Below are 70,592 nucleotides of genomic sequence, written 5' to 3'. Positions count from 1 at the left end.
TCTCATGACTCACAACCAGGCAATCAGTCATTCAGCCACAGCTTTGGCTGATACATGGCTTTACATCGTTTTTGCTCTTAATCTGATATCATTTAATTTATACACTTACTGAGCCAATGATTAAAGACAGCATAAGAAACTGATGTCAAAAATACAAGGAAGCTGGGTATGGTAACTCACGCCTGTAATCTCAGCACTTTGGGAGACTGAGGTAAGCGGATCACTTGAGGCCAGGAGTTTGAGAGCAGCCTGGCCAACATGGTGAAACCCCATCTCTACTAAAAAAATACAAAAATTAGCCAGGTGTAGTGGCAATGCCTGTAATCCCAGCTACTTGGGAGGCTGAGGACGGAGAATTGCTTGAACCTGGGCAGCAGAGGTTGCAGTGAGCTGAGATCACACCCTGCACTTCAGCCTGGGCAACAGAGCAAGACTCCATTTCAAAAAAAAAAAAAAAGAAAAGAAGAGAAGACAAAATATGAGGAAATGACGGTGTTAACTCCTCTGCAGATTTGCTTCAAGATTCTTTTTTCTCTCTTTTTTTTTTTTGAGACAAGGTCTCCCTCTATCACCAGGCTGGAGCGTGGTAGCGCGATCTCAGCTCACTGCAACCTCTACTTCCCAACCTCTGCCTCCTAGGTTCAAGAGATTCTCCTGCCTCAGACCCCCATGTAGCTGGGATTACAGGTGCATGCCACACACCTGGCTAATTTTTTCGTATTTTTAGTGGAGATAGGGTTTCATCATGTTGGCCAGGCTGGTCCTGAACTCCTGACCTCAGGTGATCTGCCCACCTCGTCCTCCTAAAGTGCTGGGATTACAGGAGTGAGTCGCCATGCTCGGCTTGCTTCAAGATTCATAAATTACATTTATCTGATCAACTTTCTTATATGGCATATTAGAGAAATCCTAGTACTTCACAACATTTCAAAGGTTGGTAAGAAGAGAGAATAAGATGTATTCTATCTTTTCCTGTACTGGGCATAAAAGAGAGCTACACCTGCAAGGCATATACAGAGAGGCATGCAAATAGGGCCCTGAGACATATTTTTTCTTTTCTTTTTTTTTTTTTTTTGAGACAGAGTTTCACTCTTTTTGCCTAGGCTGGAGTGCGATGGCGCAATCTCGGCTCACCGCAACCTCCGCCTCCCGGGTTCAAGCGATTCTCCTGCCTCAGCCTCCCGAGTAGCTGGGATTACAGGCATGTGCCACCACCCCGGCTAATTTTGTATTTTTAGTAGAGACGGGGTTTCTCCATGTTGGTCAGGCTGGTCTTGAACTCCCGACCTCAGATGATCCACCTGCCTCGGCCTCCCAAAGTGCTGGGATTACAAGCGTGAGCCACCGTGCCCAGCCTATATTTTTTCTTTTCTTTTTTTTTTTTTTTTTTTGACAGAGAGTCTCACTTTGTCACCCAGGCTGGAGTGCAGTGGTGCAATCATGGCTCCCTGAAGCCTTGACCTCCTAGACTCAAGCCATCCTCTCATCTCAATCTCCTAAGTAGCTGGGGCTATAGGCACATACCACCCCTCCCAGCTCGATGAGACCTATTTTATCTCATCATATAGCAAACAGAAAATTACTTTTAGAAAGTATAAACTGGCTGGGTGCGGTGGCTCACGCCTATAATCCCAGCACTTTGGGAAGTGCTGAAGCTCAAACTGGATCACTTGAGCTCAGAAGTTCAAGACCAACGTGGGCAACATGGCAAAACTGCATGAAGGAAGGAAGGAAGGAAGGAAGGAAGGAAGGAAGGAAAGGGAGGAAAGGAAGGGAGGAAAGGAAGGAAGGGAGATTTAAAAAAGAGAAAAATTTAAACAATACAGTTATTGTAAATAGTACATTTGATTTAAAATCACTTCCTTTTTCATGGGCCAGAGAAAATTATGAAATAGCTCCAGTAATTTCCTCTGGGGTTTATAAAATTAAGTTTTCTATGGCCCACACATCCCATTTAATCCTCACGACAGTCCTGAGTGGAGATATTTTCATTATTCCCATTTTACAGACAAGGACAGTGAGGCTCAAGGAGACGACGTAATTTGCACGAGAGACCACAGCTTTAATAAGGGGCAGGAGGTAGCTACAGTGGTGTGGGCCTGGAGTCCCACTACTGGAGAGTCTGAGGGAGGAAGACAGCTTAAGCCTAGTTCTCCAAAAAACATCAGAGTGGGAGCAGAATCAGAACTCACAACTATGATTCAGGCTGCCTCTGTCTACCTATTTCCTCCTTATTCTCAGTTGGTTCCGAAAGTAAGTTCAGGACCAACTGAGAATCTGTTCAGAACCAATTGAGAATCTCTTTTACACAGAGCAGGAACGGGAACTAGAAATCCAGGCTGCCTTGCAAGTTTGGCTCCCAAGGCCTGAGACTGGCTTGATAGAGTGTTGGCTTGACAGAGTGTCCTGTGATCCCACTAGATCCCAAATCCCAGGCCAGAGATTGTAACATGTCTTCTTTGTTATAGTCCCAGTGACCAAAAGCCAACAGATGCACAAATGCACCTTAATTCTATTATAGAGAGGTAAAAGGAACTTACAGGTCAGCTCCCCAGATGTCTGGCCTATCCCTGCCGTTCCTCTTCTCTCCATGGCCTGAGTCCCCATGCCAGGCTTAATTCATCCATCAGCCTCTGCCCAGCTTGTCCCTTTGTCCCCTCCAGCCCCTTTGCCACCACTCACAGCTCTTACCAGCCCCATGAGTCAAGCCTCTCTGCTGATACTGGTTTCCCCAGCTACAGAACAGGAGTGATACTAGTCCCCCATCATGGACTTGTGTGTAGAATATATAATATGGAAATATATACAATATATAAAGTGCAAAGATGGCTGGGCGTGGTGGCTCACATCTGTAATCCCAGAACTTTGGGAGGCCGAAGCAGGTGGATCACCTGAGGTCAGGAGTTCAAGACAAGCCTGGCCAACATGGTGAAACCCCGTCTCTACTAAAAATACAAAAACTAGCTGGCATGCTGACAGGTACCTGTAATCCCAGCTACTTGGGAAGCTGAGGCAAGAGAATTGCTTGAACCTGGGAGGCAGAGGTTGCAGTGAGCCGAGATCCACTACACTCCAGCCTGGGTGACAGGGCCAGAGTCATCTCAAAAAAAAAAAGAAAGAAAAGAAAAGTGCAGAGAATAGTGCCTGACACACAGTATACAGTAGGTACGATTTCAGTATTAGTCACTACTATTGTCATAATCACCAGAGTGTTTCAAGAGCTGAGCCTCCGTGGCTCTCCACATCGCTTCACAAACTCCCCTCTTCTGTTCTGGGAACCAGCCTGAATTGCAACCGCAACCCCCAACCGATGCAACCCTATAAGCAAACCAGAATCATGGCTAGGGCAGGGGCTCTACCCTTTGGGATCTGGCCAAGCCAGGAAGACATAGAGTGGCCTGAAGGCAAATCGCAGGTGATTCAGAATGTTCATTATGTGGTTAACCCTATCCTACTCCTGCTTTAGAGAGAAGCCACCATGAAAAGTCCTCATCATCAGGGGCAGGCCTCTCTGTCCCCTGGTTATGCCTACTTTGTGTGAAAGTTGCCTTTCCTACAGAGAGCACTTTATGGACAGAACCGGGGACTGGCCACTTCCAGGAGTGATTTTAACAATGCTCCTCCCACCCCCAGTCAAATGCATACTTCCCAATGGCTGACTGAGATGTCACAGTAACAGGCTACCCTCAGGTGAAGGAGATCCACACATGCTAATCAGTCATTTACACTTTAACATCACAGAGCATCACATAATTTTCTGTAGTAGACTTTCTTTGAAAGAGGGAGATAGGCCTTTTAGTTCTTGTTATAAAAATGAAGATTGGCCAGGCACAGTGGCTCACACTTGTAATTCCAGCACTTGGAAGCAGCACCAGGTGGATCACCTGAGGTCAGGAGTTTGAGACCAGCCTGGCCAACATGGTGAAGCCTTGTCTCTAATAAAAATACAAAAAAAAAAAAAAAATAGCTGGGCGTGGTGGCAGGCTCCTGTAATCCCAAGCTACTCGGGAGGCTGAGCCAGGAGAATCACTTGAACCTAGGAGACAGAGGCTGTAGTGAGCCGAGATCACACCACCGCTCTCCAGCCTGGGTGACAAAGCGAGACTCCAAAACAAAAAACAAACAAGCAAACAAAAACCCCAGAGGATCCGAGTGACATCCCCTGGATCACAAGGGAGCTCCCTCATGGGGCAAAGCTAAGATGCCTGTCTTCAGGCAGTGTGAACTCTGGAATCTGGTAAAGCAGAAAATGGGGAGCCCAAATGCAATTTTTCAACATTTCAAAGGGCCCCCCAGAAAGATGAGAGAGAAGTCACCGGGAGAAAGCCACAGGAGCCAGCTGAGCAACTTGGAGGCAGGCCCCTGTGACAGTTGCAGGCCTGGGCACAGGGTTGGGTTACATCCGGCTCTGCTCTTTTGTGCAGCCTCAGACAAGTCACTGCATCTTTGCGCCTCGGTCTCCTTGTCTGCAAAACAGAGATGATGATAATAGGATCACCCTTCCTGACTTACTGTGAGGATTAATTGCGTTTTACACAACTAAGCTCCCCACAATCCCATTTTCACCCTTGCATTTATGGCCTGGCAGGTTAGGTTCTGCAAGGCTGTTTCACAGATCCTTTGAGGAGCACTTTTGATATGTTAACCCAGGCATGCCCTTCTTACTGATGCACGTTAAAAAAAAAAAATGCTTTTTTTTTGTTTGTTTTAGACAAAGCCTGGGGTCTCTGTCACCCAGGCTGGAGTGAAGTGGCACGTTCACGGCTAGCTGTAGCTTCAACCACCTGGGCTCAAGTGATCCTCCCACCTCAGCCCCCCAAGTATCTGGGACCACAGTCATGCACCACCACCCCTGGCTAATTTTTTATTTGTAGAGGCAGGGTCTTCCTATGTTGCCCAGGCTTGTCTTGAACTCCTAGGCCCAAGGGCTTCTCCCACCTCAGCCTCCCAAATTCCTGGGATTACAGGTGTGAGTCACTGCACCCGGCCTCACTTTGAAAATCAGAAAGCAGGTTACCCTCCTTGAGGATGTTCGCAAGTGTCAAAGAGAATACCTCCAACCAATCCACTAAGAAACAGTTATTGTTGCGGCCGGGCCTGGCCGGACTGCGCTAGGTTAGGCTCTGGCAGGGTCGCAAGGGCGGGGGTGGCAGGGGCACGGGTGGCAGCCCCGCGGGTCGCAGCGCCGCCGCCGCCCATGCATGCTGCTGCCCCTGGCTTGCCTTCACCGCCCCGTCGCTCAGCGCCCGACCTCCCTGCTTTTGCTTGCAGAACCGCTCCCGAGGCCCCCGCGCGGCCCGAGGGCGCGGAGCGGGGGTCCACAGGCGCCGAGGCTGCCCCCAAGGCCCCATTCACAGCGGCGGACCTAGCCAACAGCAATGCCGGCGCCGCCGTGGGCAGGAAGGCCGGGCAGCGCAGCCTGCACAGCGCCCCCGCGCCCGCGCCTCCCACACTCGGCAACAACCACCCGGAGAGCCCGGAATGGCGGTGCTGCAGCCCCACGCTGCGCGAAAGGAACGCGCTCATCAACAACGAGCTCGGCCGGGTGCGGTGGCTCACGCCTGTAATCCCAGCACTTTGGGAGGCCGAGATGGGCGGATCATGAGGTCAGGAGATCGAGACCATCCTGGCTGACACGGTGAAACCCCGTCTCTACTAAAAATACAAAAAATTAGCCCGGCGCGGTGGCGGACGCCTGTAGTCCGAGCTACACGGGAGGCTGAGGCAGGAGAATGGCGTGAACCCGGGGGGCGGAGCTTGCAGTGAGTGGAGATCGTGCCGCTGCACTCCAGCCTGGGCGACAGAGCGAGACTCCGTCTCAAAAACAAAAACAAAAAAACAACGAGCTCATGGCCGACGTGCACTTTGTCTTGGGGCCCCCGGGGGCGACCAGGACGGTGCCCGCCCACAAGTACGTCCTGGCTGTCGCAGCTCCGTCTTCTATACCATGTTCTACGGGGACCTGGCGGAAGTCAAATCTGAAATTCACATTCCAGACGTGGAGCCCGTAGCCTTTCTGATCCTCTTAAAGTACATGTACAGTGATGAGATCGATCTGGAAGCTGACACGGTGCTGGCCACTCTGTACGCTGCTAAGAAGTACATCGTCCCAGCATTGGCAAAAGCCTGCATCAACTTTCTGGAGACAAGTCTGAAAGCCAAGAACGCCTGCGTCCTGCTGTCCCAGAGCTGGCTGTTTGAGGAGCCCGAGCTGACGCAGCGCTGCTGGGAGTTCATCGACGCACAGGCCGAGATGGTCCTGCGGTCCGAAGGCTTTTGTGAGATAGACCGGCAGACATTGGAGATCATTATCACTCGGGAGGCCTTCAACACCAAGGAGGAGGTGGTCTTCGAGGCCCTCCTGAACTGGGCCGAGGCAGAGTGCAAGAGGCAGGGGCTGCCAGTCACCCCAGGAAACAGGAGGCACGTTTTGGGGCGAGCCCTCTATCTGGTCCGAATTCCAACCATGACCCTAGAGGAATTTGCCAAGGGCGCTGCGCAAGCAGACATCCTGACTCTGGAGGAGACCCACGCCATCTTCCTGTGGTACACGGCCACCAACAAGCCCCGCCTGGACTTCCCCCTGACCAAGAGGAAGGGCCTCTCCCCGCAGAGGTGCCACCGATTCCAGTCTTCTGCTTACCGCAGCAACCAATGGCAGTACCGCGGGCACTGCGACAGCATCCAGTTTGCAGTGGACAGAAGGGTATTTATTGCGGGGCTTAGCCTGTATGGGTCCAGCTCTGGGAAGGCTGAGTACAGCGTGAAGATTGAGCTCAAGCGGCTCGGGATGGTTCTGACTCAGAACCTGACCAAGTTCATGTCGGACGGATCCGGTAACACTTTCCCGGTCTGGTTTGAACATCCGGTCCAGGTTGAACAAGACATCTACTACACCGCCAGTGCTGTCCTGGATGGCAGCAACCTCAGCTACTTTGGGCAGGAAGGGATGACGGAAGTGCAGTGCGGAAAGGTGGCCTTCCAGTTCCAGTGCTCCTGGGACAGCACCAACGGGACTGGGGTCCAGGGTGGGCAGATCCCTGAACTCATCTTCTGTGCCTGAGGTGCCCAGGGAGGCTGCAGCAGGTCGGCCAGTGAGTGGAGGGGAAGTCAGGACACTAACTGCTTCTTGACACCATGAAAGGCCACACTTAACCTTGTCTGTCTTTGGCATGTAGTCAACTGAAGCTTGATTCTGTGAAGCAGGCACCTTTTCCACACAGCCAGAGCTGGAGGATTGGAGTCTTAGGCATCTCTGGTACACTGGGGTACATGTCTCAGATGGAGGAAGATTTAGGGCACAACACAGGCCCCAGATCCCCTCCCAGCAGCACCCATGCCACCTGCTTTGAGGGGTTGGATATTCCTGCCATGCTCTTGGATACTAAGTGGTTCCAAGCTTCACTTTAGACCTTCCTTACACATTTAAAATTGGCAAAAAGTCACTTAAAATAATGGACTTCTGTAATAAAGCTTGCCAAAAATTAAAAAATATTAAATAAATAAATAAACAAAGTTACTGAGCAGTGACCATGGGTGAGGCAGCTGCACTTAAGATACAGGGGTGAACAAAACAGACAGTGAGCCCTCACCTCACTCCCATGGAGCGACCATTCTAGTGTCCTATTACTCAAATCAGTCTCCCCCAGCATTTGAGGATCAGAGTTTTTAAGGACAATTTGGTTGGTTGCTGGAAGCATGGCTCAGTAAAATGGTCCAAGGTGGGAAGGATAAAAATGAGATCAGGGAGGCCGGGCACGGTGGCTCATGCCTGTAATCCCAGCACTTTGGGAGGCCAAGGCAGGCGGATCACCTGAGGTCAGGAGTTCAAGACCAGCCTGATCAACATGGAGAAACCCCATTTCTACTAAAAATGCAAACTTGGCCGGGCGTGGTGGCATATGCCTGTAATCCCAGCTACCTGGGAGGCTGAAGCAAGAGAATTGCTTGACCCTGGGAGGCGGAGGTTTCGGTGAGCTGAGATCATACCACTACATCCCAGCCTGGGTAACAAGAGTGAAACTCTGTCTCAAAAAAAAAAAAAAAAATGAGATCAGGGAAGAGATGGTTGCCCAGAGGTATAAGACAGACCCCGTGCTCTTCCGTCTGTAAGCCCCTAGGGGTTCACCTTGCCTGCCACCTAGACAGAGCCGATTCATTGAGACAGGAGAATTGCAATAGAGAAAGCGTAATTTACACAGAGCTGGCTGTGCGGGAGTCCAGAATTTTATTATTACTCAAATCAGTCTCCCCCAGCATTCGAGGATCAGAGTTTTTAAGGACAATTTGGTTGTTTGCGGGGAGCCGGTGAGCCAGGAATGCTGATTGGCCAGGGATGAAATCACAGGGAGTCGAAGCTGTCCTCTTGCTCTGAGTCAGTTCCTGGGTGGGGGCTGCAAGATCAGATGAGCCGGATTATGGATTTGGGTGGGGCCAGTTGATCCATCAAGTGCAGGGTCTGCAAAATATCTCAAGCTCTGATCCTAGGAGCAGTTTAGGGAGGGTCAGAATCTTGTAGCCTCCAGCTGCATGACTCCTAAACCATAGTTTGTTTTCTTTCTTTTTTCCTGTCTTTGTTTTCTTTTTTTTCTTTCTCTCTCTCTCTCTTTCTTTCTTTCTTTCTCTTTCCTTCTCTCTCTCTCTCTTTTTTTTTTTTTTTTTAGACTGAGACCCCTCTGTGCACAGGCTGGAGTGCAGCGACACAATCTCCGCTCACTGCACCCTCCACCTCCCAGGTTCAAGTGATTCTTCTGCCTCACCCTCTTGAGTAGCTGGTATTACAAGCGTGCACCACCACACCTGGCTAACTTTTGTATTTTTAGTAGAGACAGAGTTTCACCATGTTGGCCAGGCTGGTCTTAACTCCTGACCTCAAGTGATCCACCAGCCTCAGTGCTGGGATTACAGGCAACGCCACCACACCAGACCCTAAACCATAATTTCTAATCTTGTGGTTAATGTTAGTCCTACAAAGGCAATCTAGTCCCCAGGCAAGAACGAGGTGTACTTTGGGAAAGGGCTGTTATCCTCTTAGTTTTAAACAAAGTTTCTCCCAAAGTTAGTTCAGCCTACGTCCAGGAATGAACAAGGACAGCTTGGAGATTAGAAGCAAGAGAGAGTTGGTTAGGTTAGATCTCTTTCACTGTCTCAGTCATAATTTTGCAAAGGTGGTTTCACATCTAGGCTGCCCAACTTCTGTGGTCAGGGTCTGGCACCAGGTATATGAGTTTGAATTCTGACTCTGCCATTTACAAACTTTGTGACCTTGGCAAATCCATCTAGCTAAGCCTCTGGTTCCTCATAGATAAGATAGTGAAAATGAGACAGTCTATCTCCAAGGGCAGTTTGGAGGATAAAGGAGACAGTGCATTTCTTTGTGGTAACAACATTTAAAAATCTACTCTTTTAGCAATTTTGATACATGTATCATAACATCACATTGTATTCCATAAATGTCATGCTCGTCCCTGTGAAGAGACCACCAAACAGGCTTTGTGTGAGCGACATGGCTGTTTATTTCACCTGGGTGCAGGCAGGCTGCCTGAAAAGAGAGTCAGCGAAGGGAGATAAGGGTGGGGCCGTTTTATAGGATTTGGGTAGGTAAAGGAAAATTACAGTCAAAGGGGGGTTGTTCTCTGGCGGGCAGGAGTGGGGGTCACAAGGTGCTCAGTGGGGGAGCTTTTTGAGCCAGGATGAGCCAGGAAAAGGAATTTCACAAGATAATATCATCGCTTAAGGCAAGGACCGGCCATTTTCACTTCTTTTGTGGTGGAATGTCATCGGTTAAGGCGAGGCAGGGCATTTGCACTTCTTTTGTGATTCTTCAGTTACTTCAGGCCATCTGGGCGTATATACGTGCAAGTCACAGGGGATGCGATGGCTTGGCTTGGGCTCAGAGGCCTGACAATAAATATATACAATTATTATTTGTCCATCGAAAATAGAATGAAAACATTTAAAAATAATATATAGTACGGGCCAGGTGCGGTGGCTCATGCCTGTTATCCTAGCACTTTGGTAGGTGGAGGCGATTGGATCACCTGAGGTCAGGAGTTGGAGACCAGCCTGGCCAACATGGCGAAACCCTGTCTCTACTAAAAATACAAAATTAGCTGGGCATAGTGGTGCACATCTGTAATCCCAGCTACTCGGGAGGCTGAGGCAGGAAAATCACTTGAACCCGGGAGGTGGAGGGTGCAGTGAGCTGAGATTACGCCACTGTACTCCAGCCTGGGCAGCAGAGCAAGACTCTGTCTAAAAAAAAGAAAAAAAAAAAAAGGCTGGGCACAGTGGCTCACGCCTGTAATCCCAGCACTTTGGAGGCTGAGGTGGGCAGACCACAAGGTCAGGAGATCAAGACCATCCTGGCTAACACAGTGAAACCCCGTCTCTACTAAAAATACAAAAAAAATAAAAATAAAAATTAGCCAGGCGTGGTGGTGGGTGCCTGTAGTCCCAGCTACTTGGGAAGCTGAGGCAGGAGAATGGCATGAACCCGGGAGGCAGAGCTTGCAGTGAGCCAAGATTTTGCCACTGCACTCCAGGCTGGGTGACAGAGTGAGACTCCATCTCAAAAACAAACAAACAAAAAAATAAAAAAATAAAAATGGTATAGATTTGAACAATAACAGAAAAGGACACAGTGCTTGTAAAAGGCCTTTCACAGTGCCTACCACAAAGGAAGAACTCAGGAGAGAGTGGCAAATTTATTTTCTTCACATAGTTTAACCACAAGAACATATTGCAACAGTTTGCATGAAGTAGAGATAAGAATCCAGCTGCCGAGGCCGGGCGCGGTGGCTCAAGCCTGTAATCCCAGCACTTTGGGAGGCCGAGACGGGCGGATCACGAGGTCAGGAGATCGAGACCATCCTGGCTAGCACGGTGAAACCCCGTCTCTACTAAAAAATACAAAAAACTAGCCGGGCGAGGTGGCGGGCGCCTGTAGTCCCAGCTACTCGGGAGGCTGAGACAGGAGAATGGCGTAAACCTGGGAGGCGGAGCTTGCAGTGAGCTGAGATCCAGCCACTGCACTCCAGCCTGGGTGACAGAGCAAGACTCCATCTCAAAAAAAAAAAAAAAAAAAAAAGAATCCAGCTGCCTTCTCATAAACCAGACAATTAAAGAGATTTGCCAGAAAAAGTTATTTTCATTTAAAAATATGTTATTTCAGGGCAGGTGAGGTGGCTCATGCCTATAATCTCAGCACTTTGGGAGGCTAAGGCAGGTGGATCACAAGGTCAGGAGTTCAAGACCAGCCTAGCCAACATGGTGAAACCCTGTCTCTACTAAAAATACAAAAATTAGCGGCGTATGGTGGCACGCACCTGTAGTCCCAGCTACTCGGAAGGCTGAGGTGGAAGAATGGCTTGAGACTGGGAGGCAGAGTTTGCAGTGAGCCGAGATCGCACCACTGCACTCCAGCCTGGGTGAGAGTGGGACTACTCCAGCCAGAGTGAGACTCCGTCTCAAAAAAAAAAAAAAATTTTCTATTGACATGCAATAGGATTATTAATTTTTTTTTTAAGTTCTCAGTTTTAGTCTCTAATACAGCAAGTACTAATAGGTGTAACCTACATCAACAAAAGCTCTTTATTGCCAGGGTAACTTTTAAGACAGTAAAGGGTCACTGAGACCACGAAGTTTGAGAACTGCTGCTCCAGGCTTTCATGATCTGCCTTTCTCACGCCATCTCTTTCGCAATCTGACAACACCCCCATTTTCTGCCCCGTGTGATTAATTGCATAACTTCCATGTTGGAAGGACCTTTTGAGATCTCATCAAAAAACCACTCCAGGCAGGGTGCAGTGGCTCACACCTGTAATTCCAGCACTATGGGAGGCCAAGGCAGGTGGATCACCTGAGGTCAGGAGTTCAAAACCAGCCTGGCCAAAATGGTGAAACCCCATCTCTACTAAAAATAGAAAAATAGTGGCAGGCACCTGTCATTCCAGCTACTTGGGAGGCTGAGGCAGGAAAATTGCTTGAAGCTGGGAGGAGGCGGCTGCAGTGAGCCGAGATCTTGCTACTATATTCCAGCCTCCAGCCTGGATGACAGAGCAAGACTCTGAAAAAAATAAAAATAATAAAAATAATAATAAAAAAAAAACTAAGCAAACAAACAAAAAACCCACTGCTGGTGCAGATGGACCTACTGAGAAGGAGGTTCTTGTGCCTGAGGTTACACAGCCATCAAGTTCCACCTGGGACTAGAACCAGCATCCTTCGTATCTCCTTGATCCAGGGCTCTCGTCATGACGGCAAGCTGGCAGGTGCTCCCTGGCACAATCTCAGCTCCCTGTTCTTTCATCTCTAAAAGTCCTGAGCGGAGACAGAGTCTTCCCCCTCTGCTTTCCTGTCCCACCCTTCCCTCCTGCCTCTCACCTCCCTCTTTGACACTCCCCCGACCAGCCCAAGGGCACAACAAAGATGACAACTCTCATTGGTTACCAACTAGCAAAGAACTTGAGAAAGTGAGGAAAAAGCTCTAATGTGTACACATATATAGCATCTATATAAGCTATATAAGCCATTCATGGAGGGCTTAGTGTGTGGCAGACACTGTATCAGGCCTGAGCTAACTCAATTAGTCTTCATGCCTCCCCACCACTGTTGAGACAAGTACTACTTGTTACTCCTGTTTTACGGATGAGGAAACTGAGTGAAAGAGATGAATGAAGTGAGTGGCTTTACTTGAGAGCAAAAAGCTAATAATACTTCGCAGAGGCAAGATTGGAACTCAGTGCTATCTGACTCCAAAGCCCAAAAGCCTGATGGGCAAATCCTTGTGGGTGAGAAGGTCCGGACTCCACCAGGAAGGTGGGGAAAGGACTAAAGTCTAGGGCCTGGCAGGGCATGGTGGCTCATGCCCGTAATCTGAACATGAACTTTGGGAGGATCACTTAAGGCCAGGAGTTTGAGACCAGCCTGGGCAAAATAGTGAGACCCCATCTCTACAAAAAGGAAATAGTAATAACAATAACTCAGGGACAGCTAATGGTAGCAATGAAGGCGTTACTGAGAAGAAATGGTCAGAAAAAGACAAAGTCAAAAAGAGAGAAAAAAGAGATGGGATTTGTCCCTGGAAATAAAGACAAAAGATTGTGCGTGGTGTCAGGGCCCCTCGCCCTGTGCAGAGTCATGCATTCAATCCTGCCTCTTTACCAATCTGACCTCATGACACGAGGATTCAAGTGTTGGCCGGGCGCGGTGGCTCACGCTGTAATCCCAGCACTTTGGGAGGCCGAGAAGGGGGGGATCACGAGGTCGAGGAATCGAGACCATCCTGGCCAACATTAAAAACCCCGTCTCTACTAAAAATACAAAAAATTAGTTGAGTGTGGTGGTGTGCACCTGTAGTCCCAGCTATTCGGGAGGCTGAGGCAGGAGAATCTCTTGAATCCAGGATGCGGAGGTTGCAGTGAGCCGAGATCGCGCCACTGCACTCCAGCCTGGTTACAGAGCAAGACTCTGTCTCCAGAAAAAAAAAGAAAAAAGAACTCAAGTCCTGGCTTTGTCTGCCACTTGCTATGGGTTTTTGGGCAAATGACTTGCCACCTCTGAATCTATTTGCTCATGGAATAGTTGAGCAAAACCCGCCTCACATAATAACTGTGAGCCTTCCCAGGCTGTGTAAGTTGTCAAGTATGTTACGAATGTGAGCATTATTAGTCCATTCTCTAAAAGAGAAGTTGCTGAAGTATAAGATAATTGAAAGAAGAAGAAGATGTTTTTGGTTTTTGTTTTTTGTTTTTTTGTGACAGAGTCTCACTCTGTCGCCCAGGCTGGAGTGCAGTGGCCGGATCTCAGCTCACTGCAAGCTCCGCCTCCCGGGTTCACGCCATTCTCCTGCCTCAGCCTCCCGAGTAGCTGGGACTACAGGCGCCCGCCACCTCTCCCGGCTAGTTTTTTGTATTTTTTAGTAGAGACGGGGTTTCACCGTGTTAGCCAGGATGGTCTTGATCTCCTGACCTCGTGATCCGCCTGTCTCAGCCTCCCAAAGTGCTGGGATTACAGGCGTGAGCCACCGCACCCGGCCGAAAGAGGAAGAAGATATTTGAAAAAGACTCAACAAAACTGTCCTGTTGGCAGATTTCTTTTCTTTCTTTCTTTTTTTTTTTTTTTTTTTTGAGATGGAGTTTTGCTCTGTCACCCAGGCTGGAGTGCAGTGGCGTGACCTTGGGTCACTGCAACCTCCACCTCCCAGGTTCAAGCAATTCTCCTGCCTCAGCCTCCCAAGTAGCTGGGATTATAGGCACATGCCACCATGCCTGGCTAATTTTTTTGTATTTTTAGTAGAGACGGGTTTTGCCATGTTGGACAGGCTGGTCTCAAACTCCTGACCTCAGGTGATCCGCCTGCCTCAGCCTCCCAAAGTGCTGGGATTACACGCATGAGCCACTGTGCCCGGCAGTGTTGCAGATTTCTAATTAGTCAGTTAATTTACCAAGTATTTGTTTGGAGATGGGAGGGGAGAAAGCAAAGCAACTGGATGGGATCCTAGGCTTTCAAAGAAATGGACAAGAGCATGGATTCCCGATGTCCCCAGCAAGTTTCTTTCTTTCTTTCTTCCTTTTTTTTGAGACAGAGTTTTACTCTGTTGCCCAGGCTGGAGTGCAGTGTCAGGATCTTGGCTCACTGCAGCCTCTGCTTCCCAGGTTCAAGTGATTCTGCTGCCTGGCTGATTTTTTAAAATTTAGAATAGAGATGGGGTTTCACCGTGTTGGCCAGGCTGGTCTCGAACTCCTGACCTCAAGTGATCCACCCTCCTTGGCCTTCCAAAGTGCTGGGATTACAGGTGTTAGCCACTGCACCTGGCCAAGTTTCTTTTCCTTCCTTCCTTCCTTCCTTCCTTCCCTCCTTCCTTCCTTCTTTCTTTCTTCTTTCATTTTTTTCTTTTCTTTTTTTTTTTTTGAGACAGAGTTTCACTTTTGTTGCCCAGGCTGCAGTGCATGATCTCAGCTCACTGCAACCTCCACCTCCCAAGTTCAAGTGATTCTCCTGCCTCAGCCTCCCGAGTAGCTGGGATTACAGGCGAGCCACCATGCCCAGCTACTTTTGTATTTTTTACTGTAGAGATGAAGTTTCCCCATGTTGGTCAGGCTGGTCTTGAACTCCTGACCTCAGGTGATCCACCTGCCTCGGCCTCCCAAAGTACTGGGATTACAGGCGCGAGCCACTGTGCCCAGTCTCTTTCTTCTTCTTTTTTTAAATTTGAGACAGGGTCTTGCTCTGTCACCTAGGCTGGAGTGCAGTGGTGCAATCATGGCTCACTGCAGCTTCAATCTCCTGGGCTCCAGCGATCCCGCACCTCAGCTTCCTGAGTGACTGGGACTACAGGCACACAACACCACGCCCAGCTAATTTTTGTAGTTTTTGTAGACATGGAGTTTCACATTACCCAGGCTGGTCTCTAAGTCCTGGGCTCAGGTGATCTGCCCACCTCAGCCTCCCAAAGTGCTGGGACTACAGGTATGAGCCACGGTACCCAGCCCCCAGAAAGTTTCTTAACATTCCTGAGCCCCAATTTCTTCATCTATAAAATATGGAAAATAATAACAATAAGATTCTTGAAGGCTTGTTTTGAGATTTAAATGAGATAATGTGTAGAAAGTACTAGCACAGTGCCAAGCACTCATGGTTATCCCCAAGTCTTCTTTTCAGATGGCAATACTGGAACAAGAGAGAGTAGGTGGCTTCCAGATAGAGCCAGCTGGTGCCAGAGCCGGGGTTCAAACCCTGAGCACCTGAGATTCCGAACTCCGGACCCTTTTCTTTCCACCACATCCACCACTCCTGATAGTTCAATCAGGCAACCAAGCTCCTGCTTAAATTATTTTTAAATAATTATTTAATCTGCACATACAGAACATAGGGATTAGTTTCCCCATTTACAGAGGAAGAAACTGAAGCTCAGAGAGTTTGAGTAACTTTCCCCAAGGTCACACAGCCTACCAGTGGCTGACCTGAGATTTGAACTCAGTGATGTTTCCTTCTAAAGCTGTGGCACTTAACCTTGACTAAAGTGGAAAGAGGCCTCAGACATCGTTTAGCTCAACTCTGCCCAGGAGAGAGGCTAGAGATGACGATGCAGAAGGAAGGTCCAGGAAAGGTCCAGGGAGACTGAGTGAATCTAGACAGCCTGGGTGGGGATGATGATTGGTGAGTGGACAGCAGGCTGGGGATGGGATCCTTCAGCCCCACAGGGAAGACTGAGTTTCTCTGATAACCCATAGACATTTGAGAAAGGAACTATAGATAGAAGACCTTAATAACAATCCTTTGCTCTTAACCTATACATTACACATTATTTCCCTGTGTGTGTGTGTGCTTGTGACAGTCTCCCTCTGTCGCCCAGGCTGGGGTGCAATGGCGCGACCCAATCTCTGCTCGCTGCAACCTCCATTTCCCGGGGTCAAGTGATTCTCCTGCCTCAGCCTCTCGAGTAGCTGGGATTACAGGCACCCACCACCACTCCTGGCTGATTTTTGTAGTTTTAGTAGAGACAGGGTTTCACCATGTTGGCTAGGCTGGTCTCTAACTCCTTACCTCAAATGATCCGCCTGCCTTGGCCTCCCAAAGTGCTGCGATTACAGCATGAGCCATGGCGCCCGGCCTACATATTCTTCCTAAAAAGACTAGAGGTGGCTACATTTTAAATTGGGGCAGTTAAAATAAAAGCAAAGCATTAGAAACCACGAAAAGGAGTAATAAATAAATCAGGAACTGACCTTGAATGGCCCCGTGACTGCACTTCCACATTGCATTTAGCTCTGGGCTTGCTGGCAGCCGACGGAAAAAGCAGCACAGAAGTGGGTCTGAAGAAGCCTGCTTTTCTCCTAATAGACGTTCATTGATTCTACAAATCCATTTTAAATTTGTAAGTGCTTACTTTGTGCCAGGCTTCATGCCAGTTCGGGTGCTGGAAACCCCAGGAGGAATTTATTAAAGGAATTGACTCGGGAACAACTCCTTTGCCAGCCCTTTTCATCTCTCCTCTAGGAAAGCTTCCATATTTTGCCTTATATCAATAAACCTCTCCTGGGACCTATATCACTCGAGAGATTTTAAGTTCCTTCCCTGCCCAGTGCTGTCCCACCTCCCCTGCCAAACCCATTTTAGGAGTGTGGTCTGTTCACAAGGTCAAGAGCCCGGGCAGGCACCATCCTTCTAGTTCACACTCTGCTTCAGGGCTGCTGCTTGTGGTTCCAACCTCTTTCTGCAAGTCTGCTTCTCCGGGCCAGGAGCACTAGGGTGAGAAGTACTGTGAGGCTCAGGGGACAGGAGGACTTGGAGTGGTGAGAAGTGTCTGCCATGGGCTTGGGATTGAGGAGTGGAAGCTTGAGGCCATCAAATTGCCTTGCCTGGCTAGGCTGAGTTCCGGCTCCCCAAGACCGCTCTGCTCAGCTCTGGCTCCTCATCAAAAGACCTCCACCGAGAGTCCACTGTGGGGCTACCACTTTGCTAGGAGACACTTTTTTGGGCAAGTGGGATACAAAGATGACTCCACTCCCAGACCCAGATACTGCTCTCAAGACTAGGAGCTCACAGTCCAGGAAGTAAGATGTGGAACGGACACAAATAATACAAGGTAGACAGTGGTCTGTGTGGTCTGTACAGTAAGAACAAGGGGACACCAGAGAATACTTCTTGGAGGAGGTGGGTTTTGATATCAAAGTAGTTATAAAAAGAGTAAAAAGAGGTAAGATTTGGGCTTTCTTTTTTTTTTTTTTTTTTTTTTTGAGACGGAGTTTTGCTCTTGTTGCCCAGGCTGGAGTGCAGTGGTGCGATCTCGGCTCGGTGCAACCTCTGCCTCCCGGATTCAAGCAATTCTCCTGCCTCAGCCTCACAAGTAGCTGGGATTACAGGCACCCACCACCACACTTGGCCAACTTTTGTATTTTTAGTAGAGGTGGGTTTTCACCATGTTGGCCAGGCTGGTCTCGAACTCTTGACCTCAGGTGATCTGCCTGCCTCAGCCTCCCAAAGTGCTGGGATTACGGTGTGAGCCACCATGCCTGGCTGATTTGGGCTTTCAATATAATTCATAGGTTCACACACACACACACACACACACACACACACACAAAAGATTTGGTCAAAAAAACCCACAGTCTACAGTCCCAAACTCCGGAAAACTTTATTGCAACTGCAATCAAGGGCTACAAAGAACAGAGGGAGGCCAGGCGCAGTGGCTCACGCCTGTAATCTCAACACTTTGGGAGGTGGGCAGATCACATGAAGTCAGGAGTTCGAGACCAGGCTGGCCAACGTGGTGAAACCCTGTCTCTACTAAAAATACAAAAATTAACCAGGTGTGGTAGCTCACGCCTGTAATCCCAGCTACTTGGGTGGCTGAGGCACGAGAATCGCTTGAACCTGGGAAGTTGAGGTTGCAGTGAGCTGAGATCACACCACTGCACTCCAGCCTGGGCAACAGAACAACAATCTGTATCCAAAAAAAAAAAAAAAAAGAATAAGAAGAACAGAGGGGGCACTAGGAGAAGAAAGGTGGAAGGAAAGCCCCATGGCTGAACACAGCAGCAGGGGCACAGCCAGCTCGGAAGCAGGTCAAGAGGGTCACTTTGGTCTATTTCTTTTTTTTTTTTTTTTTTTTTGAGACAGAGTCTCACTCTTGTTGCCCAAGCTGGAGTGCAGTGGCGTGATCTCGGCTTACTGCAACCTCCACCTCCTGGATTCAAGCAATTCTCCTGCCTCAGCCACCCGAGTAGCTGGGATTACAGGAGTGCACCACCACACCCTGCTTATTTTGTATTTTTAATAGAGATGGGGTTTCACCATGTTAGCCAGTCTGGTCTCAAACTCCTGACCTCAGGTGATCTGCCCGCCTCAGCCTCCCAAAGTGCTGGGATTATAGGCATGAACCACCTTGCCCAGCAGGTCTGTTTCTGATGGATCATTCTTGCAGGTTGAACAAGTTTTCCAAAATGTGGTGGTTTGTCCTCAGTGGTGGCAAAGTGTCAGCCGAGAGTAAGTAGGGATGGTTCTTTTTTTTTTTTTTTTTTTTTTTGAGACGGAGTCTCGCTTTGCCGCCCAGGCTGGAGTGCAGTGGCCGGATCTCAGCTCACTGCAAGCTCCGCCTTCCAGGTTCACGCCATTCTCCTGCCTCAGCCTCCCAAGTAGCTGGGACTACAGGCGCCCGCCACCTCGCTCGGCTAGTTTTCTGTATTTTTTAGTAGAGACGGGGTTTCACCGTGTCGGCCAGGATGGTCTCGATCTCCTGACCTCGTGATCCGCCCGTCTCGGCCTCCCAAAGTGCTGGGATTACAGGCTTGAGCCACCGCGCCCAGCCGGTAGGGATGGTTCTATCTGCCTCAGCTCTCAGGCGAAGGTGAGGCATGACTGGACAACAGAATCCTTTTTTTGCTTCTTCTTCTTCTTTTTTTTTTTTTTTTGACACTGGGTCTCACTCTGTAGCCGAGGCTAGAGCACAGGGGCACAATCACTGCTCACTGCAGCCTTGACTTCCTGGGCTCAAGTGATTCTCCTGCCTTAGTCCCCCCAGTAGCTGGGACTACTACAGACATGCACCACTGTGCCCAGCTAATTTTTGTATTTTTTGTAGAGACAGGGTTTTACCATGTTGGCCAGACTGGTCTCGAACTCCTGGGCTCAAGTGATCCACCTGTCTGCCTCCCAAAGTGCTGGGATTACAGGCATGAGCACCCATGCCTGGCACAGAATCCTGTAAGAATCCTATAAACTAACTCTATTAAGCATCTCCTGCCTTTGATTAGATAGCTACTGTAAACCAGGTACAGTGCCATGAATTTGGTAAACTTCTATCATTAATCTGTATAATAATGTGATATGGATAGTATTTCTCCCAGTTTACAAATGAATGAAACAGAAGCTCAGAGAGGTGCAGTAACTTGCCTAAGGTCACACAGCCTGAAAGTTGAAGAGCTGGATTTTAATCCAGGAAGGTCTGGTTCCCAAACCTGTGACATTGTGATCCAACATGCTAAGTTTCCTGGAGGAGACCTTGGGAATCACCCCCATCAATCCAACTGCTTTGAAGACGAGAAAAGAAAGGCCCAGATGGTCAGGCAAGGTGGCTCATGTCTATAATCCCAACATTTTGGGAGGCTGAGGTGCAAGGACTGCTTGAGGCCAGGAGTCTGAGACCAGCCTGAGCAACATAGCAAGACCCTATTTATATTTTTAAAATAAAAATTAAAGAAAAGAAAGGCCTTAGATAGGAAAAGGGACCTGCCCAAAGTCACTCAGTAGCAGGACAAGGCAAAGAACCTAGGCCTCCCTACTCCCATTTGGGGATAAAAATGATGAGGCTTGCGGCATCAAATCTCAGCTTCCCACTGTAGGTGTGGTAGCCACAGGCAGGACATCATTCTCCTCCTTGCCTCCAGCTCTGAGAGATTTAAATATAGCAGCAACGTGGGGCCAGCTACTACTGTGGCTTCTTTCACTTCAAGCTTTCACTTCAGGTCAGCAAAACCCCCAGGCACACCTTTTCTGAGCAGTTTCTCAGGTCCCAAGGTTCCCTTCCCAGATGCTCAGTATGAGCCAGGCTCTAGGCTACAGCCCGTAACACCAACCCCACCATGGATGCTCCCTGTGGGAAGTGTCATGTGGTTTCTGAACAGTGGTATGTTTGTTAGGTGAAGAAAGCACTTGGTCACGGTGGTTCACTTTTGTTTTCTTCTTTTTTTTTTTTTTTGAGACTGAATCTGGCTCTGTTGCCCAGGCTGGAGTGCAGTGGCGCAATCTCAATTCACTGCAACCTCTGCCTCCTGGGTTCAAGTGATTCTCATGCTTCCTGAGTAGCTGGGATTACAGGCACCTGCCACCACTCCCGGCTACTTTTTGTATTTTTTAGTAGAGATGGGGTTTCACCACGTTGGGCAGGCTGGTCTTCTCTAACTTCTGACCTCAAGTGATCTGCCCGCCTCAGCCTCCCGAAGTGCTGGGATTACAGGCGTGAGTTACCGCCCTTGGCCTTTTTTCTTTTTTAATCAGATAACCCAAAATAGGTTCAGAAAGACTCCCGCTTCTCTTTTCCTCTTACATCTGTACAGCATCAGATCACAAAATGTTTTTGCATGCATCAGTGATTCTTAATATTCAGAACTCTGCTGGCACACTGATAAAAAAGTGTGAATCCTTCTCCCCCCAACCAAAACAGGCACAGACATAAAGTCTTAAATATGCCTCGAACGGACCGATACCCTCATCAAAGCCTACCCGTGGACCCAGGGTAAGAAGCTATGATGGAGGTCATCAGCCCATTTGGCATCTCAAGGAGAATGGCACAGGTATTGTTACTGTCATTTTACAGATGAGAAAAGGGGCTCAGAATGTTGAAGGGACTTGCCCAAAGTCATCTGACGAGCCATGGCAGAGGCAGAACTAGAACACTGTTCACTGTGGCAAACACTAAGTCTGTCTCTGTTGCAGGAAATTAAGGAACCAGAGAGACCGAACAAGGGCAGGAAAGTGTTTATTTAAGGTGTACACCGGCTCAGCGGACATGTGTTCTGAAAGTCTGAGCCCAGGACAAAGAAAATCAGTCCCCTTTAAGCATTTTGAGGCAGGCATTATGTGAAGTAGGAAGCAAGCTTACAGAAGCACGAATAAAGGCTGTTGTGACACTTTTGCAACATGTCTTACATCTCTGGGAAAACTTGGTTTGTAGTTTATCTTTATTTGTCTTGTGACCTTGCAGCTGTGCAGGGGAGAAAGAAACAGGAGTTTATGAAGCCTACAAAATATGTGGAGGGTAGATATGGTTAATGTTTCTTGGGACAGACAGTTAATTTTATTTTAACTTTGGGGGGGCTGTGTAAATTTTTTTTTAGCCTTGGTTAATATAGCAATTCATTTTATGAGCTTTTTTTTTTTTTTACTATTACTATAATTTTTACTATTATTACTTATACCATTATTCTGTTATTTTCTTAATTTCCTACTTCATCTCTGTGCTGGATGTTCAGACAGTCTTCGCCCTGGAAAAAGGCTCTGTCTAGAAGCCAGAGGTTCTGACTCCAAAAGGGATTTATATCTGTCCAAAGGGAAGACAGGGAGCTGGGTTTCCTGTTGCTCTGTGCATCCCATTGTCAGATGTTGGCTTGTTAAGACCTGCATCCAAATGCCTGCATTTCTTGCCCTTACCTACTTTGGATAATAACCACACATATTGGTGGCCATGCCAGGCCTAGATAAGACCTGAAGTCAGCCTCCATCAGCCCCAGCATCCCTCTTCTACGCTGGATTCTACATGGGGTAAGCCATTTCCTGACTGGAAGAGGCTGTTTTCCAAGGGAAACAAGGGAAGAGAGTCCCTGGGTGGCAGGGGATGGGGCAGGGGGTTCCTAGCAGGGTTGCAGGGGACCTCTTAGCCCCCTGAGCTGGAAACTTTCAGAAGTAGCCAGGTGAGGACATGGGAGCTGAGGAAGGCTTACACTGTCTGCCACTCCTTAGTGACCAGGATGGAGAGGTGAGCTGGCACCTTTTTCTGTCTGAGCTCAGGTGTGACCTTGACACCACTCAACAAAAATTACCAGCCTGGCTAACATGGCAAAACCCTGTCTCAACTAAAAATTAAAAAATTAACCAGGTGTGGTGGTGTGCACCTGTAATCCCAGCTACTTGGGAGGCTGAGGCAGGAGAATCACTTGAACCCAGGAGGCACAAGTTGCAGTGAGCCGAGATCGTGCCACTGCACTCCAGCCTGGGCGACAGAGCAAGACTCTGCCTCAAAAACAAACAAAACAAAACAAAACAAAACAAAAACAAGAAAACCCACAAAGGGTGTCTATCTCCAACTTCTCTGCATAGGGCCATCTCTATGCCTACTGCACAGGAGTTTTGCCTTGTGCCTCGGGATATGTGGATAATTGCAGCTCTGCTGCTCATATGTTGGGTGACCTTAGGCAAATTACGTCCCCATTCTTGGACGATTTTCTGGATGGCAAAATGATGGCGTTGGATTAGAAGAGAGGTTTTTCAATCTGTTCCTAGAGGAACCTGGGCTGCCTTGAAGAAAGGACATAGGTGATATGAAGCCCCCTGCAGTCAAGATAGGGCTTACTCCATGTAGAATCCAGCCTAGAAGAGGGATACTGCAGGGGGGGCGTGGCTGGCTTTGGGCCTCACCTAGGCCCGGCATGGCCACCAACACGTATGGTTATTATCCAAAGTAGGTAAGGGCAGGAAATAGGGGCGTTTGGATGCAGGTCTTAACAAGGCAACATCAGAACGCACAGAGCAATAGGAAACCCAGCTCCCTGTCTTCACTTTGGACAGATAGAAATCCCTTTTGGAGTCAGAACCCCTGGCTTCCAGACAGGGCCATATCTACCTGTTATAAACAGGGGTCACGCAGATTGTAAAAAGCACCTTCCTCTTAAAACTTTTAAAGTCGTTGGGTTATAAAAAGGACTGACATTTATTGAGCTCTTATAGTGCTCCAGTCATATTATTCTTTTTTTTTTTTTTTTTGAAATGTAGTCTCGCTCTGTTGCCCAGGCTGGAGTGCAGTGGCACAATCTTGGCTCACTGCAACCTCCACCTCCTGGGTTCAACCGATTCTCCTGCCTCAGATTCCTGAGTAGCTGGGATTACAGGCGCGCGCCACCATGCCCTCAGCTAATTTTTGTATTTTTAGTAGAGACGGGGTTTCACAATGTTGGCCAGGCTGGTCTCAAACTCGTGACCTTGTGATCTGCCGGCCTCAGCCTCCCAGAGTGCTGGGGTTACAAGTGTGAGCCACCATGCCCGGATCCCTTTTTTTTTTTCTGGGACAGATTCTCACTTTGTCACCCAGGCTGGAGTGCAGTGGCACAATCTCAGCTCATGGTAACCTCCACCTCCCGGGTTCAAGCGATTCTCCTGCCTCAGCTTCCTGAGTAGCTGGGATTACAGGCGCATGCCACCACGCCTGGCTAATTTTTGTATTTTTAGTGGAGACGGTGTTTCACCATGTTGGCCAAACTGGCCTCAAACTCCTGGTCTCATGATCCACCCGCCTCGGCCTCCCAAAGTGCTGGGATTACAGGTGTGAGCCACCGCACCCGGCCCAGGCATATTATTCTTAGCAACCTCACAGAGTAGGTGAACTAGCCCCATTTGAAGATGTGCCTAAGAATAATAATAATGGCAACAATGAGCACTTCCATGTATTATAGTAATTTATTTAAATACTCAGAAAATCCCATTTTACAGATGAGAAATGAGAAGACCGAGGCACTGGGTATTTTGAATGAGGTCACCGGCTAGGATTTAAACCTACATCTCCCTCACACTCATACTTGGGGTCTGTGCTATTCAAGACAACCCCTTTCCATCCAAGTAGATTTCATTAATTAATAGGGTTTTTTGTTTGTTTGTTTTTTTGTTAACATGGGGGTCTTTCTCTGTCAACCAGGCTGTAGTGCAGTGGCATGACCATAGCTCACTGCAGCCTCCTACTCCCGGGCTCAAGGGATCCTCCCATCTCAGTCTCCCAAAGCTCTGGGATTACTGGTGTGAGCCACTGCACCCAGCCTCAGTTAATAGTTTTTGAAGCCGGGCATGGTGGTTCATGTCTGTAATCCCAGCACTTTGGGAGGCCGAGGCAGGTGGATGACGAGGTCAGGAGTTCAAAACCAGCCTGGCCGAGATGGTGAAACCCCATCTCTACTAAAAACACAAAAAATTAGCCAGGCGCGGTGGCAGATGCCTGTGATCCCAGCTACTCGGGAGGCTGCGGCAGGAGAATCGCTTGAACTCAGAGGGCAGAGGTTGCAGTGAGCCGAGATCTCGCCACTGCACTCCAGCCCGGGCAACAGAGTGAGACTCTGTCTCAAAAAAAAAAAAAAAAGTTTTTGAGCACCTACTATGCAGCAGGCATTGTGCTGAGCCACTAAAGGTCCAGAAATAATAAAGCCTTAGGTCTGACCTCAACAAGCCGTGTGGCCTCAGCCCAATGCTTTAACATTGTCGAGCTTTTATTATCTGTGAAATAGCAATAAGCATAAGTCTAATATGATAGAGTTGTGGGGATTAAGCTTGATGGTCGGCCGGGTGCGGTGGCTCACGCTTATAATCCCAGCACTTCGGGAGGCTGAATCGGGTGGATCATTTGAGGTCAGGAGTTTGAGACCAGCCTGGCCAACATGGTGAAACCCTGTCTCTATTAAAAATACAAAAGTTAGCTGGGCATGGTGGTGTGTGCCTGTAATCCCAGCTACTTGGGAGGCAGAGGCACAAGAATCGGTTGAACCGGGGAGGTGGAGGTTGCAGTGAGCTGAGATTGCACCACTACACTCCAGCCTGGATGACAGGGGGAGACCCTGTCTCAAAACAACAACAACAACAACAAAACAAAAACAAAACAAAACAAAAAACTAGATGGTGGCTGTGAAAAATATTTTGTGGAATTGAAATTCCATTCAAATGTTGGTCAGCGTGGTTAGTGGTCTAGTTGAGGTGAAAGACCAGTGCAGCACCAGTTACCATACATGCAGAGCGGGCCAGGCGCTTCAGGTGTGACTGCGGGATCTGGGAAGGCTTTACTAGGCAGGACATGAGCCCAGAGGGGAGGTCAGGAGGGAAGTAGGCCAGGGAAAGACCCCTGGTGCAAAGGCATGGAGGCAAGAAAACAGAACTGTTTGGGACCTGTGAGGCATCCAGCTGAGCCAGGCTGGGGAATGAGTTCTGATTGGCAGGCAGCTCTCCTGGGGTCTAGAGCTGTCCCACAAAGCTATGAGACACGTGGATAATTAAAAAATTTTCCAGCTGGACGCGATGCCTCATGCCTGTAATCCCAGCACTTTGGGAGGCTGAGGCAGGCAGATCACAAGGTCAGGAGATCGAGACCATCCTGGCTAACACGGTGAAACCCCCTGTCTACTAAACATACACACACACACACACAAATCAGCCAGGCGAGGTGGCAGGCATGTGTAGTCCCAGCTACTCGGGAGGCTGAGGCAGGAGAATGGTGTGAACCCGGGAGGCAGAGCTTGTAGTGAGCCAAGATCAGGCCACTGCACTCCAGCCTGGGTGACAGAGCAAGACTCCGTCTCAAATTAAATAAATAAAATAAAATAAAATAAAAATTTCCATAGACATATTTAAAATTTTTAAAATAGGCCGGGCATGGTGGACCACCCCTGTAATCCCAGCACTTTGGGAGGTTGAGGCGGGCAGATCACCTGAGGTCAGGAGTTCGAGACCAGCCTGACCAATATGGTGAAACCCCGTCTCTACTAAAAATACAAAAATTAGCCGGGCATGGTGGTACATGCCTGTAATCCCAGCTACTCAGGAGGCTGAGGCAGGAGAATCACTTGAATTGGGAGGCGGAGGTTGCAGTGAGCCGATATCGCACCACTGTACTCCAGCCTGGGCCACAAGAGCGAGACTCCATCTCAAAAAAGTAAAATAAAAATAAAAATAAACTGGTGAAACAAATTTTTATTTAACCCAATATATTCCAACATACTGTCATCTCAACCTCATTGATATAAAAAATTATTGAGGTATTTTATATTCTTCTGTTCAAAATTCAGTGTGTATTTTCTACCGATAGCCCATCTCAATTCAGAGAAGCCACATTTACAGCACAGCTCAGTTCTCATACTTAAACAACTAGATCAGACCAGGTGCAAATGGCTCATACCTGTAATCCCAGAGCTTTGGGAGGGCAAGGAAGGAGGATCACTTGAGGCCAGGAGTTCGAGGTTGCAGTGAGCTATGATTGCACCACTGCACTCCAGCCTAGGCAACAGCCACACCCTGTCTCCAAAAGAAAAAATCTATTTGTATATATGTTCTTAATTTTTATTTTTAAAGAAGTTTTAAAAATACATATATCTTTAAACTTTATAAAATAATATTGTGGGCCAGGCATGGTAATTCATGCAGTTTCAGAGACTGAGGAGGGAGGACTGCTTGAGGCCAGGAGTTCAAGACCAGTCTGGGCAACAAGCAAGCAAGACCCGGTCTCTATTTTAAATATCAGTTTTTTGTTTTTGTTTTTGTTTTTTTGTTTTTTGGGTTTTTTTTTTTTGAGACAGAGTTTTTGTCGCCCAGGGTGGAGTGCAGTGGCGCGATCTTGGCTCACTGCAACCTCCCCCTTCTGCATTCCAGTGATTCTCGAGCCTGACTCTGGAGTAGCTGGGAATACAGGTGTGATCCACCATTCTCAGCTAATTGATTTTTTCTTTTTTTGTACTTTTAGTGGAGACTGGGTTTCACCATGTTGGCCAGGCTGATCTCAAACTCCTGACCTCAAGTGATCTGCCAGCCTTGGCCTCCCAAAGTGCTGGGATTATAGGTGTAAGCCACCATGCCTAGCCTCTATTTGAAATAATAATAGTAAAGTAATATTTTAAGTTTTAATACACTTAACTTTCAATTTTTCAATTGTAACTACTTTAGTGTTTAAGTATTTAATGTTTTGAGGAAAAATAATCACTAAAGTATACATAGCTGAGTGTGGTGGCTTGCACACCTCTAGTTCCAGCACTTTGGGAGGCCAAGGCGCGCAGATCACTTGAGGTCAGGAGTTCAAGACCAGCCTGGCCAACAACCCCATCTCTACTAAAAATACAAAAATTAGCCGGGCATGGTGACAGATGCCTGTAATCCCAGCTACTCGGGAGGCTGAGGCATAAGAATCACTTGAACCCGGGAGGCAGAGGTTGCAGTGAGCCAAGATTGTGCCACTGCACTCCAGCCTGGGCGACAGAGTGAGACTCCGCCTCAAAAAAAAAAAAAAAAAGAAAGAAAGAAAGAAAGAAAAATACATAGTCTATAGAGAGGCACAGATGTTTCCTTTTGCCTCAGGCAAGGCTCGGTTTTCAAGTGCAGTCTGGGGAAATCCCTCCCGATTCTCTAAAATGCTATATTGCTGCCTGCAAGTTCTCTTCACTTTTATCTACTCGTAAATCCTCTAAACTCTCCTTAAGGAGTATGCTTTACAAGGGATTGGCCCAACACTGTGGGGTTTGTTTTTGTTTTTGTTTTTTTGTTGTTTGTTTTTTGGAGATGGAGTCTTGCTCTGTCACCCAGGCTGGAGTGCAGTGGTGCAATCTCAGCTCACTACAACCTCTGCCTCCTGGTTTCAAGCAATTCTCCTGCCTCAGCCTCTCGAGTAGCTGGGACTACAGGCACACACCGCCATGCCCGGCTTATTTTTTGTATTTTAGTAGAGACAGGTTTTCACCGTGTTGCCCAGGCTGGTCTCGAACTCCTGAGCTCAGGCAATCTGCCTGCTTCGGCCTCCAAAGTACTAGGATTGCAAGTGGGATTACAATCATGAGCCACTGCGCCAGGCCTAACACTGTGGTTTTTTTTTTTTTTTTTTTTTTTGAGACGGAGTCTCGCTCTGTCGCCCAGGCTGGAGTACAGTGGCCGGATCTCAGCTCACTGCAAGCTCCGCCTCCCGGGTTTATGCCATTCTCCTGCCTCAGCCTCCCGAGTAGCTGGGACTACAGGCGCCCGCCACCTCGCCCGGCTAGTTTTTTGTATTTTTTAGTAGAGACGGGGTTTCACCGTGTTAGCCAGGATGGTCTCGATCTCCTGACCTCGTGATCCGCCCGTCTCGGCCTCCCAAAGTGCTGGGATTACAGGCTTGAGCCACCGCGCCCGGCCTTACTGTGTTTTTAAGATTCATCATTGTTGGCACATTTTCACCACTTCATGGTATTGCTTTGTATGGCTATATTACAAGTTACTTATCCATTTCCCAGTTGATGGACATTTAGAAGTTTTTTTTTTCTATTTCAAAAATGCTAAAGAGAACATTTTTGTACATGCCTCCCTGGACACATATGCGGAAGTTCCTCCGGAACATACTCCTGGAACTGCAGTTGATGTATTGTCAACTTAACTGGATTTTGCCAAGCTGCTCTTCAAAGTGTCTGTGCCAACTTACAACCCCATCGCAATGAAAGTTCTTTTGGCTTCACGTCTTCTCCAGCACTCAGTATTTCAGCCTTACTTTTTTACCAATCTGGTGGGAGTGAAACACATTTCTCTGTCTACTATTGAGGTTATGCATCTTTTCAAAGGATTATTGACCATTTCTCTTTCATGCCCTATATTTTTCTTCATTGTGGTTGCTCTCCTTTTTCCTTTACTAATCTTGCCTGTGGTCCTCTATTTTTATAATCTTTTCAAACAGCCAGCTTTGACTTTGTCAGTTCTTTCTCTTCCCTGTAGTTTTGCCATGTCATTAATTTCTGCTCTTATTATTTCTGTCTTCTGCTTTCTTTGAATGTATGCCATGGCCCTTCTTCTAATTTCATGAGTTGCATGATGAGCTCTGGAGACTTTTTAATCTTGTAGTATGAGCATTTATTATTAATTTATTTATTGAGAACAGAGTCTCGCTCTGTTGCCCAGGCTGGAGTGCAGTGGTGCGATCTTGACTCACTGAAACCTCCGGCTCCTGGGTTCAAGCAATTCTCCTGCCTCAGCCTCCCAAGTAGCTGGGATTACAGGCACCGACCACCATGCTGGCTAACTTTTTTTTTTTTTTTTTTGTATTTTTAGTAGAGACAGGGTTTCACCATGTTGGCTAGGCTAGTCTGAAACTCCTGACCTCAGGTGATCCACTTGCCTTGGCCTCCTAAAGTGCTGGGATTACAGGCATGAGCCACCGCGTCTGACGGTATGAGCATTTAAAGCTGTAAATTTCCCTTTGCATACTACTCATATGAATCTCACACATTTTAATGTCTCACAATTTCATAGTCATTCAATGCCAAGTATCTTCTAATCTCCTTTACGACTTTTCGACCCATGAATTATTCAGAAGTGTGTCTTTTTTCCTTTTTTCGCACGTCGGCTGGTAACATGACAATGTCATCATAGGTTTGAGGGAGGAACATCTCACACATGAGTGTGAAAACCAGTCATCATGCTTATGAATTACAAAGGGATCCTGAGGTGTGTTTTTAAAGATCCATACCTGAGGCTGGGCATGGTGGCTCATGCCTATAATCCCAGCACTTTGGAAGGTCAAGGTGGGCGGATAACCTGAGGTGGAGAGTTTGAGACCAGCCTGGCCAATATGGTGAAACCCCATCTCTACCAAAAACACAAAAAATTAGCCAGTCGTGGTGGTGGGCGCCTGTAATCCCAGCTACTTGGGAGGCTGAGGCAGGAAAATCACTTGAACCTAGGAGGTGGAGGTTGCAGTGAGCCAAGACTGCTCCACTGCACTCCAGCCTGGGTGCAACAGAGTGAGACTCTGTCTCAAAAAAAGAAAAACAAAACAAAACAAAAACGCATACCTATGAACTTTGTTAGTGATTTTTTTTTTTTTTTTTTAAAGACAGGTTTCGCTCTTGTTGCCCAGGCTGGAGTGCAATGGCACAATCTCGGCTCACCACAACCTCCGCCTCCCAAGTTCAAGCCATTCTCCTGCCTCAGCGTCCCGAGTAGCTGGAATCACAGGCATGCACCACCATGCCCGGCTAATTTTTTGTAATTTTGTATGGACGAGGTTTCTCCATGTTGGTCAGGCTCATCTCGAACTCCCAACTTCAGGTGATCTGCCCGCCTCGGCCTCCAAAGGGCTGGGATTACGGGCATGAGCCACCGTGCCCAGCCTAGTAATTTTTTTTCTTTTTTTGAGACAGGGTTTCACTCTGTTGCCCAGGCTAGAGTGCAGTGATGCTCACTGCAGCCTCCGCCTCCTAGGTTCAAGTGCCTAGCCTGCCTCAGCCACCTCAGTAGCTGGGATTACAGATGTGTACCACTAGGCCCGGTTAATTTTTGTATTTTTAGTAGAGATGGGGTTTACTAGAGACAGGCTGGTCTCAAACTCCTGGCCTCATGTGATCTGCCCACCTTGGCCTCTCAAAGTGTTGGGATTACAGGCATGAGCCACCATGCCCAACCAGTAATTTTTAAAAATTATTATTATTTTTATTATTTTTTGAGACGGAGTCTTGCTCTGTCACCCAGGCTGGAGGGCAATGGCACAATCTCGGCTAACTGCTACCTCTGCCTCCTGGGTTCAAGTGATTCTCCTGCTTCAGCCTCCTGAGTAGCTGGGATTACAGGTGCCTGCCACCGTGCCCAGCTGATTTTTGTATTTTTAGTGGAGATGGAGTTTCACCATGTTGGCCAGGCTGGTCTCTAACTCTTGACCTCAGGTGATCCGCCTGCCTTGGCCTCCCAAAGTGCTGGGATTACAGGCGTGAGCCACCGCGCCCGGCCTTAATTCTTAATTCCTTTTTCTTTTTTTTTTTTAATGAGATGGAGTCTCGCTCCGTGGCCCAGGCTGGAGTGCAGTGGTGTGATCTCGGCTCACTGCAAGCTCCACCTCCCGTGTTCACACCATCCTCCTGCCTCAGCCTCCTGAGCAGCTGGGACTACAGGCGCCCGCCACCACGCCCAGCTAAATTTTTTTTGTATTTTTAGTGGAGATGAGGTTTCACTGTGTTAGCCAGGATGGTCTCGATCTCCTGACCTTGTGATCCACCCGCCTCATGATCCACCCGCCTCGGCCTCCCAAAGTGCTGGGATTACAGGTGTGAGCCACTGTACCTGGACTTTTAATTCTTAATTTCTAAATAAATTTTATATAGTCAGAATATAATTTTATATAACGGATCACTTTATATTAATTTATATTTATAATTATATTTAAATTATATATAACATGTTAATTTATATTTAAATTACATATATAAATTATAGGCCGGGTGTGGTGGCTCACACCTGTGATCCTAGCACTTTAGGAGGTGGAGGTGGGTGGATCACCTGAGGTCAGGAGTTTGAGACCAGCCTGGCCAGCATGGTGAAACCCCATCTCTACTAAAAATACAAAAAAAAAAAAAAAGCCAGGCCTGGTGGTGGGTGCCTGTAATTCCAGCTACTCAGGAGGCTGAGGCAGGAGAATCACTTGAACCTAGGAGGCAGAGGTTGCAGTGAGCCAAGATTGCGCCATTGCACTCCAGCCTGGGTGACAAGAGTAAAACTCCATCTCAAAAAAAATAAAAACTAAAAATAATGAATTTTATATATTAGAAGGTGATAGTGGTATGGAAAAAATAAAGAATAGGTCAGTGTAAAGAGCTGGAGGTTGGGCTGGGTGTGGTGGCTCATACCTGTAATCCCAGCACTTTGGGAAGCCAAGGCGGGCAGATCACGAGGTCAGGAGATCGAGACCAGCCTGGCTAACACGGTGAAACCCCATCTCTACTAAAAATACAAAAAATTAGCCAGGCATAGCAGTATGCGCCTGTAGTCCCAGCTACTGGGGAGGCTGAGGCAGGAGAAAGGCTTCAACCCAGGAGGCAGAGGTTGCAGTGAGTCGAGATTGTGCCACTGCACTCCAGCCTAGGTGACAGAGTAAAACTCCATCTCAAAAAAAAAAGAGTTGGAGGTTGGGATGAGTTAGGGTATTACATGGGGTAGTCAGGGTAGGTGTCATTGACAAAGTAAGATCTGAGCAAAGACTTAAAGAAGGTGAGAGCAAGCCAAGTCAATGTTGAGGGAAAGGTAATTGAGGAAGAGGGAACGGACCTGCGGCTGAAGAGAAGACTGATTAAGAAGCCAATGTGGCTAAAGCTGAGTCACCAAGGGAATCATAGTAGAAGGGACCATAACACTAAGGACTTCGGCTTTTACATAGTGGACTAGGGAGCTATGCAGGTTTGGGACAGAGGAATGACAAGATCCTGTATTTTTAAAGGATCACCCTGACTGCTGTGTTGAAACTAGATTAGAAATGGGCCTGGTTAAAAGCAGGGGACCCAGTTAGGAAGCTATTGCAGTAAACCAGATAAGAGATGATGCCTGGTTTTTTTTTTAAGCCTAAAATTAATCAATGTCTTTACCCACTTCCTAGACAAAGCTTTAACTTTGTTCATCCCTTTCTTGTCTTGCATTTTTGTCATTCACAATTTTATTTCTACTTTGTTTCTGTTTTTGTTTGAAACAAAGTCTCATTCTGTCACCCATGCTGGAGTGTGGTGGCACAATCGTAGATCACTGCACCCTCAACCACCTGAGCTCAAGCAATCCTTTGTCCTCAGCCTCCCAGGTAACTGGGAATACAGGCATATGTCACCATGCCTGACTAAATTTTTATTTCTTGTAGACATGGGTTTTACCATGCTGCTTAGGCTGGTCTTGAACTCCTGGGCTAAAGCAACCCTCCTGCCTTGGACTCCCCACAGTGCCAGGATTTCAGGCATGAGCCATGTGCCCAATCTCCACTTTTGTTTTGTTTGTTTTGTTTTGTTTTTTGAGACAGAGTCTCATTCTGTCACCCAGGCTAGAGTGCAGTGGCATGATCTCAGCTCACTGCAACCCCTGCCTCCCAGGTTCAAGCGATTCTCCTGCCTTAGTCTTCTGAGTAGCTGGGACTACAGGTGCATGCCACCACAACTGGCTAATTTTTGTGTTTTTAGTAGAGATGGGTTTCACCATGTTGGCCAGGCTGGCCTCAAACTCCTGACCTCAAGTGATCCCGCCTCAGCCTCCCAAAGTGCTGGAATTACAGGTGTAAATTACTCACTATTATCATTATTGTTTTATAAAGGCATTTGCTTTTCTTTACTCATATATTTGTCAACCTACTTACTCACTATTCTTTCTTGCCTTTCTTTTCTTCCCTTTGGGTTGAATATCCTTATAAAATGCACATTCTTTAGATGTTCCTTCAGTGAAGGTCTGTTAGTGAACAATTTTCTTTGAACTTTTTGGACTTCATTCTTGAATGATAGTTTAGCCAGGTATAAAATTCTAGACTGACAGTTTTTTCTTTACTTTTTGGCTTCTATTGTGGCTACTCAGAAATCTGCTCTTAAAATTAATTATAGTTCTCTTACAGGTAATTTGTCTTTTCATTCTTATTGCCCTATATTTTTCTTTGTCTTTGGTATTCTGATATGTATGCTACATGATATATATGAATATGGAATGTGTTTTTAAAAATTCTACTTGGGGCTGGGCGTGGTGGCTCATGCCTATAATCCCAGCACTTTGGGAGGCCAAGGTGGGCATATCACTTGAGGCCAGGAGTTCAAGCCCAGCCTGGCCAACATGGCAAAACCCCTTTTCTACTAAAAATACAAAAATTAGCTGGGCATGGTGGTGCACACCTGTAGTCCCAGCTATGTGAGTAGGCTGAGGCTGGAGAATCACTTGAACCTGGGAACTCTGTCTCAAAAAAAAAAAAAAAAAAAAAAAAAATTCTGCTTGGGGTTCTCTGTGATTTCCAGATCTGAATAGTCTTATTTTTCATGGATCCTGAATAATTCTTTTTTTGTTGTTGAGGCAGGGGCTCATCCTGTTGCCCAGGCTATAGTGCAATGGCACAATCATGGCTCACTGAAGCCTCGACCTCCCTGGGCTCAAGTGATCCTCCCACCTCAGCCTCCCAAGTAGCTGAGACGATAGGCATGCCGCATCATGCCCAGCTAATTTTTGTATTTTTTTTTTGTAGAGATGGGGTTTTTTCATGTTGCCCCATCTGGATGGATAATTCTTTTCTACTACCTCTTTGACTATTGCCCACCACCAATTTTCTCTGTTTATCCACTCTAACACTCCACTGAGATATAAACATTTTTGCTCAATCCTTCATGTCTCTTAACTTCTCTTTCTTATTTTCCATCACTTCACTCCTTGTTCTGCATTGTGAGAAATTTCTTCAGATCTACATTCTTTTTTTTTTTTTTTTTTGAGATGGAGTTTCACTCTTATCACCCAGGCTGCCATGTAGTGGTGCGATCTCAGCTCACTGCAACCTTTACCTCCTGGGTTCAAGCGATTCTCCTGCTTCAGCCTCCTGAGCAGCTGGCATTACAGGTGTCCACCACCATGCTTAGCTGATTTTTGTGTTTTTAGTAGAGACAGGGTTTCACCCTGTTAGCCAGCCTCGAACTCCTGACCTCAGGTAGTCCGCCCACCTCAGCTTCCCAAAGTGCTGGAATTACAGGCATAAGCCATTGTGCCCAGCCCCAGATCTACTTTCTAAGTCAATGCTTTTCAGTTGTTCTGTTTTGCTCTTTAATTCATCCCTTAAGGATTTCTTTTTGCAATGATTTTATTTTTCACTTCCAGAAATTCTACTTGAATCTTTTTCAGATCTACCCAGAAACAATCTCTCATTCTGTACTCATGTTTTTAATTCTTTATTGTTTTATATCAGACATATTTTTATAAGGTATACCCAATAATTATACAAAGTTCTTGAAAGTGTAATTCTACTGTCTGACATTTCTGCTGACTCTTGCTCATGTTTCCTTGCGCATTTTGCACCGTGAACTTAAATTTCATGGGCCTTTATATGTGGTACTCCTATACAACCTGTTTATAAAGTGAATCCCTCCAAATAAATGTTTAGTTTGCTTTCTAATAATGTCTAATAATAAACCATACAATATTTAGATTCCTGAGGATTTTTTCTTCAATATTTGGGACATATACTAAAAAGTTACTTCTTATTGACATTCAAATTTTTTATTTTTATTATTTTATTTTTTATTTATTTATTTATTTTTTTTGAGAAAAAGTCTCGCTCTGTCGCCCAGGCTGGAGTGCAGTGGCACAATCTCGACTCACTGCAACCTCTGCCTCCTGGGTTCAAGCAATTCTTCTGCCTTAGCCTCCCAAGTAGCTGAAACTACAGGCACCTGCCATCACGCCTGGCTAATTTTTTGTATTTTTAGTAAAGATGGGGTTTCACCATGTTAACCAGGATGTTCTCAATCTCCTGACCTCATAATCCGCCTACCTCGGCCTCCCCAAGTGTTGGGATTACAGGCGTGAGTCACCATGCCCAGCCAACATTCAAATTTAACTGGACTCCTATATTTTATCTAGTATAAAATGTTCTGGCCAGGCGCAGTGGCTCACACCTGTAATTCCTGCACTTTAGGAGGCTGAGGTGGGTGGATCACCTCAGATCAGGAGTTTGAGACCAGCCTGGCCAACATGGCGAAACCCAGTCTCTGCTACAAGTACAAAAATTAGCCGGGTGTGATGGGCACTTGTAGTTCTAACTACTTGGGAGGCTGAGGCAGAAGAATCACTTGTACCTGGAAGGCAGAGGTTGTAGTGAGCAGAGATCACACCACTGCACTCCAGTCTGGGTGACAGAGCAAGACTTTGTCTCAAAAACAAATAAATAAATAAATAAATAAATAAATAATTTTTAAAAAATTGTTTAATCTTCTGTAGTTTCTCTTCCCATCACTTGATGTGAAGCCAAATTCATATCTTCCATCCCCAAATGGTTGTTAAAACTTCAGTACTTTACTTGTCAAAATTGGCAAATTAAAAAACAAAACAAAACAAAATGTAAAACAAACAAAAAAAACCTCAACCTTATCACTCTAGATTCCACTTCTTCTTGGTTTTGATTTCCTCTTGCTTTTGACCTTTTGGGATTTCTCTTGCTTCAAAAGGAAGTCTTAGGATTAGTCTTTTGGAAAATGGAAGGCCAAAAATCTTACAGGTCACTTCTGCTTGTTGCATTCCCACATACCTCCCCTGAGGCCGCCAGAACAGATTCAGCTGCCCGTTTGGTTGGAGAAAGGGCAAAATACAGGGAAACAAAATAGAAACTGATTTTCCAACATAGAATCCATCCATACAGGTAGCAGTCTTGGCTACAGTCAGTTATCAGGAGAGGTCATTCTTGTGCTTACTGAAAAAGATTTTCTTCTTCTCATTGTACTGCAGCAAAGCCTTCTAGACAAGCTCAGTGGAATCTGAAGGGCCCATCCCATGGAGGAATGCTGGGTGACAGAGATAGCCAATGGCTCCAAGAATGGCTTGGATTTCAACCCTATGAAGGATTACATGATCCTGAGTGGTCCCCAGAAGATAGCTATTGCCGTGTTGTGCACTCTTCTGGGCCTGCTAAGTGCCCTGGAGAACGTGGCTGTACTCTATCTGATCCTGTCCTCCCACCGGCTCCGCCAGAAGCCCTCATACCTGTTCATTGGCAGCTTGGCTGGAGCCGACTTCCTGGCCAGTGTGGTCTTTGCATGCAGCTTTGTGAATTTTCATGTTTTCCATGGTATGGATTCCAAGGCTGTCTTCCTGCTGAAGATTGGCAGCGTGACCATGACCTTCACAGCCTCTGTGGGTAGCCTGCTGCTGACAGCCATTGACCGATACCTCTGCCTGCGCTACCCACCCTCCTACAAAGCTCTGCTCACCCGTGGGAGGGCACTGGTGACCCTGGGCATCATGTGGGTCCTCTCAGCACTGGTCTCCTACCTGCCGCTCATGGGATGGACTTGCTGTCCCAGGCCCTGCTCTGAGCTTTTCCCACTGATCCCCAATGACTACCTGCTGGGCTGGCTCCTGTTCATCGCCTTCCTCTTTTCCGGAATCATCTACACCTATGGGCATGTTCTCTGGAAAGCCCATCAGCATGTAGCCAGTTTGTCTGGGCACCAGGACAGGCAGGTGCCAGGAATGGCCCGAATGAGGCTGGACGTGAGGTTGGCCAAGACCCTGGGGCTGGTGCTGGCTGTGCTCCTCATCTGTTGGTTCCCAGTGCTGGCCCTCATGGTCCACAGCCTGGCCACTACGCTCAGCGACCAGGTCAAGAAGGCCTTTGCCTTCTGCTCCATGTTGTGCCTCGTCAACTCCATGGTCAACCCTGTCATCTACGCTCTGCGGAGTAGGGAGATCCGCTCCTCTGCCCATCACTGCCTGGCTCGCTGGAGGAAGTGTGTGAGGGGCCTTGGGTCGGAGGCAAAAGAAGAAGCCCCAAGGTCCTCAGTCACCGAGACAGAGGCTGATGGGAAAATCACTCCGTGGCCAGATTCCAGAGATCTAGACCACTCCAGTTGCTGATGAGGCCTCTTCCCAATTTAAACAACTCAAGTCAGAAATCAATTCACTCCCTGGAGGAGAGAGAGGGGTCTTGGCACTCTCTTCTTACTTGAACCAGCCCCAGGCACCTAGATACGGACCCCTTTTTGCTGATGAGTGTTGGAACTGACTCCTGGAAGGCAGCCTGGCCTTGCCCACCTGCACACAGTCTGTTGGGTAGGTAGGGCCCACGAGGAGTAGCCAGGTGGGCGAGATGCAAAGGGCCTGGGACAGGCTCAGTACAAGTCAGGTCAGGCTTTGTGCCTGCATCCTCCAGAGACCACAGGAGCCAGAGGGAGCCTCCAGGCCCAGCAATGAGGGACTTGGGAGAAATCCGAGAAGAATGGGTTGTTCTCTTGGGAAGTCAGGGTATCAGACGGGATGGACATCCAGGTCTTCTCCCTGCCTAATTGTCAAGGCCTCCTTGGCTCTGGAGTTATGAAAGGCCCCAACTTTCAGGTCACCCTTGCCACTGAGGACCGAGAACTATGCTATGATAAGGATTAAGAGTGTTGACTTGCCTCTTTCAGAGATAAATGACAAGCCTTCAGTTTGGGGCATCCTGCTGTTTGGGCGAGGACCCTCTCTGATATTCTAATAATCCCCACCTGTAACCTCAGGTCCCTGGAAATACAGAGGAGGCTGGGATCGCTTGAGACACAAAAATCTTCAGAGAATTTTCTTGACCCTCTGAAGTCCTTCCAGCAGCAGTCCTGGTGGTGCTGCTGGAAACAGGCCATGTCCTGGTCTAACCTAACTCTAAAAAAAAGGAAGATATTCACAAAGATTGTATAAATCCCCAAACTGTACCCCCGTCTGCCCCCAATTCAGCTCCCTTGCCTCCTCCACACCCCTATAACATATAATAAGCAGAGCAAGTGAGAGGAGGGGAAATGCCCTTCCTATATGCCAGGTATGGGGCTGACATTTCAGTCCATTGACCTCAGCTAGAATATAACTCCATGCTTTTATAGATCCCAGGGGCCGGGCGTGGTAGCTCACGCCTGTAATCCCAGCACTTCGGGAGGCCAAGGCGGGTGGATCACCTGAGGTCAGGAGTTTGAGACCAGCCTGACCAATATGGTGAAACCCTGTCTCTACTAAAAATACAAAAATTAGCCGGGCATGGTGGCAGGTGCCTGTAGTCCCAGCCACTCAGGAGGCTGAGACAGGAGAATTGCTTGAACCCGGGAGGCGGAGGTTGCAGTGAGCCAACATCGCACCACTGCACTCCAGCCTGGGCAACAGAGTGAGACTCTGTCTCAAAAAAATAAAATAAAATAGATCCCAGGATACCCACTTTTCATATTAGGGAGGCTAGGTTCCTCCCAAAGGAGCCTAAAACAGCCAACAAGAGAAATTGTTGGTGGCAGGAGGATTGCAGAGGAATTCTAATGCAATTATTTGGGACCACAGATGGAATACAATGAATGATATAGGTTTTTTTTTTTTTTTTTTTTTTGAGACGGAGTCTCGCTGTGTCGCCCAGGCTGGAGTGCAGTGGCCGGATCTCAGCTCACTGCAAGCTCCGCCTCCCGGGTTTTTACGCCATTCTCCTGCCTCAGCCTCCCGAGTAGCCGGGACTACAGGCGCCCGCCACCTCGCCCGGCTAGTTTTTCATATTTTTTAGTAGAGACGGGGTTTCACCATGTTAGCCAGGATGGTCTCGAACTCCTGACCTCGTGATCCGCCCGTCTCGGCCTCCCAAAGTGCTGGGATTACAGGCTTGAGCCACCGCGCCCGGCCCGAATGATATAGGTTAAACATGTCTTCGTTTAATACTTTCAAGACGAAATATCCACTAGCCATTCACTTATTTATTCATCTCATAAACATGAGCCAGGCTCTGTGCAGGGTCCTGAGTACCCAGCCATAAATGAGACTGTGCCCCTATCTCATGGGACTTACAGTCTATATCCTACTTGCAAGACAGCCAATAAGTCAATAAAGAAGATAATTGCAGGTGGTACAACAAAGGAAATATGCAGGGTCATGTAATAGGGATTAATTGAGTTAACTCAATTGTAGGTAGGGTAGACCTACCATGTGCTCTGGTCATACAAGCCAGCTCACTTTATTGAACCTTTACTATGTGCCAGGCAGGGGGCTAAGTGATTTTAAATGCCTTATTTCACTTTGTCTTTCCCAGTAACCTAATAGGAAGGTCTTAGTTATCTTCATTTTATAGATGTGGCAACCTCAAAGATGCAAAGTCACTTGTCTAAGGTCACCCTGCTAAGTGCCAGAGCTGAGGTCTCCAACCTAGTTCTGTTTGACTTCACAACCTGCCCTCTTAACCACTAACCTTTTGGCCTCGTTCAGTCAAATTCTGCTTGATTATTGCTCATTAGGGATAATATTAGCTATCTGTAGCATCAGATTGCTGCAAAGTTAACTCATCGTGGATTCTCAATATACTCCATTTATTAAATAGTCCTGTATTAATCTCCTGTAATAAATTTCTACAAATCTGGTGGCTTAACAACAGAAACTTACTCTCATAATTCTGGAGGCCAGAAGTCAAAATCAAGGTGTAGTACGGCCCTGCTCCCTCCAAGAGTTTAAGGGGAGGATTATTCCTTGACTCTTTCAACTTCTGGTAGTCCCTGTCATTCCTTGGCTTGCGGAAACATCACTCCTACCTCTGCCTCTGTCTTCATATGGCCTTTCCTCTGTGTTTCTTGGTGTCTTTTTTTTTTTTTTTTTTCCCCTTTGAGACTGAGTCTCATTCTGTTGCCTAGGCAGGAGTGCAGTGGCACGATCTTGGCTCACTGCAACCTCTGCCTCTCAGGTTCAAGTGATTCTCCTGCCTCAGCCTCCCAAGTAGCTGGGACTACAGGCACCCGCCACCACGCTTGGCTAATTTTTTTATTTTTAGTAGAGATGGGGTTTCACTGTCTTGCCCAGGCTGCTCTCGAACTCCTGACCTCAAGTGATCCGCCCACCTCGGCCTCCCAAAGTGCTGGGATTACAGACGTGAGCCACTGTACCCGGCCTGGTGTCTTTTTTAAAGAACACCAATCACTGGATTTTGGCCCAACCTAATCTAGTATGACTTCATCTTAATTTAACTAATTATATTTACAGAGACCCTGTTTCCAAACAAGGTCACATTCACGGATTCCAGGTGGACAAGAAGTTTAGGGGGACACTATGCAACTCAGTACAGACCCAGGAACAAAGTCCACCCTCTGGGCTGTGTTGAGTGGCAGTCACTAGTTTATCCTCCCCCCACGAGATGAGCTCCAGGTTTACCTCTGCATCCCCAGTGCTCAGTCAGGACCCAGCACTGCATCTGAAGGGATCTGGTCAATATCTGTGAAACTGAACTGTTTCTGAAACGCTCTGATGTGTTTGGGAAAATCAAATCTTATTTTAACCCAGACACCAATCTTTTTGAAAGGCAAAGAAGTGGCATAAATGTTTAAAGGGGAATTTGCACGTTTATATATTGTCATTCCTTAAAGTTGAAGCATGCCTTTCTTTATTCATCAGTGGAATCCTTTCTCATTTTGGCAAAGAAAATGCCCAAGTGCCTGGCACAAACAAGCACTGAGTACTTCTTGAATGGATAAAACTAGATTCTAAAAATCATTTAATTAAATGCACCTCCACACTTTCCACTTCTCTCCATACACTGTATTTCTGTATTTCTGCTTTTCTGGGGGGATGGGGGACAAAGTCTCACTCTGTCACGCAGGCTGGAGTACAGTAGCATGCAATCTTGGCTCACTGCAACCTCCGCCTCCCGGGTTCAAGCAATTCTCTTGCCTCAGCCTCCCAAGTAGCTGGGATTACAGGCACCTGCCACCATGCCCAGCTAATTTTTGTATTTTTATTTTTTTTTTTATTTTTTTTTTTATTTTTTTTTTTTTGAGACGGAGTCTGGCTCTGTCGCCCAGGCTGGAGTGCAGTGGTGCGATCTCGGCTCACTGCAAGCTCCGCCTCCCGGGCTTACGCCATTCTCCTGCCTCAGCCTCCCGAGTAGCTGGGACCACAGGCGCCCGCCATCTCGCCCGGCTAGTTTTTTGTATTTTTTAGTAGAGACGGGGTTTCACCGTGTTCGCCAGGATGGTCTCGATCTCCTGACCTCGTGATCCGCCCGTCTCGGCCTCCCAAAGTGCTGGGATTACAGGCTTGAGCCACCGCGCCCGGCCTAATTTTTGTATTTTTAGTAGAGACAGAATTTCACCATATTGGCCAGGCTGGTCTTGAGCTTCTGACTTCAAGTGATCCACCCACCTTGGCCTCTCAAAGTGCTAGGATTACAGGTGTAAGCCACCACTCCCAGCCTCTATGTCTGCTTTAAGCAGAGAAGCAGAGCTTATGAGGGAGGAGAACAAGGGTGCAAAAGGGACCTAGATGTCACTAAGAACTGCCCTTGTTGTTTAGTTGAGGAAATGGGCCCAGACAGTGGACAAGACTTGCTCAAGGAGACAAATGAGATGGTGTCCAGTGCAACAAACCCAGGTTTTCTAACTTCTAGTTCTGTTCACTCTACATCGATGCCTCTCACCTGTCCCTGCAGGTGCACGTTTTGGTTATGTGGATAAGGAGAAATAAATGAAGATCACAATGTCCCATTTTATCTTCCCCAAGACAAGCTGTGTAACATCAAAGACCACTATGCAAACCGATTACTAGAAAATGTATGTGGATGGGTTTGGTTTTTTCCTAAGGTGTTCATGCTTACTGTTTTGGGCAATATTTCAAAATAATCTGGCAGAAAAAAGAAACAGAAGATAAAGAAAATAGCTGTGGGCCGGGTGCAGTGGCTCACGCCTGTAATCCCAGTACTTTGGGAGGCCGAGGCTGGAGGATCGCTTGAGGTCAGGAGTTCGAGACCAGTCCGGTCAACATGGTGAAACCCCATCTCTATTAAAAATACAATAATTAGCCAGGCATAGTGGCACACCTGTAATCCCAGCTACTTGGGAGGTTGAGGCAGGAGAATGGCTTGAACCCAGGAGGTGGAGGTTGCAGTGAGCCAAGATTGCAGCACTGCACTCCAGCCTGGGTGACAGAGCAAGACTCCATCTCAAAAAAAAAAAAGAAAAGAAAAAGAAAAAAAAAAGAAAAGAAAAGAAAATAGGGCCGGGCGCGGTGGCTCAAGCCTGTAATCCCAGCACTTTGGGAGGCCGAGGCGGGTGGATCACAAGGTCAGGAGATCGAGACTATCCTGGCTAACATGGTGAAACCCCGTCTCTACTAAAAATACAAAAAAAAACTAGCCGGGCGCGGTAGCGGGCGCCTGTAGTCCCAGCTTCTTGGGAGGCTGAGGCGGGAGAATGGCGTGAACCCGGGGGGCGGAGCTTGCAGTGAGCCGAGATCGCGCCACTGCACTCCAGCCTGGGAGACACAGTGAGACTCCGTCTCAAAAAAAAAAAAAAAAAAAGAAAAGAAAAGAAAATAGCTGTGATTCAGCAATAATCATTGTCTCTCCTCGTCACTGCCAGAATGAGGAAGTGCTGGGTTCTGTCAACATAGGCTCTGACTTCTCATGAGGTGCAAGAAAGAAGCAGCATGAACAAAGGCATAGATTTTGCACCCAGAGACATGGATTCTAGTCCCACCTCTGACCCAAACTAGCTGCATGATCTTGGGCAGCCCCCCAGCCCTCTCTGGGCTTCAGTTCCCTCCTCTGTACAATGGGAAGGGTAGGGAAGAGGATGGTGCCTAGGATCTTCAAAGTCCCTTCCAACTCTGAAGTGCTGCCATTCTCTCACTGGCATGTGGGAACTGAGAGTGCTACGTGGGGTCATGAGACTTCTTCTTCTTTTATTTTATTTATTTATTTATTTTTTTGAGACGGAGTCTCGTTCTATCGCCCAGGCTGGAGTGCAGTGGTGCGATCTCGGCTCACTGTCACCTCCACCTCCGGAGTTCAAGCTGTTCTCCTGCCTCAGCCTCCTGAGTAGCTGGGATTACAGGCGCACCCCACGCCCGGCTAATTTTGTATTTTTAGTACAGATGGGGTTTCACCACGTTGGCCAGGCTGGTCTCAAACTCCCGACCTCAGGTGATCTGCCCACCTCGGCCTCCCAAAGTGCTGGGATTACAGGCCTGAGCCACCTTGTCCGGTCAGAGACTTCTGATTTCTGTATTTCCCTCGCTACTAGCCTCACCTCCTGTTTGAGTATGTGCAGCACGTACAAATTGCAGAGGAACTGGGGAACTTCCCTGCCAGGCAATCCTTTGGCCTGGGTCCCCTTGGCTCTCCACTTTCTTTTTCTTTTCTTTCTTTCTTTCTTCTTTTCTTCTTTTTTTTTTTTTTTGAGACGGAGTCTCGCTCTGTCGCCCACGGGCTGGAGTGCAGTGGCGTGATGTCGGTAGAAGCTAAGCTATTTGAAATGCCTCAGAATTCCCAAAGAAAGCTCAGTAAATACCAGACAGATGAAACGGTCCTGCCCACTCCCCCTCTTTCAGTACCCACTTTTCTCCCTCCTCTCCCCTCATAATGTTTCCTCCCATCATCCGTCTACCTCCTTATTTCTGTCAGGGCTGTGAGATACCCTTCCAGTCTGGTATCTCCTCCTCCAGCCCCCTATGGCTCCCAAGTGATCACTAAAAAAAACTTGTGATCTGACTTCAGCCTACCCTTGCAGGATTGCTGCAGCAAAATGGATTACTCCCAGAGGCGTGATCACGGTTCGGTTCACTGCAGCCCAAACTTCCCGGGCTCAAGCGATCCCGAACCTCCCACCTCAGCCTCCTGAGTAGCTGGGACTCCAGAGGTGCACCACCACGCCAGGCTCAATTTGTTTATTTTTTGTAGCGACAGGCTAGTCTCCAACTTGTGGGCTCAGAGTGTTAGGATTACAGGCGTGAGCCACACTGCGCCTGGCTCAATGGACTTCTTAAATGTGAGTTCTCCGCACACACTGGGCCTTGCTCACCTCCACGATTTAACCTCGCAGTTAAGTCCCTTTTCAAGGTTTTTATTCGTCCTTCAGCGAAGCGCTGTCAACGCCTCCCTACGTCTTTCCGGGTTAGAGTACCAGAGGGCGCTCCGCCGACCCGAAGAGGAAGCGATCCCACCCCTTTTTCCTTCCGGGCCAATCGTTAGTCAGAGTGGGCGGAGCCGCGCGCCAGCACCTGCGCATTAAGAGTGGGCCGCGTCGCCTCCGGGCAGCAATGCGGGCTCCGGGGAAGAGGTGGCGGCCGGCGGGTCCCGCGCTGTGGCTGCTGCTGCTCCTCCTCGGAGCGACCGAGTCGGTGCGTCGGGCCCAGCCTCTGCGCCGCTACACCCCGGACTGGCCGAGCCTGGATTCTAGGCCGCTGCCGTCCTGGTTCGACGAAGCCAAGTTCGGGGTGTTCATCCACTGGGGCGTGTTCTCGGTGCCCGCCTGGGGCAGCGAGTGGTTTTGGTGGAATTGGCAGGGCGAGGGGCGGCCGCAGTACCAGCGCTTCATGCGTGACAACTACCCGCCCGGCTTCAGCTACGCCGACTTCGGGCCGCAGTTTACCGCGCGCTTCTTCCACCCGGAGGAGTGGGCCGACCTCTTCCAGGCCGCGGGCGCCAAGTGAGTGTGGTCCCAGGGGGCGGCGCCCCTTCCCGGCTCGGGTAGCAGACAGGAGGTGGGGTGGGCGGCCAGCCGGGGCGCGCAGCTGCCGGTAGCCCCCATGACCCCGGGACCCGCGTGTGGCCTCCTGCGGCCGCAGGAGTGAGCGTGGCACACCTGATGAGGAGGAGGTACGTCTGGCTGGGGACTGATAAATGAAGGTTCGGGAGATGGCGGACTGGGAAGCCCTGGGTATCTACACCTGTGCACCGAGAGGGCTGAGTTAGGCCACTGATGTCCCTTTCAGATTGGCAGCCCTATCAGGACTCCAGGGTTTCAAATCAGTGGTGTGGAGCCTGGTTCTAATTCAACTGTGAACCTGGACAAGTCACTTCAGCCTCCTTGCAGCCTCTTCTATGGTTATAGAAGGGTTGTATCCTTTCCTTTCAGTCCTAATGTCTCTAAGAGGAAAAGAGAGGGGAGTTCTGGTGTGCAGTGTATTTGGGCAACAGTACAGATAGTCATTCGTTTGCTCCTCTCAATCCCTTGTACGTAGGAAGTGCCCAAGAAAGGTTTGACTCTGAGAACTGTTGGAACTTGGGGGTGGCTGGTTCAGACAACAGAGTAAAGAGCACTGGGGTGGGGATAAGGGGAGACCAGGACGCAAGAAGTTGTCAAGGCAGGGGCTTATCCTGGAGTGAGCCTTGAGAGCCCTGTATTTCCAGGTGTTAAGTCAGGGAGTGGTTACTCTCAGCTTCTTTTTTTTTTTTTTTTTTTTATCTTTTTTTTTTTTGAGACGGAGTCTCGCTCTGTCACCCAGGCTGGAGTGCAGTGGCCGGATCTCAGCTCACTGCAAGCTCCGCCTCCCGGGTTCACGCCATTCTCCGGCCTCAGCCTCCCAAGTAGCTGGGACTACAGGCGCCCGCCACCTCGCCCGGCTAGTTTTTTTGTATTTAATACAGACGGGGTTTCACCGTGTTAGCCAGGATGGTCTCGATCTCCTGACCTCATGATCCGCCCGTCTCGGCCTCCCAAAGTGCTGGGATTACAGGCTAGAGCCACCGCGCCCGGCCTACTCTCAGCTTCTTGAAAGATTCATTCGGCTGCTGGGAGAGAAGTGGGTTGGAGAAGAGTAAGAATGGAGGCGGGGAGGTTTCCCCAGCCCCTGGCTTAGAGCAGTCTTCCATCCTTATCTTGGTTCCTAAGCTATCTTCCGGGTTTTCGTTTCTCTTGAACTTTGGATTCTCTTGTACAAAACAGAAATTATAACTGGCATTTAGTGTTTGCCATTAAATGTATGGGAGTATAAGACTTGATTAAGCAGAGACGTGTTTGTCTCCTAGGACCTTAGAGATCCATAACTTATAAGTGAGAAAAATTAAAATCTGGGAGATAGCCTCTTTCCCTGCCTTTTATTTCATGGATGAGGTGACTGGCCCAAAGAGAGGAAGAAATACAATGTCCTAGACTGCAGGTCTCATGACATCAAGGTTGTGTACACTGCACCAGGGTCTGCAAACTGGTCAGCGGGATTGGTCCTCTGCCATTTTTTTTGTTTGTTTGTTCATTTATTTGTTTTGTTTTTTGGTTTTTTGTTTGTTTTTTGGGACGGAGTCTCGCTCTGTCGCCCAGGCTGGAGTGCAGTGGCGCGATCTCCGCTTAGTGCAAGCTCCGCCCCCTGGATTCATGCCATTCTCCTGCCTCAGCCTCCCGAGTAGCTGGGACTACAGGTGCCCACCATGCCCGGCTAATTTTTTTGTATTTTTAGTAGAGACGGGGTTTCACAGTGTTCGCCAGGATAGTCTCGATCTCCTGACCTCGTGGTCCGCCCGCCTCAGCCTCCCAAAGTGCTGGGGTTACAGGCGTGAGCCACCTCACCCGGCCTGTTTTGTTTTTTTTGAGACAGAGTTTCACTCTTGTTGCCCAGGCTGGAGTGCAATGGCGTGATCTTGGCTCACTGCAACCTCCACCTCCTGGGTCCCGGTTCAAGCGGTTCTCCTGCCTCAGCCTCCTGAGTAGCTGAGATCACAGGCACGCACCACTACACCCAGCTAATTTTTGTATTTTTAGTGGAGACAGGGTTCACCATGTTGGCCAGGCTGGTCTCAAACTTCTGACCTTGTGATCTGCCCGCCTTGGCCTCCCAAAGTGCTGGGATTGCAGGCGTGAGCCACCGCGCCCAGACTCTGCCAGTTTTTTAAGGCCCATGAAGTGAGAATGGTTTTTACATTTTTAAAGGATTGTAAAAATTTTTAAAGAAGAATTTGCCCCACAGAGCCTAAAAGGACTTGGTCCTTCAAGTCCTGGAGTTCCCTACTCTGGCCAGTGATTGAATCATAAAGTGCAGGTATTACCTGTTTTTCTGCCATAAAATCAAATTAAATATTGAGTGATTTGCTTGTTATTTCAACACTTGCCTTTTCTCCCAGTTATTGGGTCTTTTGTTACCTCTATAATAAATGAGAGGCAATTTATGTAGGCTTGGTAAACCAAACAGCTTAGTTTTCTGTTTTCTTATTTTTTGTTGTTGTTGTTTTGAAACAGTTTTGCTCTGTAGCCCAGGCTGGAGTACAGTTGCACGATCTCGGCTCACTGCAACCTCCGTCTCCCAGGCTCAAGTAATTCTTGTGCTCCAGCCTCTCAAGTACCTGGGACTACAGGCACACACCACCATACCCAGCTAATTTTTGTATTTTTAGTAGAGATGGGTTTTCGCCATATTGGCCAGATTGGTCTTGAACCCCTGACCTCAGGTAATCCGCCCGCCTTGGCCTCCCAAAGTGCTGGGATTATAAGTGTGAGCCACCATGCCTGGCCAGCAAATGGCTTAGTTTTCTGTCATCTGCCATTTCCAGTAGAGATCTTTCTCCTTCAGGGCAAAGAGTGAAAGAAAGTTAATCTTTCCTACCAGAAGTGTTGAAGAATCACAGAGCTAAGGTGCACTTCTTTTCCCTTACCTACTTCTTCCTTCCCTCTGGGCCTCCTCCTTCACTGGGGACTGAGGGTTGGGACTTCCTCAAATCTGCTTCCATTCCTGGAGCAATGCCCAGGGGGAATTGTGACTGCAGCAGCTTCCTGGATATCACTAATATAGTCACTGGTACAAGTACATTTGTTGTGGTCAAGTTCTTTCAGCCATTTAAAAAGCCTCAGGCGTGCCTGACAAGTTCATGCAAGTTCACTGCCCACTTCCTTTGCTCATGTGGTTTTGCTGTCCACAGGTATGTAGTTTTGACGACAAAGCATCATGAAGGCTTCACAAACTGGCCGAGTCCTGTGTCTTGGAACTGGAACTCCAAGGATGTGGGGCCTCATCGGGATTTGGTTGGTGAATTGGGAACAGCTCTCCGGAAGAGGTGGGTGTCTAGGGATGGTTACCCTGTCATCTCTGGATCTGGCTGTCAAGAGTTCTGTATCTTCTCTACTCTCGTGTGTTTTCTAGGTTTGCATTTAGCAAGTAGCCGGAAGGGCTTCTGGCCTTTGAATTAGCAGTGTTTGATGCTTCACAGTTTTCGCGTGACCAAAGGGGACACCATTAGAGAAGTTCATGGCCATATTTGGTTAGATGAAGGATAACCAACATAGACTATGATGCTACTTGATGTCCTGTTTGAGGAGTAGGCTGAGTGTATAAATCATAAAGTTTGATTGGAACACAGCCATGCCTATTCATTTATGCACTGTCTATGATGGCTTTCAAGTTACAATTGGAGAGCTGAGATAAGAGACCAGGCCGGGCGCGGTGGCTCAAGCCTGTAATCCCAGCACTTTGGGAGGCCGAGATGGGCGGATCACGAGGTCAGGAGATCGAGACCATCCTGGCTAACACGGTGAAACCCCGTCTCTACTAAGAAATACAAAAACTAGCCGGGCGAGGTGGCGGGCGCCTGTAGTCCCAGCTACTCGGGAGGCTGAGGCCGGAGAATGGCGTGAACCCGGGAGGCGGAGCTTGCAGTGAGCTGAGATCTGGCCACTGCACTCCAGCCTGGGCTACAGAGCGAGACTCCGTCTTAAAAAAAAAAAAAAAAAAAAAAAAAAGAGACCAAATGACCTGCAAAACCTAAAATACTATCTGAACCTTTAAGAGTTTGCTGGCCGGGCACGGTGGCTCAAGCCTGTAATCCCAGCACTTTGGGAGGCCGAGACAGGCAGATCACGAGGTCAGGAGATCGAGACCATCCTGGCTAACACCGTGAAACCCCGTCTCTACTAAAAAAATACAAAAACCTAGCCGGGTGTGGTGGCGGGCGCCTGTAGTCCCAGCTACTCGGGAGGCTGAGGTAGGAGAATGGCATAAACCCGGGAGGCGGAGCTTGCAGTGAGCTGAGATCTGGCCACTGCACTCTAGTCTAGGCGACAGAGCGAGACTCAGTCTTGAAAAAAAAAAAAAAGAGTTTGCTGGTCGGGTGTGGTGACTCACACCTGTAATCCCAGCATTTTGGGAGGCAGAGGCAGGCGAATCACAAGGTCAGGAGTTCAAGACCAACCTGACCAATATGACGAAACCCTGTCTGTACTAAAAATACAAAAATTAGCCGGGCTTGGTGGCATTTGCCTGTAATCCCAGCTACTCGGGACGCTAGGTAGGAGAATCGCTTGAACCCGGGAGGTGGAGGTTGTAGTGAGCCGAGATCACGCCACTGCACTCCAGCCTGGGTGACAGAGCGAGACTCTGTCTCAAAGAAAAAAAGAGTTTTTTGTTTTTTTTGTTTTTTTTGTTTTTTTTTTGAGACGGAGTCTCGCTCTGTCACCCAGGCTGGAGTGCAGTGGCCGGATCTCAGCTCACTGCAAGCTCCACCTCCCGGGTTCACGCCATTCTCCTGCCTCAGCCTCCCGAGTAGCTGGGACTACAGGCGCCCGCCACCTCGCCCGGCTAAGTTTTTGTATTTTTAGTAGAGACGGGGTTTCACTGTGTTAGCCAGGATGGTCTCGATCTCCTGACCTCGTGAACCGCCCGTCTCGGCCTCCCAAAGTGCTGGGATTACAGGCTTGAGCCACCGCGCCCGGCCAGAAAAAAAGAGTTTGCTGACTCCTGTCACCTGCTCAGTTTGTTTCTCAGCACTGTGCTTTGCTTATAGTCCTGCTGTAAAACTCTGAGATGTTGATTAGACATGGACTTTAGGAGTCACGATTTTTACCACCTTTATTTAGTCCATGGTTCATATGATGAAATACTTCAGTTATTTTTTATCTGTGCCATTGTTTCTTGCATCGTAAGGTTTTTGTAACACTCACCATTCTTAACCCAAAGCAAGCTTTATTGAGTATGAAATTAGGTCATCAACCACATTTCATTTTGTGTATGTTAAGAACTATTAGTAAATCTTAGATAAATAAAACAATAAACCTATATTCATTTCAACTGTGTGGAAAATGTTACTAATGATTGTTTCTGAGTAAGAGTACTTTGAATATTTTATTTTCTGTTTTCCAGTTTCTTTAAATATGAAATTTTATGATTGACAGGGAAGATATTTTTTAAAAATAGGACTATATGCTTTTTTGTTTTGTTTTGTTTTTGTTTTGAGACAGAGCCTCACTCTGTTGCCTTTGCTAGACTCCAATGGCACAATCTCAACTCACTGCAATCTCTACCTCCTGGGCTCAAGCCATCCTCCCACTTTAGCCTCCCAAGTAGCTGGGACTACAGGCTCGCACCACCACACTCGGCTAATTTTTTAATTTTTTTGTGGAGACAAGGTCTCACTATGTTGCCCAGGCTAGTCTCAAACTCATGGACTCAAGGGATCCTCCCACCTCAGCCTCCCAAAGTGCTGGGATTACAGGCATGAGCCACCACGCCTGGCATGACTATACACTATTGGTATAATTGACTTAAACGATAAAAGATGGTTTAAATAACATTTTGTTGTTAAGATATTTATGTATAAAAGGTAGTTATGTGTATAATCAAAAACACAGTAAACCTTATTTTGCTTAAGTGAATGGTGAATAATTTAAGGAAATGGTTTTGAATCCCATCCCTCTCTACATGCTCTTATGAGTGAGTCTCAATGAGATGAAAAAATGCTAGAACTGATTTTCCTTAAAATAAATTATTTGTTCTATGCTTAATGACAGTTGTCGTTCTGTTTTTCTGTTTAAGGAACATCCGCTATGGACTATACCACTCACTCTTAGAGTGGTTTCATCCACTCTATCTACTTGATAAGAAAAATGGCTTTAAAACACAGTATTTTGTCGGTGCAAAAACAATGCCAGAGCTGTACGACCTTGTTAACAGGTAAGACACAGAAATATTTTAGCCCTACGACTTTTATCAATGAAATCAGAGCTTCCAATAGGGTGCTGTTAAAGTGGAGGAGGGATAGGTATGAAGAAAATCTAAAAGACATCAAAATAATAAAAAGTGGTGGTTGTAGCCGGGCATGGTGACTCACACCTATAATCCTAGCACTTTGGGAGGCTGAGGTGGACGGATCACAAGGTCACGAGATCGAGGCCATCCTGGCTAACACGGTGAAACCCCATCTTTACTAAAAATAAAAAACTTAGCTGGGCATGGTTGTGGGCGCCTGTAGTCCCAGCTACTTGGGAAGCTGAGGCAGGAGAATGGCGTGAACCTGGGAGGCGGAGCTTTCAGTGAGCCGAGATCTTGCCACTGCACTCCAGCCTGGCAACAGAGTGAGACTCTGTCTCAAAAAAAAAAAAAAAAAGTGGTGGTTGTATTAAGACAAAATATGTTCTTTCCTCCTGCTTTTCAGAACTTCTGTCATGGGGTCATATTGCCTTATGCATTGAAACAGTCACACAAAACCCAGGGTGGTAGAAAGTCAAAATTTTAGTTCCCTTCTTACATGCCATTTTCCCTGTGTCAGCACCCTGGAGAAGGCGGTGGTTTGGCATCAGGCAGATTTGTGTTTGAATTCTGGCTTCTGTTACACGCCTTAAATAGAACAGTCTCCTGAGCTTGATTCTCACTCTGAAAAGTGGGGATAATAATGCCTTCTTTGTAGGGCTCAGAATAGTATGTGAAATGTATCTGTCACGGTGCCTGGTACAAAGGGTGTTGTTATTATTACCATTATTCTTTTTTTTTTTTTTTTTTTTTTTTTGAGACGGAGTCTCGCTCTGTCGCCCAGGCTGGAGTGCTGTGGCGGGATCTCAGCTCACTGCAAGCTCCGCCTCCCGGTTTCACGCCATTCTCCTGCCTCAGCCTCCCGAGTAGCTGGGACCACAGGCGCCTGCCACCTCACCCGGCTAGTTTTTTGTATATTTTTTAGTAGAGACGGGGTTTCACCGTGTTAGCCAGGATGGTCTCTATCTCCTGACCTTGTGATCCACCCGTCTCGGCCTCCCAAAGTGCTGGGATTACAGACTTGAGCCACCGCGCCCCGCACCATTATTCTTTAAATGATCACTTTCACTTAGGGTTTTGTCACTAGACTTCACTATGTTTTACCCCTGTTTGCCTTTCTCGAGCCTGGGGACTCATAGAGGACGGTAGACCCTTAAAGCTTCAGAGGCAGCTGCTTTAGAGCAGCCCTCACTTTAGAGCAAAGGAAAATCACCTTTAGCCAGGCGCGGTGGCTCACGCCTGTAATCCCAACATTTTGGGAGGCCGAGGCAGGTGGATCACTTGAAGTCAGGAGTTCGAGACCAGCCTGGCCAGCCAGGTGAAACCTCACCTCTACTAAAAATACAAAATTTGGCCAGGTGTGCTGGTGCAGTCCTGTAGTCCCAGCTACTCAGGAGGCTGAGGCAGGAGAATCTCTGGAACCTGGGAGGCAGTTGCAGTGAGCTTAGATAGTGCTACTGCACTTCAGCCTGGGCTACAGAGGAAAACTTTGTCTCAAAAAAAAAAGAAAAGAAAAGAAAAATTACCTTGTATTCAGATTCTATACAGATGACTTTTCTCTTTTTTTTTTTTTTTTTTGAGACGGAGTCTCGCTCTGTTGCCCAGGCTGGAGTGCAGTGGCGGGATCTCAGCTCACTGCAAGCTCCGCCTCCTGGGTTTATGCCATTCTCCTGCCTCAGCCTCCCGAGTAGCTGGGACTACAGGCGCCTGCCACCTCGCCCGGCTAGTTTTTTGTATGTTTTAGTAGAGACAGGGTTTCACCGTGTTAGCCAGGATGGTCTCGATCTCCTGACCTCGTGATCCGCCCGTCTCAGCCTCCCAAAGTGCTGGGATTACAGGCTTGAGCCCCCACGCCCGGCCCAGATGACTTCTCTTAAGAAAATAGTAGGCCGGGCGCGGTGGCTCACGCCTGTAATCCCAGCACTTTGGGAGGCCGAGACGGGCGGATCACGAGGTCAGGAGATCGAGACCATCCTGGCTAACCCGGTGAAACCCCGTCTCTACTAAAAAAATACAAAAAACTAGCCGGGCGAGGTGGCGGGCGCCTGTAGTCCCAGCTACTCGGGAGGCTGAGGCAGGAGAATGGCGGGAACCCGGGAGGCGGAGCTTGCAGTGAGCTGAGATCTGGCCACTGCACTCCAGCCTGGGCGACAGAGCGAGACTCCGTCTCAAAAAAAAAAAAAAAAAAAAAGAAAATAGTAACAGTTGTAAGAGACCATCAGAGGCATGGATTTAGACATTACTGAATCTGAAATCCCCATTCTTTTTTCATACTTGGCTATGTTGCCTTGAACAAACTACTTATCTTTCAAGATCTTGGTTTCTCTATCTGTGAAATGGGGATAATAATATATCATAGAATCATGAGAACTAATGAGGTAATGAGTTTAGATTGCCTAGTACAATTTCTTATACAGAGTAAATCACAGACCATCTGTGTTATATCTTGCCACTTAGTGATCTTCCTAGAGTTTACCTGCTAATTATGGAGTACAGTGGACAGTTTGGCATCAGGCAGATTTGTATTTGAGTTCCAGCTCCTGTTACTTACAAGCCTTGTCACCTAAAACAAATTGCCCTGCTGAGCATCAAGTTCTTGCTGCTCAAATGAGAATAATAATGCTTACCATATAGGTATACACATATGTATCTATATATATACACACACAATATATATGCCTTATAGGGCTCAGAGTAATAATATGCTAAAGTACAAATGGGGCTGCAATGGATTCCATAAATCCTTTATGGTACAGACTTTGGTAATTATCCACAAAAATGCATTTTACAAATAGTTCAAACTCTTGAAACATCTTCAAAGCAAATCTTAGTCTTATAGTCCTGAAGCACCATTTTGTTTCCTTTGCTTCCTTGAAACACCATTCTTAACTGGAATTAGTTGTTGAAAGGAAACCAAATTGTTTGTAGGCTGATTACACCTCCATTTTCTAAAAGGCGTAAAGAAAAAGATTAGGGCAGGCACAGTGGCTCGTGCCTGAAATCCCAGCACTTTGAGAAGCCGAGGCAGGTGAACTCTTGATGCCAAGAGTTCAAAACCAGCCTGGCCAAGATGACAAAACACTGTCTGTACTGAAAATACAAAAATTAGCCACGCATGGGGGTGCACACCTGTAATCCCAGCTACTTGGGTGGCTGAAGCACGAGAATCACTTGAACCCAGCAGGTGAAGGTTGCAGTGAGCCGAGATCACAGCACTGCACTCCAGCCTGGGGGACAAAGCAAGACACTGTCTCAAAAAAAAGGAAGAAAGGAAAAGATCAGGAGGAAATATACCAAAATGTTGTGTTTGTTTTAAACAGTGGTTTTATTAGCAAATCTTTGCAGTTTTCCACATCCTCTGCGTTGTGATAATTTTTATGCCACATACTTTCAAAATGGAGGAAAATTAATTGTAAAATATTTATTGCAAAAATCAGTCCATAAGTCAAGTGCAGTGGTATGCACCTGTAGTCCCAGCTACTCAGGAGGCTGAGGCAGGAGGATCACTTGAGCCCAGGAATCTGGGCTATAGTGCACTATGATTGTACCTGTTGATAGCTGCGGGACTCAAGCCTGGGCAACATAGCAAGATCCCATCTCAAAAAAAAAAAAAAAGGTCCATAAGATTTTACTGTGAACATAGATAATAAGCTCTGTCCTGATCACATGTCTTCCAGCTATAAACCTGATCTGATCTGGTCTGATGGGGAGTGGGAATGTCCTGATACTTACTGGAACTCCACAAATTTTCTTTCCTGGCTCTACAATGATAGCCCCGTCAAGGTATGTGATTATATGACTTCTTTCTTATTTATCTCCTATGAAGAAAGAAAGTACAAGGAGCCAAACTCTGGAGTAGACAACAGCAGCAGGAGCAATAATAAACAGGAATATCAACATGGGGGCAGTAGGGACTGGGGCACTTAATGGATGTTAAAGGTTTCTCCTTTAATCTTCCCTGGCTCCCTTAGAGTATAAGCTTTCTTCTCCTTTAGTTCTTTTTTTTTTTTTTTTTTTTAATTGGGACAGAGTCTTACTCTGTCGCACAGGTTGGAGTGCAGTGGTGTGGTCTCCGCTCACTGTAACCTCTGCCTCCCAGGTTCAAGTGATTCTTCTGCCTCAGCCCTCTGAGTAGCTGAGATTACAAGCGCCCGCCACCCTGTCCAGCTGATTTTTGTGTTTTTAGTAGAGACAGGGTTTCACCATGTTGGCCAGGCTGTTCTCAAGCCCCTGACCTCTGGTGATCCACTCACCTTGGCCTCCCAAAGTGCTGGGATTACAGGCATGAGCCACCATGCCCGGCATTCTCCTTTAGTTCTTAACTTTGACATTATAGGTTTAAACAATGGTAAATTTACATAGTAGACTAAAAATAGTAATTACAATTCCCAGACCACTACAGAGAAAATAAACTCTATTAAGCAAATGTTACAAATGAGAAAATCACCAAAAATATATTAAAATGTATAATAAAATATAAAGAAAACATATAACATAAAAGACATAAAGGCCAAGCGCAGCAGCTCATGCCTGTAATCCCAGCACTTTGGGAGGCCAAAGCAAGCAGATGACTTGAGCCCAGGAGTTCGAGACCAGCCTGGGCAACATAGTGAGACCTTGTCTCTATAAAAAAACAAAATTAACTGGATATGGTGGCACAGATGAGTAGTCCCAGCTACTCGGGAGACTGATATGGGAGGATCACTTGAGCCCAAGAGGTCAAAGCTATAATGAACCTAGATCGTGCCATTGTACTCCAGCCTGGGTAACTGAGCAAAACCCTGTCTCCAAAAAAATAAAGAAAACATATATGCAAAACATACAAAATTAAATGGAGGAATAAAATGCAAATGTCTGCAATCCCAACTACTCTATGTTGATTTTATAGTTTAACTCTCAGGGGGCACACTCACTTCCCTTATATGCAAATCCTTGGGGGAATGTGGCCTACCCAGTACCCCTCCCTATAATCAACACTATTAGGCAGTGCATAATGGCTGCCCATTTACAGTTTGTATTTTAGTGTACTTGCAAAGTAGCGGAAACCCCAATCTTCACTATAGCAAATTTCAAAATTGTACATGTTCTAGATTTGTTGTGGATTTAAAAGTGTAAATCCAGTTTGTATTGAGGTACCTTGGTAGTTCATAAATGTCTAAGGGTCTTATTGGGTCTCTATTACTAAGCTCAGAAAATGGGAAGAAAGAAAAAAACAGATTCTATATGATGCACAGAGACAGATTAAGAGTGGTTTTCTGAGGCCGGGAGTGGTGGTTCACCCCCGTAATCCCAGCACTTTGGGAGGCCGAGGCTGGTGGATCACGAGGTCAGGAGTTCAAGACCAGCCTGGCCAAGTTGGTGAAACCCCATCTCTACTGAAAACACAAAAATTAGTCAGGCGTGGTGGTGGGTGCCTATAATCCCAGCTACTCAGGAGGCTGAGGCAGAGAACTGCTTGAACCCAGGAGGTGGAGGGTACAGTGAGCAGAGATTGTGCCACTGCACTCCAGCCTGGGTGACAGAGCAAATCTCCGTCTCAAAAAAAAAAATGGTGTTCTGGAACTTGATGAATGTTTATGACCTCCCAGATGTGCAGTGCATCCCTGGGTAATGAACTCTGATGTGATGTCATATCGTAATTGTCTGCATATCTGTCTCTGCTAGTCTCTGCTGGATTGTTGAGGGCAAGAACTCTGTTTTATTCACCTTGGAAACCCAGTGTCTGCCACAGTGTGAGCCTCATGGTAGTTGCCGAATAAATAGGATAAGTAGGTGGGTGTTGAACCAATAATTCAGATTGTTAATACCCCATTTGTCTCTGAAATGGCGTCTATGTATATATTCAGGGTGTATACCCCTGGAGCCAGGTCACTTGCTATGTGAAGTTACAGTCTAGTGTTTGTGCTTAAGGAATATCACAGAAGGAAAAACAATTAGCCAAAGATGCAGGATTGGAAAAGGGAAGAAAATATCAACCCCAGTGCCATTTAAAAAACATGACTAGCTAGACAGCCTGAGCCTTTTTGGCCTCTTTTTTTTTTTTTTTTGAGATGGAGTCTCACACTGTTGCTCAGGCTGGAGTGAGTACAGTGGCATGATCTCGGCTCACTGCAAACTCCGCCTCCTGGGTTCACACGATTCTCCTGGCTCAGCCTCCCGAATAGCTGGGATTATAGGCACACACCACCACACCTGGCTAATTTTTTGTATCTTTAGTAGAGATGGGGTTTCACTATGTTGGCCAGACTGGTCTTGAACTCTTGACCTTGTAATTCACCTGCCTCGGCCTCCCAAAGTGCTGGGATTATAGGCATGAGCCAGCGCTCCCCACCGGCCTCTCTTAAACGATAATTCCTCAGCAACCAGGATCTTCTGTGTGGCTGTGTCTCAACCCATCTTCACAATAGCTTTGCAGACATATGGGGACTGTAGATTCTCCTTCATTTCTACCAGGATTTATTGAGAACCGGTGCTGTAGCATGCCGCATGCTAAGCCCTGGAAATGCTGAATGAATGGTTTCTGCCTTTAGAGAACTAGTCTGAAGAGAAAGACAGACATACAAATGAAGTACATTATAGGGTGACCAGTATGATAGTAGAAATATGTCCTGAGGTCTCCACAATCCATAGACAACTGGCTCGAATGCCAAAGTGGAGGGTACTGCATTAGCTTCTGTGGGATGAAGGAGTGCATGGCTGTGTCTGTCCTTGACGGGCTGAGTGTACAGGGAGCATTCATATCACCTGAGGACTCTGAGAAAGGGGAGGTGTGGCGAGGAGCGACCTTTACTCACTCTGTGCCAGAGTCTGGGTACACTGTCACTTTTATCTCTCCCTCTCAAACCCCTGTGAGGTGGGTGATATTTGCTTTTGGATTTTGTTTGTTTGGTTGGTTTTGTTTGTTTTTATAGATAAGGTAACTAGACTTAAAAGGTAAAGTTACCTGCCTAAGACCCCTTGACTACTAGGTCGTGGAGCCAGCTATGAACCTCAAAGCCCTCGATAATCTTGTAACCAGGTAATAAACTCTGATATGATGTCATATTGTAATTGTCCACATATTTCTCCTCTGCTAGTATCTGCTGGATGGTTGAGGGCAAGACCTCTGTTTTATTCACCCGGGAGACCCAATAATCTGCCCACAGTGTGAGCCTCATGGTAGTTGTTGAGTAAATACCTATTGAATAAATGGATGGGTAGGTGTTGAATGAAGAATTAGGATTGTTAATACCCCATTTTTCTCTGAAATGGCTTTTACATACCTGTTCTTGAATTGATCTTGTGTTGTCCGTTTCAATTCTGTGACCCCATGATGCCCAGACATTGGATTGAACTAGTTACAAATAATGACTATTCTTCTATTTCTCTTTGGCACTTAACTAGCTTCCTTAGGAGAAACTTCCATACCAATGCAAATGACTCTAAAACAGGCAAGAAATGGGAATTTAAAACTTTTATTTAATCTCCTTTTGCCACGATGAGTTGAACATGGTTTCAGGTTTCATTTGTTTTTGTTTTTGTTTTTGAGACAGAGTCTTGCTCTGTCGCCCAGGCTGGAGTGCAGTGGCACAATCTCGGCTCACTGCAATCTCTGCCTCCTGGGTTCCTGCGATTCTCCTGCCTCAGCCTCCTGAGTGGCTGGGACTAAAGGCACATGCTACCACGCCCAGCTAATTTTTTGTATTTTTAGTAGAAACGGGGTTTCACCATGTTAGCCAGGATGGTCTCGATCTCCTGACCTCATGATCTGCCTGCCTCGGCCTCCCAAATTTATCTTGTATTGGCCACCCTGTTATAAAATATGCTGCCATATTTAACATTTACATTAAGATATTCCATGTATGATTTGTCATTCTTCAGCTAAACCTTTTTTTTTTTTTTTTTTTTTGAGTGGGATTGGCTTTCCTTTACCTAGGTAAGGTTGGGATTATATAGTTGGAAAACATCCTGCCATGGGTTCAGATACCTGATTTGTAGTTCCAGCTTTTAAAACTGCCTAGGGGCATGGTCCCAGGCAGGTCCTCTCCTGTCCATTTCTCTTCTTTTTTTTTGGAGACGGAGTCTCGCTCTGTCACCCAGGCTGGAGTGCAGTGGCGCGATCTTGGCTCACTGCAAACTCTGCCTCCCGGGTTTACGCCATTCTCCTGCCTCAGCCTCCTGAGTAGCTGGGACTACAGGTGCCCGCCGCCACACCCGGCTAATTTTTTGTATTTTTAGTAGAGATGGGGTTTCACTGTGTTAGCCAAGACGGTCTCGATATCCTGACCTCATGATCCACCCACCTCGGCCTCCCAAAGTGCTGGGATTACAGGCGTGAGCCACCGTGCCTGGCCCATTTCTCTTCTTATAGAATAAGTGGTTTACCAGATGATCTTTAAAGCAGGCTCTCCCAGCCCTGACATGTATCTCTGCCTCAGTACTGTTGACATTTAGGGCTGAATATTTGTTTGCTATGGGGGCTATCCTGTGCATTGTAGGATGTTTAGTAGCATCCCTGGTCTCTACCCACTAGATGGCGTACCACCCCAGTTATGACAGTCAAAAATGTCTCTAGACTTTACCAAATGTCCCCTCCAGAGCAAAATTGCCCCCAGTTGAGAACCACTGCTCTAGACTAACTTTCTTGCTTTCAAATAGAGCCTTACCAAAGTGCATTACATAAAGAAGTCAAGTGGTTTTACTCCTCATGACCAAGTATTCTTTCCCTTCTTAGGATGAGGTGGTAGTAAATGACCGATGGGGTCAGAACTGTTCCTGTCACCATGGAGGATACTATAACTGTAAAGATAAATTCAAGCCACAGAGCTTGCCAGATCACAAGTGGGAGATGTGCACCAGCATTGACAAGTTTTCCTGGGGCTATCGTCGTGACATGGCAATGTCTGATGTTACAGAAGAATCTGAAATCATTTCGGTAAGAGCACCTTTGAGTTTTTTGTTTTTTTAATGAAATGGGGTCTTGCTCTGTCATGCAGGCAATAGTGCAATGGCACGATCATACCTCACTGTAACCTCAAACTTCTGGGGCTCGAGTGATCCTCCCACCTCAGCCTCCTGAGTAGCTAGAATTACAGGTATGTACCTCTACATCCAGCTACTTTTTAAATTTTTTGTAGAGACAGGGTCTTGCTGTGTTGCCCAGGCTGGTCTCAAACTCCTGGCCTCAAGAGATCTTCTAGCCTCAGCTTCCCAAAGCACTGGATTACAGGCATGAGCCATGGCACCTGGCCTGAGTTCATTATTTTTTAACTATGGATCTCAAACCAGCTTTTTAAATTATTATTATTACTTTCTAACATACTATATGATTGATTGTAATTATTTTTTTTCTCTCTTTTTTTAAATTTTACTTTAAGGTCTGGGATACGTGTGCAGAGTGTGCAGGTTTGTCACCACATGTGCCGTGGTGGTTTGCTGCAAACTATCAACCCGTTGTCTGGGTTTTAAGCCCCGCATGCATTAGGTATTTGTCCTAATGCTCCCCCTTCCCTAGCCCCCCACACTCCAACAGGCCCTGGTGTGTGATGTTCCCCACCCTGTGTCCATGTGTTCTCATTGTTCAGCTCCCACTTATGAGTGAAAACATGCGATGTTTGGTTTTCTGTTCCTGTGTTAGTTTGCTGAGAACAATGGTTTCCAGCTTCATCCATGTCCCTGCAAAGGACATGAACTCATTCTTTTTTATGGCTGCAAACCCGGTTTTTTTATGTAAGAGTGATGTCCAGCTTCATCCATATCCTTGCAAAGGACATGGATTCATGCTTTTTTATGGCTGCAAAACCAGCTTTTTTATGTAAATGCAATGGAAGCACTCTGGATAGAAGTGCAGATCAATAGAACGCTTTTTTTTTTTTTTTTGAGACGAAGTCTCGCTCAGTCGCCCAGGCTGGAGTGCAGTGGCCGGATCTCAGCTCACTGAAAGCTCCGCCTCCCGGGTTTACGCCATTCTCCTGCCTCAGCCTCCCGAGTAGCTGGGACTACAGGCACCCGCCACCTCTCCCGGCTAGTTTTTTTTTTTTTTTTTTTTTTTAATTTTTTAGTAGAGACGGGGTTTCACCGTGTTAGCCAGGATGGTCTCAATCTCCCAACCTCGTGATCCGCCCGCCTTGGCCTCCCAAAGTGCTGGGATTACAGGCTTGAGCCACCGCGCCCGGCCAATAGAATGCTTTTAAGGACATTGAATAGACTAACAGAAACTGTCCAAGGAAATAATTGGAATTACACAAGAAAGTTGTGCAGAAGTCCTTTCCAGGATTATTTGTATGTATGTATATATGTATGTATGTATGTGTGACCAAATTTCACTCTGTCACCCAGGCTAGAGTACAGTAGTGCGATCTCGGCCTGCTGCAACCTCCGCCTCCCGGGTTCAAGCGATTCTCCTGCCTCAGCCTCCCGAATACCTGGGAATACAGGCACATGCCACCATGCCCAGCTTATTTTTGTGTTTTTAGGAGAGATGGGGTTTCTTCATGTTGGCCAGGCTGGTCTCAAACTCCTGGTAACCATAAAAATGTTGACAAATTTAATATGGGTTAATGCTTAGAGCACTGAGTGAAAAAATAAGTTACATATTGGCTCTGGGCACAGTGGCTCACACCTGTAATGCCAATACTTTATCAGGCCAAGGTGGGAGGATCCTTTGAGGCCAGGAGTTCAAGACCAGCCTGGCGGACATAGAAAGGTCCTATCTCTATTATTATATATTTTTTTTCCATAAAGTTACGTATGGGCTGGGCATGGTGGTGGCTCACACTTGTAATCCCAACAGTTTGGGAGGCCAAGGCAAGAGGATTGCTTGAGGGCAGGAGTTCAAATCCAGCCTAACCAATGTAGTGAGACCCCATCTCTATTTTAAAAAATAAAAATTGGCCGGGCGCGGTGGCTCAAGCCTGTAATCTCAGCACTTTGGGAGGCTGAGACGGGCGGATCACGAGGTCAGGAGATCGAGACCATCCTGGCAAACACGGTGAAACCCCGTCTCTACTAAAAAATACAAAAAAACTAGCCAGGCGAGGTGGCGGGCACCTGTAGTCCCAGCTACACGGGAGGCTGAGGCAGGAGAATGGCGTAAAACCCGGGAGGCGGAGCTTTCAGTGAGCTGAGATCCGGCCACTGCACTCCAGCCTGGGCGACAGAGCCAGACTCCATCTCAAAAAATAAAATAAAATAAAATAAATAAAATAAAATAAAATAAAATAAAATAAAATAAAATAAAATAAAATAAAAATAAGTAGCTGGGCACGGTGGCTCACGCCTGTAATCCCAGCACTTTGGGAGGCCAAAGAGAGCGGATCACAAGGTCAGGAGTTGGAGACCAGCCTGGCCAATATGGTAAAGCCCCGTCTCTACTAAAAAATCCAAAAAAATTAGCCGGTCATGGTGGCGCATGCCTGTTGACAGAGTCTCGCTCTGTCGCCCAGGCTGGAGTGCAATGGTGCAATCTCAGCTCACTGCAAGCTCCGCCTCCTGGGTTTACACCATTCTCCTGCCTCAGCCTCCCGAGTAGCTGGGACTACAGGCGCCCGCCACCTCGCCCGGCTAGTTTTTTGTAATTTTTTTTTTAGTAGAGATGGGGTTTCACCGTGTTAGCCAGGATGGTCTCGATCTCCTGACCTAGTGATCCACCCGTCTCGCCTCCCAAACTGCTGGGATTACAGGCTTGGGCCACCACGCCCGGCCAAAATTTTCTTTTTTTTTTTTTTTTTTTTTTGAGACGGAGTCTCGCTGTGCTCCCAGGCTGGAGTGCAGTGGCGTGATCTCGGCTCACTGCAAGCTCCGCCTCCTGGGTTCACGCCATTCTCCCGCCTCAGCCTCCCAAGTAGCTGGGACTACAGGCGCCCGCCACCATGCCCGGCTAATTTTTTGTATTTTTAGTAGAGACGGGGTTTCACCATGTTAGCCAGGATAGTCTCGGTCTCCTGACCTCGTGATCCACCCGCCTCGGCCTCCCAAAGTGCTGGGATTACAGGCTTGAGCCACCGCGCCCGGCCAAAAATTTTTTTAATAAATAAATAAATAGATAAGTTACATATTATTACAACTCTATAAAGTTAACTACATAGGAAAAAGACTGGAAGAAGACATCAAGAGTTAATGGTGTAGTGTCACTTGGAGTACTGTAAATGAATTCTTACAATTAATTCTTTAAATTCCTTTTTTTTTTTTTTTTTGAGATGGAATTTTGCTTTTGTTGCCCAGGCTAGAGTGCAATGGCATGATCTCAGCTCACTACAACCTCCACCTCCTGGGTTCAAGTGATTATCTTGCCTCAGCCTCCCAAGTAGCTGGGACTACAGGTACCCACCACTGTGCCCAGCTATTTTGTATTTTTAGTAGAGACAGGGCTTTACCATGTTGGCCAGGCTGGTCTCAAACTCCTGACCTCAGGTAATCCACCTGCTTCGGACTCCCAAAGTGCTGGGATTACAGACGTGAGCCACCACGCCTGGCTGAATTCTTCAAATTTTCTATAATGAATTTAAAATTTTCTCTATATAACCTTAGTTTCCTTTTTTTTTTTTTTTTGAGACAGAGTCTTGCTCTGTCGCTCAGGCTGGAGTGCAGTGGCACGATCTCGGATTACTGCAAGCTCCGCCTCCTGGGTTCACACCATTCTCCTGCCTCAGCCTTCTGAGTAGCTGGGACTACAGGCACCTGCCACCACGCCTGGCTAATTTTTTGTATTTTTAGTAGAGATGGTGTTTCACTGTGTTAGCCAGGATGGTCTCGATCTCCTGACCTCATGATCCGCCCGCCTCAGCCTCCCAAAGTGCTGGGATTACAGGTGTGAGCCACCGCGCCTAGTCTATATAACCTTAGTTTTTCTGAGCTGCCTGGATATGTATAATACCTGTTTAAGGTCACAGTAAAAACACACACACCCGAATCCCACTCCAGAAGCCATAAAGAATGTATGTCTTGGCTGGGCGTGGCGGCTCACACCTGTAATCCCAGCACTTTGGGAGGGTGAGGCAGGCAGATCACAAAGTCAGGAGTTCAAGACCAGCCTGGCCAACATAGTGAAACCCCATCTCTACTAAAAATACAGAAATTAACCAGGCATGGTGGTGCACGCTTGTAGACCCAGCTACTCGGGAGGCTGAGGCAGGAGAATCACTTGAACACAGGAGGTAGAGGTTGCAGTGAGCCGAGATCATGCTACTGCACTCCAGCCTAGGAGACAGAGCAAGACTCCGTCTCAAAAAAAAAAAAAAAAGAACGTATCTCTTTATAGCAGTTTTCCCAAAGGGGCAGCATGTGCATTTATATAACCCAATGCATAATGTCCTGAAATTCTCAGCTTCCCTGCCCACACCTCACATTTCTGGGGCATGACCCTTCCCACTCACCCAGCGCCATGAGAAGTACAGTATCACAGGAAGTGCTCCATGGCCACTCCCTGAAATTCGAGTTAATGTAATTATCCATCTTATAGCATGATTTTTCAGTTTATTCACATGAGCCTAACCTGCTTTTATAGTGACAAAAATATATATAGAGAGAGAATTTTTAGCTCAGGTGTGGTGACTCGTGCCTGTGATCCCAGCACTGTGGGAGGCCAAGGCAGGTAGATCACCTGAGGTCAGGAGTTTTGAGATTGCCCTGGCCAACATGGTGAAACTCTGTCTCTACTAAAAATATGACAATATTAGCTGGGTATGGTGGCGCATGCCTGTAATTCCAGCTACTCAGGAGGCTGAGGCAGGAGAATTGCTTGAACTAGGGAGGTGGAGGTTGCAGTGAGCCGAGATCACGCCATTGCACTCCAGCCTGGGCGACAAGAGTGAAACTCTGGCTCAAAAAAAAAAAAAATTTAAAACAGCAGAGGATATTTACCAAACAGTGTGCCCTAGATTCTTTCTCTTCTCCTACTGTCTGTTTTAAGCATGATGCCAGACTTGGCTTTCCTAGCTAGACTTTCACTGTGTCTGTTCTCTCCAGGAACTGGTTCAGACAGTCAGTTTGGGGGGCAACTATCTTCTGAACATTGGACCAACCAAAGACGGATTGATTGTTCCCATCTTCCAAGAAAGACTTCTTGCTCTTGGGAAATGGCTGAGCATCAACGGAGAGGCCATCTATGCCTCCAAACCGTGGCGGGTGCAATGGGAAAAGAACACAACATCTGTATGGTGAGTCTCGTCTTCTGTTGTGTGTAAGAACAGGATGGTGCCCCATCTGGAACTGGTATCTCCTTGGGTCCACAATGTTACAAGCCAGGCTGGAAGTTGCCTTGAGAAAATCCAAAAGCTGTCATTTTCCCATAAAATTTGTGCCCCATTTGAGTTATGTCTTAGGCTACTGGGTTATCTTTGACCAGTGAGGGGAGAGAGTGGGTTTGGTGAAAAGGGAAGGAGCAACAAAGCATCCGTCAATTTATTGAGATTATTACCCTGCCCCCTAAAAATAGTAATAACGAATGCTTGGGTTGCACAGGGCCCCATTCTAAATTCTTTCCATTCATACTTGGACTTCGGGATCTAGTTATTTGATCTTGGGTCCCATTTTTTTCCACTGCAGAATGGAGTGACGATACTTTATAGTGTTGTTGTGAGGATTAAATGAGATGAGTGCCAGGCACAAACTAAGTGTTCGATTAAAGGGAACTGCTTATATTATACCAGAGAGCTTAGGTCTCTGGATCTAATCCCTCCATTAATCCCTCTGTTTTGGATGAGTTTCTGTTTAGTGGTTGTCTTAGTCTGTTTTCTGTTGCTATAACTGAATCCCACAGGCTGGATTTTTATTTTATTTTATTTTATTTTTAGACAGTCTCACTCTGTTGCCCAGATTGGAGTACAGTGGCACAATCTCAGCTCACTGCAACCTCTGCCTCGCGGGTTCAAGCACTTCTCCTGCCTCAGCCTCCAAAACAGCTGGGATTACAGGCACCCACCACCATGCCCAACTAATTTTTGTATTTTTAGTAGAGACGGGGTTTCACCGCGTTGGCCAGGCTGGTCTCGAACTCCTGGCCTCAAGTGATCCACCTGCCTCTGCCTCTCAGAGTGCTTGGATTACAGGCATGAGCCACTGCACCTGGTTTACACTGGATAATTTTTAAAGAATAGAGGTCTATTTAGCTCACAGTTCTGGAGGCTGGGAAGTTCAAGAGCATAGCACCAGCATCTGGTGAGGGCCTTCCTGCTACATTATGACATGGTTGGGGACAAGAGTGGGCATGTCCACTCAGGTCTCTCTTCCTCTTATAAAGCCATCAGTCCCATCATGGGGCCCTACCCTGATCACCTTATCTGATCCTAATTACTTCCCAAAGGCCTCACCTCTAAATACTGTACCATCAACATATGAATTTGGAGATTAAGTTTCCAACACATGAGATTTGGGAGACACATTCAAACCATAGTAGTGATTTTCATCCTCTTCTCTAAAGATAGTGAAATTTCAGAACAGGCCAGGTGCGGTCTCAGAAAAAAAAAAAAAAAAAAAGAAAGAAATCTCTGAACAACAAATCTGTCTTCATTGCATATCTTGTCCTTGTTATAGTCTCTGCTATTTTCACATGGATTTGGAATAGAAAAGAGATTTGAATAATAAGGTAAATGGCCTCATTTATTTGAAGTAACTGGTGTAGGAGTTAATTTTTAAAGACAACTTGACCCAATTGGCAGGGAAAATGGAGGATATCACCAGATAGAGTTGTATAAACTGCCTCCTTCCTGCAGACCTTCATTGGTAGTGAGTTATTGGTGCTCCCTATTAGCAGTGACAGACTCAAGGACTGGGATTTGGTAGATAATTGAAAGGCGAATAAGTGGCCTTGTGCAGTGGTTCACACCTGTAATCTCAGCACTTTCGAAGGCCAAGGTGGGAGGATCACTTGAGCCTAGGAGTTTGAGACCAGCCTGAGCAACACAGCAAGACTCCATCACTAAAAAAGAGAAATTCGGCCAGGCACAGTGGCTCACGCCTGTAATCCCAACACTTTGGGAGGCCAAGGTGGGTGGATCACCTGAGGTCAGGAGTTCAAGACCAGCCTGGCCAACATGGTGAAACCCTGTCTTTACTAAAAATACAAAAATTAGCTGGGCATGGTGGCAGGCACCTGTAATCCCAGTTACTCAGGAGGCTGAGGCAGGAGAATTGCTTGAACCTGGGAGGTGGAGGTTGCAATGAGCCAAGATTGTACCACTATACTTCACCCTGGACAAGAGTGAGGCTCTGACTCAAAAAAAAAAAAAAAAATAAGGAGCCAGGTGCAATGGCTCATACCTGTAATCCCAGCACTTTGGGAGGCCGACGCAGGTGGATCACTTGAGGCCAAGAGTTTAAGACCAGCCTGTTCAACATAGCAAAATGCCATCTCTACTAAAAATACAAAAGTTAGCCAGGCATGGTGGCGCACACCTGTAATCCAGTGACTCGGGAGGCTGAGGCACAAGAATTGCTTGAACCCAGGAGGCAGAGATTGCAGTGAGCCAAGATCATACCATTGCACTCCAGCCTGGGCAACAGAGTGAGACTTTGTCTCAAAAGAAAAAAAAATTAAGATTAACATTAAAAGGGAATGCATAAAGTTGTATATCAGGATAACAAGCCAGGTATCTTTGACAGTGTTGTTTCTGTTTTCCCAGGTATACCTCAAAGGGATCAGCTGTTTATGCCATTTTTCTGCATTGGCCAGAAAATGGAGTCTTAAACCTTGAATCTCCCATAACTACCTCAACTACGAAGGTAAGGAGGCTCAGTCAGTCCTAAGATGTAACTTTCTGTAAAGGAATTGGCAGATTCATCCTTTCTTCCTTCCCTGCCAGGTTTCTCCCATATTCATACCTCTTTTAGACTGGCTTTCCTGCCCTGGCCCAGCATGGCCGTTTCCCACCATAGTCAGCCTGTATTCTCTACTCATTAGTGCATTACCAGTTGGTTTCATTCCCTTTTGTTTTCTGCAGATAATGATGCTGGGAATTCAAGGAGATCTGAAGTGGTCCACAGATCCAGATAAAGGTCTCCTCATCTCTCTGCCCCAGTTGCCACCCTCTGCTGTTCCTGCAGAGTTTGCTTGGACTATAAAGCTGACGGGAGTGAAGTAATCATTTAAGTGCAAGAAGAAAGAGGCGCTGCCTGCTGTTTTGCTGCTTCAGTTTTCCTCTTATAATACCATCACTATAATCAACAAACTTGTCTTCTCCACCCAGAGATGGCTTTTCCAACACATTTTAATCAAAGGAACTGAGTACGTTACCCCGATGTCTTAATGGACCAAAGATCTGAGATCCATTGTGATTATATCTGTATCAGGTCAGCAGAAGAAGGGACTGAGCAGTTAAACTCTGAGTTCATCAATTCTAATATTTGAAATTATCTACAATGGAATCTTCCCTCTGTTCTCTGATAACCTACTTGCTTACTCAATGCCTTTCAGCCAAGTCACCCTGTTGCCTATGGGAGGAGGTGGAAAGGATTTGGCAAGCTCAGCCACATGCTATTTAGTTAGCATCAGTTGTCACCAACACTATGCAAAGGGCAGGAGAGTCTTGGGGGAAAGGAAAAGGCTAACCAAGCTGCTATGGTCAACTCTTCAGAAATTTCCAGAGCAATCTAAGAGCACCAAACAAAATTCGCTATGTTTACAGTGATACTATTAAGAAAATGAATGTGATTCTGCTCTGTCTTTTTAAATATGATCAAATAAAAAAATGTATGCATCACATCATTTCTACCAAAAAAACATGGGATAGCTTTCTTTTCCTAGTTTCTTTTTCTTTTTTTTTTTTTTTTTTGAGACAGAGTCTCACGCTGTGTCACCCAGGCTGGAGTGCAGTGGCGCGATCTCGGCTCACTGCAAGCTCCGCCTCTCAGGTTCACGCCATTCTCCTGCCTCAGCCTCCGAGTAGCTGGGACTACAGGCGCCCGCCACCACGCCCGGCTAGTTTTTTGTATTTTTAGTAGAGACGGGGTTTCACCATGTTAGCCAGGATGGTCTCGATCTCCTGACCTCGTGATCCACCCGCCTCGGCCTCCCAAAGTGCTGGGATTACAGGCTTGAGCCACCGCGCCCGGCCTTTTCCTAGTTTCAACTTAGACTGCTTATAGCTTTATGATCAGTTTCTGATTTGTGTGGTTTTTTTTTTTTAATCTTGCAAAATCTCCTTAACGCTGAACAAAAAAAATGTAATTCCTGTGTTTTTTCTGCTTCTCACTTCTAATACCATTCTTCTGAGTTGACTACCAGTTCAGCCTCTTTGTTATAGATCTAATCAAGTTTTCTATTTCATTTTTCCTTAATAGATATGTCTAGAAATCTTGTTTTGTTTTGTTTTGAGGCAGAGTCTTGCTCTGTTGCTCAGGCTGGAGTACAGTGATGTGATCTCGGCTCACTGCCACCTCCACCTCCCGGGTTCAAGTGATCCTCCCTCCTCAGCCTCCCAAGTAGCTGGGACTATAGGCACACGCCACCATGCCCAGCTAATTCTTTTTTTTTTTGTAGAGACGGGGTTTCACCATGTTGCCCAGGCTGGTCTTGAACTCCTGGGCTCAAGTGATCCACCTACCTCACAGCCTCCCAGAGTGCTGGGATTACAGGTGTGAGCCACCACACCCAGCCAAGTAGATATATTTAGAAATCTTTACCCAACATTTAAAGAATATATGTTTTTCTCAAGCACGTATGGAACATTTGCAAATCTCAAATACCAAAGAAGCAGCATCATATAAGCTATTTAGTGTGTCTACAATATAATTAAAGAACAATAACAAAAACTTGGAGAAGAAAAAAAACTAAATTTTAAAATACACTAAATAACTCATTGTGTTACTGATTCGTAAATTTATGGATTGTGCCATGAGATATAAAGAATTCCAAATATGTAGTTCTGGTGAGGCAAATGAAGCCTGGTTGTGAAAGAGAAAACTACACATTAGTGTAAGTAGATTAGCACGGCCAATTTTAATTAGATCGCTTTCTGCCCAGAGTTAGAGAG

General features: G+C 47.0%; 3 protein-coding genes and 1 non-coding gene across 5 annotated transcripts in view; 3 read left to right on the top strand and 1 right to left on the bottom strand.

Moving 5' to 3' along the window:
* The window catches only part of CNR2 (cannabinoid receptor 2), an 86,288-nt gene extending 47,701 nt beyond the window's left edge, over window positions 1–38,587 (top strand). For both annotated transcript variants that reach the window (XM_025360334.1, XM_025360263.1), the window contains one exon: window positions 36,679–38,587. In XM_025360334.1, the coding sequence (XP_025216119.1) occupies window positions 36,724–37,806 (1,083 nt within the window). In that variant the 5' untranslated portion in view covers window positions 36,679–36,723 and the 3' untranslated portion in view covers window positions 37,807–38,587. The remainder of the gene's footprint in view (window positions 1–36,678) is intronic.
* LOC112608290 (BTB/POZ domain-containing protein 6-like) lies at window positions 4,962–7,485 on the top strand. Its single transcript, XM_025360139.1, is given in 3 exon segments — window positions 4,962–5,526; window positions 5,834–5,925; window positions 5,928–7,485. Coding segments are annotated over 3 exon segments (1,557 nt in total). The 5' UTR covers window positions 4,962–5,197; the 3' UTR covers window positions 7,064–7,485.
* Window positions 29,813–29,913, bottom strand: LOC112616534. The gene has a single exon (XR_003117660.1). It is a non-coding gene; the product is annotated as a small nucleolar RNA U13 (small nucleolar RNA).
* A 6,281-nt stretch (window positions 38,588–44,868) lies between the features above and the next one.
* Window positions 44,869–69,340, top strand: FUCA1 (alpha-L-fucosidase 1). Its single transcript, XM_025394119.1, has 8 exons — window positions 44,869–45,347; window positions 48,548–48,682; window positions 51,433–51,570; window positions 55,323–55,428; window positions 60,359–60,559; window positions 65,590–65,780; window positions 68,244–68,343; window positions 68,562–69,340. The coding sequence occupies exons 1-8, from the start codon at window positions 44,959–44,961 to the stop codon at window positions 68,700–68,702; spliced, it is 1,401 nt and encodes a 466-aa protein (XP_025249904.1). The 5' UTR covers window positions 44,869–44,958; the 3' UTR covers window positions 68,703–69,340.
* The last annotated feature ends 1,252 nt before the right edge of the window (window positions 69,341–70,592 follow it).

The sequence above is a fragment of the Theropithecus gelada genome, chromosome 1 (assembly GCF_003255815.1).
Source record: "Theropithecus gelada isolate Dixy chromosome 1, Tgel_1.0, whole genome shotgun sequence".
Taxonomy (NCBI): domain Eukaryota; kingdom Metazoa; phylum Chordata; class Mammalia; order Primates; family Cercopithecidae; genus Theropithecus; species Theropithecus gelada.
This window is presented reverse-complemented; position numbering and strand designations above follow the sequence as displayed.

Excerpts from the sequence above, each read along its gene's own strand:
- FUCA1 (XM_025394119.1), top strand. The coding sequence starts at position 44,959 with ATGCGGGCTCCGGGGAAGAGGTGGCGGCCGGCGGGTCCCGCGCTGTGG. Across the intron at positions 60,560-65,589 it reads AAGAATCTGAAATCATTTCG|GAACTGGTTCAGACAGTCAG; the intron begins GTAAGAGCACCT and ends TGTTCTCTCCAG. Across the intron at positions 65,781-68,243 it reads AAGAACACAACATCTGTATG|GTATACCTCAAAGGGATCAG; the intron begins GTGAGTCTCGTC and ends CTGTTTTCCCAG.